Here is a 59244-nt window from a genome sequence, read left to right as displayed (position 1 = left end):
AGTCGGACTCGACAGGGCGCGCACAGAGAAGAATGACGCTGGTTTTGTTCCATATGTGACCGTATCAAGCCTGCAAACTTCCAACTTATCATCTGGCGAATCGCTTCATAAAATGAATTGCAGATAGCTGTCCGGCTCATACATTTTGCAAATATCTCCGGTGAGTGCAACTGGATAGCATCGGAAGCGAAGTAATATGTCGACCAATTTCGGCCGAATGACAGGACCTGGGATTAGAATGTCATTTCTAGACTGCTATCTTCCTTCAGAACGCAGTGATGAGGAAGAAAATATTTGCATAGATGAAATGAATCGTGGGGAACAAGTGACAAGTTCAAGATACTCCTTCAAAAATGCTGAGTATTGAGACTTAATATGCGGCAAACGACTCAATTTCCTCTCCAAATCGAGAAACCAATGACGCACTTTCTGATAAGAATCTCCAAGAAGTTCGCAACGAACCAGTAGGAGAACTGGGTGCTGTTAATAACAGAGTGCTGTTAATAACAGAGTACTGTTAATAACATAACGTGTGTAGCGGGAGGAGCACTGGTTAATGGGATCTGGCATTAAAATACTCCCCCCCCCCCCCCCCCCCCCCCCCCATTGCAAGGATTGCAAATTAAGACGTCGCGTTCGAAGTTGGAGATCTCTTGGTGTGCGGAACAAGGCCGTCCTGGAGATGCAGGAGTGTGTGGTGATTTGCTGCTTTCTAATGACGGCGTCTTTATCTGGAACAACGAATGAGTTGGAGGTTGAATTGCTTGTTTGTTAGAACATAACATGGAGGTTAGTTCGACAGCACGAGGAGGACAAGGATCGAGTTGGAATGATGGGCCTGAATGAAGGGTATCATTCAGGCTCTCATTGAAACCGACCCTCACTTTTGTATTGGTGTTGTCGGGAACTCGGGATGGAAGAGTTGCCGGAATCTCAAGTTTTGTCTCACCCGGAACGGAGACTTGAGTTGTGAACGAGGAGACCATTTCCGGTGAAGTTCGTGAAAGTGGACCAGTCAGCACCCAACCGAAAACAGTCTCTAGACCTAGAAGAGGTCCACTGATATTCGGATGGCAACCTCCCTGATTAATAGTCGGAAGTATATCCGCACCTAGAAGGACATCAATTTCTGAACTCTTGTAGAACTCGGAATCAGCTAGCTGAATATTCGGCAGCTGGTTCAATAAGAGTTGCGGAATTGGAGATGAAGGGAGTTTACCGGCAAGTTTTGGAAGGACGAGAGCAGAAGCTTCGATTCGTAGTCTCAGGTCCGAAGGAGAACCAATGTCAAAGCTGCATAGCTTTTGTGCATGAGCTGTAACTGCTTGATTCAAGCTGGAAACTTGAGTCTACATGGATTGAAGGGCAACTTGATTTTGCGGAATAGTCGCTCAGAAATGAAAGTTGCTTCGGATCCTGAGTCGACTAAAGCACGGGCGGGATAGATTGCTCCGGAATGGCATATGTTGATCACCGCCGTGCTGAGGAGGACACCTCGCGTGTTGGCAGCCAGATACGTTTGGACGTTGCACATAACTTGCGTACGAATTGGGGCTATAGCTGTTGCGGATGCAGCAGCAGACCGAGGAGTATTGTCCCTATGGAGTAGGGTGTTATGTCGACCATTACACTTGAAACAGTTGTGCGTACTGGTACACTCTCGTAACTGGTGACCCTTAGCGAAGCACTTCAGATCTCGTTCATGGATAGAGAGCTGGAGAAATTGGATGGTTCTGTTCTGAACACAGATCGCACAGATTCACTTGCGTTGTGAAGGAGTTGACTAGTTTGGGCAGAGCTCGCGCATCTCGGAACTGAGATTAGAACTGTTGGTGCAGAACGATCACCTACCAGGCTGGAATTTCTGTTTTTTTGTGTCAGCGAATGCTCCCAGAGAGATCGAGTGTGATCTGGCAATTTGGATGTGCACACGAACACAAGGATACAGTCTCAATTCTCCGTAGAGACTTGAGCATGCTCGATTGCAGTGACGCATCTATGAATATTGCCATGCAACTCTCTGAGAGCCGAGCCTGATTCCTTGGTGACTTTGGAGAGGTTGAGCAGGATTTTAAGCTGGCTGTTGACTAACAGCCGCTTATTCTCGAACCGATCACACAATGAGCCCCAAGCCGATGCAAAGCCGTCGTTTGTGAGAGGATACTCTGCGACTAAAGCATTTGCATCGCCTGCTGTCTTTCAATTGAGGTGGAATAACTTTTCCACCGGAATCAAACGCGGATTTTGAATATAAATCGCAGTAAAAAGGTCGCGGAATGTTGGCCAGCGCAAGTAGTCCGTATCAACGGGTGGAAGGCGACAGCCTCCAGACGAGGCGAAAGTAGCGGACATAGGAGCGGGCGGTGTACTCGATGCGGAAAGTGCGTCGATTTGCACCCCCAGGTGCGTCGTACACCGCTCATACACTGTGTAGCAGTTGTCGAATTTGGCCTCCATGGCTTCAACTTCGCCACTGCTTGCCCCTTGGTTCAACGCTCTGGCACAAACCTTATATTGCTGCTCAGCATCATCCCACAAGGCCCTGACCCGCTCTCGGCGGATCTCGAAGGTCCGGAGCTGAGCCGCCTGGGTGGCCTCAGAGTCCCCGGGACCGTCAATGCGGGCTTCGAACTTAATTAGCCTATCCGCAACCGCGATGAACTCGGACAGAGACATATTTAATAGATTTGCGGGCTTCGGACTGGACCGGGTTACGACCGGACTGCGCTTGAAAGTGCTGGTGGTCTGTGGTTTCCCGGACGGAATGGGAGATGCGGAGGCACTGCGTTTAATCAAATGCGAAGCGGGTACCTTAAGTTGCGCTCGACCCGAACGATCAGACATGGAAGCTAAGTAGAAATTAGCTGGCGGAAAATTTCTGATACAGAGGTAGAAAGTCACTCAAGAACAGCGTAGTGCAGTTGACAAAAACAAGGAAGTTGTCAACTGAACTTTGTAGAACAAATTGAAAAAGAAAATGTCTTGTTAAGCCCATAAACGAAAAATGGAAAAATTTAATAAATTTAATTAGGATAAATTAAACAATTAAATTAAATTATTAAGATGGGGAGATTTCCTTTTAACAATAAAAGAAAAAAACAAGACTAAAAATCTATTTTCTATTTATTTTGCAATAGTTTTTAAATTACGATGAATACTGCTCGTGCAAAACTATCGTCACGAAATTGTGGCGGCCGGTGATAATTATCAGAAAAGTTATTGATACTAGTTACGATCGGTCGGACGGACACACAGACGGACAGGGATAAATCGACTCAGCTCGTCGCCCTGATCAAGAATATATATACTTTGTGGGGTCTGCCACGCCGACGCCGCAATGCCCGTTAGAGAAGCACGCGAGTGGCGTTTCGGTATACTCCCGGGGCCGTGGAGAATAGGCGTCGACTGGCGGAGCCGATCCCTCGACCAGAGCGGGCGCATGGGTGGAACAGACCACAGGAGGGAGCTCGATGATGTCCTCGAAGGATGGACGTCGGACAGGTCGTCTTCGTCGGGCGTCGAAGATGGGTCGGAGCGAGAGGCGCTCTCTTCCGTCCCACGGAGGCGGTCGAGTTCATAAAGAGAGAAGCTGACGCCTGCAGCCGGCGACATCGCCGCATACGGTTCAAGGTGACATCGGCGGACATCACTTACAATGTCACGGTGGCAGCCACAGGAGCCGTGGTCGTAAGGGCGGCTTGAGATCGTTGCCTTCAGATTATTAGTAGTAAATGAAGAATAAATTGGATCTGAGTTTCGGTTTAGTAATAAGTTAAAATTAAGATAAGTAGTAAATGAAGAATGAATGTGATTTGAGTTTTTGTTTAGTAATAAGTTAAAGTTAATATTAATTGTAAGTAATCGCGGGAGACTAATTTGAACTGTTATTTGAAAAGACCGCCCAAAGCGCGGATGATTTATCGGCGATCGGCGGCGACACCCTGCGTGCAGATTTCTTAAGTGGAGAGTTGCGTCGCCGACGTCGAGCACTTCGGGCGAGCGTGAAAAGGAGAGGGAGTTGTCGGGTGGCCAGCGTGCAGAACGGTCAAGTTACGCACGTGAAAAAGTTGTTAAGCGATCACCGCAAGGACGCAAAATAGTGAATTTATTGGAAAAGGGCGGCGAAATTTCAGAATCGACGATTGGTGGAAGATTCGGTACCCGGCGGCGACAATAAGAAGAAGACTGGCAGAAGACACGGCGGAGGATTGAAACTCATAACGGTGCCCCAGATGACAAAAACACTACTTTACAACTGTGTACATAGTTTTGGTCCATGCATACTAGTAAATGGATAGCTGCTAGTATTCTTGACGAAAGCGCATTAAAAGCTCGCAATAAAATTTATACAAATTATAAAAGTATTTATGCCCGAAAGAGCAGTAGATTAACATAACGGATGTTTTTCAGAGGGTACTTGACTTATCTAATCCACTTTTGTTGTCTTTGTCTTCAAAAAAGAGAAAAAACTCTTCAAAATAATTAAATTTGCAACATAATTAAATTTGATTGGAATATTTGCTTAGATTGAGCGTCCGTTAATCGCGCATCAGTAACGTAACGATAGTAACGATACATATATTAAGATTATTGATGTTAATTTTCTAAATATGTTATAAGTGGAAAGGAAACAAAAAATTGTTTTGTCATTTTTATACCCTGAACCCATTGAAAATGGGAAATCAGGGTATAATGGTTTTGTTAAAAGTATGTAACAGGCAGAAGAAGGCGTGGCAGACCCCACAAAGTATATATATTCTTGATCAGGGCGACAAGCTGAGTCGATTTGGGCCTGTCCGTCTGTCTGTCTGTCCGTCCGTCCGTCCGTCTGTCCGTATGTATGAACGCGTCGATCTCAGAAGATATAAGAGCTAGAGACTTCAACTTTTTTTAAAATGTCCATATATATCGCGCGCATATCGAGTTTATCACTAAAAAACGATAACTCATTCCGATATTTTTTTATCGATAAAAAACCTTATCGAAAGTCTGTTAAAAAATTATGTCTCCTACATCATTAAAGCCAAATTTTAAATATATATTAAGACGCATTTTATATAATTTCGGTTTTTGTTAAAATTTACCCACCACCCCTAAATCCACCCCCTCACCCTCATCTTTGTAGAAGTCGTATATCAAATACTAGAGACTTGTGCTTCGGTATACACATACATTTTAACATTATGATTACGTTCTAAAAGTTTCATTACGATCGTACGTCTAGAAATTAAATTATTTAACAAATAAGTTCTCCTTATATTGCCAACACTGCAGCGCAACCCAAGCGCAATCGCCTGTATATGTGAGTGTGTGTGTATGCGTGTGTTTGTTTGTATGCGTGTGTGTGCGTGTGTTTGTTTGTATGCGTGCGTGTGTGTGTGTGTGTGTTTGCTAATTATTATTGAAATATCAGTTGCTTGTAGGGTTCAGGGGATCTCGTAGTCGAGCAGTCTCGACTAGAGCTTTCTTTCTTGTTTTTTTATACCCTGAACCCATTGAAAATGGGAAATCAGGGTATAATGGTTTTGTTAAAAGTAAGTAACAGGCAGAAGGAGGCGTGGCAGACCCCACAAAGTATATATATTCTTGATCAGGGCGACAAGCTGAGTCGATTTGGCCCTGTCCGTCTGTCTGTCCGTCCGTCCGTCCGCCCGTCCCTCCGTCCGTCCGTATGTATGAACGCGTCGATTTCAGAAGATATAAGAGCTAGAGACTTCAACTTTTTTTTAAATGTCCGTATATATCACGCGCATATCGAGTTTATCACTAAAAAACGATAACTCATTCCGATACTTTTTATCGATAAAAAACCTTATCGAAGATCACTTAAAAAATTATATCTCCTACACCTTTCAAGCTAGAGTCTCCAAATTTAAAATGTATATTAAGATGTATTTTATACAATTTCGGTTTTTGTTAAAATTTACCCACCACCCCTAAATCCACCCCCTCACCCTCATCTTTGTAGAAGTCATATATCAAATACTAGAGACTTGTGCTTCGGTATATACATACATTTAAGCATCATGATTACGTTCTGAAAGTTTCATTACGATCGTACGTCTAGAAATAAAATTATTCAACAAATAAGTTGTCATTATATTGCCAACACTGCAGCGCAACCCAAGCGCAATCGCCTGTATATGTGAGTGTGTGTTTGTGCGTTTGTTTGTTTGTATGTGTGTGTGTGTGTGTGTGTGCGTGTGTGTTTGCTAATTATTATTGAAATATCAGTTGCTTGTAGGGTTCAGGGGATCTCGTAGTCGAGCTGTCTCGACTAGAGCTTTCTTTCTTGTTTAATTTTTCAAGGTTTAAACTGGTTTGTCATACACTTTTATATTTTTATTTCCTGAGCCCATTGAAAATGGGAAATCAGGGTATAATGGGTTTGTTAAAAGTATGTAACAGGTAGAAGGAGGCGTGGCAGACCCCACAAAGTATATATATTCTTGATCAGGGCGACGAGCTGAGTCGATTTGGCCCTGTCCATCTGTCTGTCCGTCAGTCAGTATGTATTAACGCGTCGATCTCAGAAGATATAAGAGCTAGAGACTTGAAATTTTTTTCCTAGGTCCGTGTATATCGCGCGCATATCAAGTTTATCACTAAAAATCGATAACTACTCCCGATATTTTATTATCGATTAAAAACCTTATCGAAAGCTAGTTATTTAATTATAGCGTCTACACCTTTAGAGCTAGAGCTTCGAAATTTTATATGTAGATTCATGTGTATTTTATATAATTTCAGTTTTTGTTAAAATTTACCCCTCATCCCTAAATATTACCCCTCACCCTCACCTTTGTAAAAGGCGTATTTCAAGTAGTAGAGACTTGTGCTTTGGAAAGTACATTCATTTGAAAATTATGACTATGTTCTGAAAGTTTCATTAGAATGGACGTCTAGAAATTAAGTTATTCAACAAATAAATTCGTTTAATATTGCCCGCACTGCAGCGCAGCCCAAGCGCAGTCGCTGCTTATTGCGCAGTTAGCAGAGCGCGTTCTAATACGTGCGTGTGTATGTATGTATGCCTAAACAAGGTGCAGAGTGATTGGAATATCAGACTGGAGGGTTCAGGGTATCTCCTAGTCGAGTAGTCTCGACTAGAGTCTTCTTACTTGTTTCTATAGTGCACTGGTCGCTCCCAGCAGCACCCCAACGACGAGAAGTGCTGACACACTTTCTAATACGGACCATGGTAGCGCGTCTGCCTCTCAGGTCAGAGCCAGTCGACGACGTCAAGCTGACATGCTTAAAAATATGGCAGCTGATATCAAACAAACATAAAGTGTCGATTTTGGATCGACTGTTCAAGGGACTAGCTGCTCAGCCTCCAGGAGAAATCGATAATAAACATTTCACCCAAATATAAATACCCGATTCCTCGTAACATCGATGATTTTGTCTCGATATTTTGATGAATAAGATGCTTATCTATTGATACTCCTTATGAGTACATGGTACATGATACTTTGCATTCGATATCGTGTCCCTAGGTATGATGGTTTTGTTAAATGTATGTATATATATTCTTGATCAGGGCGACGAGCTGAATCAATTTGGCCCTGTCCGCCTGTCGGTCCGTCCGAATGTATGAATGCGTCAAGCTCAGAAGTAATAAGAAATTGAGCTATCGAGATTTTTCGAATAGCTTTAAAAATATTAAACGATTGAAGTTTACTTAACGATTAGTTTACTCTTTGATTATTTGAGTTTACAGATTGTTGAGCTATCGAGATTTTTTGTATAGCTGTAAATAAATTAAAACGATTGAAATTACTTAACGATTAGTTTATTAATTATTATTTAGCAGAGCTCGCAAATGAGAGTTGATCGTTTTTTCGTATATGCTCTGCTTCGTAACATAACCGAAAAGATTGTGCAGTCACGATCTCGTTCTGAGCGGCTCGGTTTGTTTTGTTTAGAATCGGTTTCGGTCAGACGCAATGACTCATTCGTGTGACGCGCTCAAATGAGTGTCGCGAAAAGACTAATACGATTATTGTTCACCCAAAAGACTCTCAGCAAAAGACAGTTTAACTAAAAAACTCAACAGAAATTATCTTTGCCTTCGTGTACATGTAAATACACACATGATAAAATTCATATAAATGCAAAAGAACGCAAGCATAGCGTGTGTTAACCATACAAACGCAAAAGACATTTTGCTTCATTTAACTCAATCAAACGATCAGTGCTTGACTTGAGCCATACGAAAACAGAAATACCTGTCTCGCTCAGAGCGCGAGCAAGCTAAGCCACATGCGACAAAATCAGTTTCTGTCTGAGTCTTTTTTATTGTGTGAGTGAAACACTTATTTGCAGACAACAAAAAATTGTCAACCCTTATATGCGAGCTCTGTTATTTAGTCTTCAACAGAATCCTTAAGGGGCAGCAAGCACAGTTTATTTGTAGCTATTCTACCCGTGCAACGCCATCAGCTCCACGGATAAGTTCGGTTATTCTGGCTAGTGGCCACTTAAGTGGCGGTAGATTCTCATCCTTCACAAAAACTGTGTTGCCGACAGCCAACTCAGGTTTGGAGGTTCTCCATTTCGCTCGCTGCTGCAATAAGTTGAGGTATTCTTCCCGCCAACGAGTCAGAACCCCTGCTGGAGGTAGCTTACGCGCTGCCAAGCATCCAAACGATTAAAATTAAGCCCTGTCAGGTTGGGCTCACTGAATGCGCAGGGGTCAACACGCCTATGTCTGCTGGGTGCTCTGAAATCGAAACTAAAGGGCGTGAATTAATGACATCAGCGAAGTTGCAAACCAGGGTACGAAGCTCATCGTAAGTTATCGTTATCATCGAGGAGGGATGAAATGCCCTTCGATTGAGTCTGCCAAACAGAAGTTCTTCACAGCCTTCTGGTGGGTGGGGAAATAGACACTTCAACTCCTGAAACTAATTGCGTGCACCAAGGAAGTTTGTGGCGTTGTCAGACCAGATTTGACTTGGCTATCTTCTGGTGCATATAAAACGCTGAAGCAGCAAATAAACACACAAACGTAGCGTTTCACAGGCGCTTTGTTTCGTGCCTCTGGCTTATAAAAGAACGGTCCGCAAGTCAACTCCAGTTACTCCAAAGACCCGATAGCCGTTGACCCGATCATTGAGTAGATCTGCTATTATGTGCGCGAAAGCAAATTACACATCTCTGAATTACACCAGCTACAGTTTTTCTACCTCAAATTGGCCAGTATTGGGTCCTTCCCAATACTTAGTTCCTACTAAGGCTAGCACTGCGCGGCGACCAGTGTGCAAGTTTTGTAGATGGAAATACATTATGATTGCTCTAGTCACTGGATGACCTTTGGGCAAAATGATTGGATGGCGACTATCGAAGTTTATAGTTGAGTTTTTGAGACGACCATCCATGTAGCGGCCCAACTTTATCAAGGAACGGTGACACCGAGGCTAGACTACTGGATGATGAAACCTTTCCTTTAGCTTGAAGCGCCTTTATGTCTTCCGAGAGATTGGCTTGCTGAATCATTCTCAACAGTATATATGTGCCGTTCAGGACGTCTGCTAGAAACATATATGTGCCGTTCCGGATGTCTGCTACAAACAAACACACGCATATATACAGGCGATAGCGCTTGGTCTGCGCTGCAGTGTGGGCAATATTTTGAGAATTTATTTGTAGAATAATTTTATTTCTACACGTAAGATCGTAATGAAACTTTCAGAACGTAAACCTAATGTGTAAATGCGTGTATATTCGGGAGGACAAGTCTCTTGTATTTGAAATATGCCTTTTGGAAACATGATGGTAAGGGGTTGGATATAGGGGTGAAAGGTAAATTTTAACAAAAATCGAAATTGTATAAAATGAATCTTAATATATGTTTCAAATTTGGAGACTCTAGCTTTAAAGATGTAGGAGATATAATTTTATAACTGATAAGGTTTTATTTATCGATAACAAAATAACGGGGAGTTATCGATTTTTAGTGATAAACTCAATATGCGCGCGAGTTATGCAACCAAATTAGCAAAGCATTTTCGACGTAAGCGACCGCTTCCAGTGAAAATGCTCGCCGCCGCTTCCATCGAAAATGCTCAGCTAGCAACAATAAATGTAAGCAACAAATACCTACATGTATACAACTATAAATGTAAGCAACAAATACCTACATGTATACATGTTTATGTACATGTATACATGTATATAAACGTTGAAAACGATCAGCTAGCAACAATAAATGTAAGCAACAAATAGTGTTAAGATTCATTCCGAACAGAACAGAAGTTCTTATTATTAATAAAACAAGAATTAAAATATCCAAAGATATTAAGTGTGTTTTTATTGAACTATCACTCAACATCGAAAGACAGTTCTGTTTCAGTGATTAACAGTTTTATTGTGCTTGTGTATCTAAATATGCGTTCTGTTTAACCAAAGTTAATTCGCATAAACAAAAATAAATAAAATCGCAACAGTAAACTGATTTGTGAGTTAACAATTAACTCAACAAAGTGACAATTTTATGTACCCAAGGTACTCAAGGAACAAAAACATTATCCACAAATTCGACGAAAATCGTAGAATCGAAAGTACAATTATGGAAGAAGAACTTCAAAATTTAAGAGGAGTCATACTCCAGCAAGAAGCAGCGCTAAACCTACTCCGACAACAATATGAACAACAACAACAACCAAACCAGTGGTTGTCAAACAAAGATATTATTCAGCAATTCCGCCAACTACGACAACTGGATGATCAACATGATGTGTTGGCCTTCATCAGATCCGTTGAATTCCTTATGACGCTATGCCAGGGAAGCGAGCTGTTAATTCAATTCGGCACCAGCATCGGCGCCAACGAAAAGGTTTCGGGAGCAGCAGCAGACTACATCAGACAGTTGGGGATGGAACCAACCTGGGAGCAGATGAAGACGAAACTTATGGAACAAATGCGGCCGAAGACGACTTACGAGGATGTATTCGACAGATGCAGATTCATTAGAGTAAGTAGATTAAGAGAGCTGTTCTTAGAGTTTGAAAAACCAAAATGTGAAATAAATAAAATATACATGTTTGATGAACAAAAACCTACAATGTACGAAAATAATAAAGTAGATAGAGATCTGTTAAATATATTAATAAACGAAATAGACACCCCATTCAGAATTCATGTCGATCAAGGCATTTCTATGCATGCTCTACAAACAAAATATTCAAACATTAAAGCACTAGACGGTCCCAGGGCTATATCACAGAGATATAGAAAAACAACTAACAACACTCACCAGAAGCAAAATAACGCTAACACCAATATTAACACAAGAATTAACACTAACACTAATACCAACACCACATACAATAGACCAAGTCAAAACAGCCAACCCTCTAATAACAACAAGAACACTGGCCAAACAAATCAACAGCCAGATAACAGACCACAATCCAACCAAAACCAAAATCTTAAACCAAATTATAACAATAAAAACAATGGCTCAAGACAAACAAGAATGTCTCATATGAGCGTTGATACCAAAGGGAACGATTTCACTCCTATGGAAATCGAAACTTTGGAAGAAAATCAGGCAGAGGAAGTAAATTTTTTGATACCTTGCCTAAGGCAAACTTACTTATAATAACGTGGACAATAGGAAAGGAGGAAATCAGATGCTTAGTCGATACTGGTGCGACGACAAGCATCTTAAATTCAAAAATTCTTGAACAACAATACCCAAAAATTAAACTCACCAGACCTTGTTCTTATAAAACTCTTAACGGTGTTAATATTGTAAAATACGCCGTAACCACACCTTTCCCCAAAGAAATTCCCTACTTGGGAACACTTCAGTGGAAACTTATAGATTTCCCAAACGAAAATTTCTCAGCAATAATAGGGCAAAACTTTCTAAAAGCATTCAAAGCTCAAATAAATAATACTGAACGATACGTACAATTACTAGAAAAAGAAATTCTATTTTTTTAGACTACGAATATCCAGAATCAATGCACAACGCTTGTGCTCTGCAACCTATAAACATAGATCATATACGAGACCGTCTCAACCTCGAACATTTAAATGACTAGGAACGCCAAGCTGCCGAAGCTCTACTTGCGGAATCCAATGATATATTTTTTCGGGAGGGGGACGTTTTGTCAGCAACAAACCAAATCCCCCATGAAATTATTACTACAGTGGATAGGCCCTTATATTCTAAAATATATAGATATCCCCAAAATATTATAAAAAAAGTAACTCCCCCTATAACAGCTCCTTATGGATTGTTAAGAAAAAACTCGATAATTCAGGGTCAAAAAAGTTCAGAATTGTCATCGATTACCGTAAACTGAATAAATTTACGGTCGACGACAGACTTCCAATTCCTAATCTTAATTCCTTGCTAGATAAACTGGGTAGATCACAATATTTTACAACCCTCGACTTAGCGAAAGGCTTTCATCAAATTCTCGTTAAAGAGGAGGACAGGCCAAAGACTGCATTTTCAACACCGTCAGGTCACTACGAGTTCATCAGAATGCCGTTCGGACTCAAAAATGCTCCATTGACATTCCAGAGACTTATGAACGAAGTCTTGAAAGACTATATTGGCGAAAACTGCGTCGTCTACATGGACGACATACTAATCTTCAGCACATCCCTTCAAGAACATATGACCACATTAAGAAAAATATTCAGAACTCTAAAAGATGCCAATTTAAAAATCCAAGTAGATAAATGTGACTTTCTGAAGAAAGAAACGCAATTCCTTGGTCATATCTTGACCACTCACGGCATTAAACCGAGCCCAGACAAAGTAAACATTATTCAGAACTGTAACTATTCAACCATAGAGAAAGAGCTCCTAGCCATAGTGTGGGCCGTAAAATACTTTCGACCATATGTTTATGGTAGAGAATTCAACCTCGAGAGCGATCACCAACCATTAAAATGGCTGATGGCTAAATATACAGGCAAAGACATAAGCCCAAGATTGCAGAGATGGCTCATCAGTCTGGGAGAGTACAACTTCCACATAGAATATATAAAAGGGAAATGTAATAACATCGCTGACTTTTTGAGTAGGATTAGAGAGGATGAAATAAACCTAATGGAAGTTGAATCCACGAATGATGAAGACAACAGATCTCTAGCAGCTCAAACGATTCATTCTAAAGAAGAGGATCAGGGTTTCGACATGTCTATACTAGAAACAGCAGTTAACAGATTCAATGTATAGCTAATTTTTACAGAAACGAAACTCGAAACCACCGTTCGACAAAAAAAAAAAAAAAGAGAATTTACATTAGCAAGAAAAACGTAAAAGACAACCAAGCAATAAACATCCTCCGACAAGAAATAACAACAGGAAAAATAGGAGTTTTTTCACACCTAAGTGACCATGAGTTCTACCAATTACAAAAAATAATAGCGAAGGAATACACTTCCAACCCAAAAATAAAATTTGTAAAGTGCACTAGGTTCGTTAGAGATATCGAGTCTGAAGATGAACTGCATACCCAAATAGCCTTATTTCACAAAAACGAGAGTGGCCATTGCGGAATAGTTGCCACTTATCAGAAGCTTAAACTCGAAATATACCACCCTAACCTTAAGACCCATATCAATAGAATAATCAATAACTGTGACGTTTGTAGTGGTGGGAAATATGATAGAAAATCATTAAGAACAATTTTTATCTTAGAGAAACACCAAAAACTTGCAATGAGAAAGTACACGTAGATACATACGTTAACTCAAAACAATCCTTTATATTATTCATCGACAAATTCTCAAAACACGCCACTTGCTTCCCACTTAACGACAGAAATAACATCACAATCGTAGATCACATTCAACAATTTTTGTCAATAAAAGGGAAGGTCCATAAATTTGTCTTCGACAATGAATTTAATAGTCTTAATGTCAGAGAATTTCTAGAAAAAGAAGGTAAAGAAGACCCCAAATTCAGAAAATCAAATTTACAAAATATCCATACAACAAATATTAAAAGACCTACCAAATTTCCAGGTAATAATAACAATCATCATCATGATCCTGTTGCCAACGCTGTCGGCAGCAATGATCAATATAGCCTCAATCCTGGTTGAAAACGGCTTCGTATCACTAAGGGAGAGCACAGTGGAACTGGTCAACAATTCTACCACCCTAAACATAATAGCGTCAGCTAAATACAACCTCTTTCATCCTTCTATACTAACAAACAAAGTATTCACACTCTACAACATAGACTTCTACAAAATTAAATTAATCCGCATGGGAGTCATGACCCACGAAAATAACATAATCATTGCAATTAAAATACCAACTAACATCATAACAACCACAATATTTCTGATAACCAAAGCCAAAACAAAACTTACACATACGAAGAACACAAAACAATAAATGAACTGAAATTGAGCTCTAACTGTAGAAAAATTGTAAAATGATAGAAGACGTAGAGTTTAAGATGCAATTAATAAACGAAAGCACATTAATAATAAGCAACGCAGAAAATAAGATAATTCAATATACCATTGATTAAACTTACTATAAAAATAATACAAAAACATTCTTAGAAGAAATAAAAAACACTAAAGCCATTCATAGGAATATATGTATATCTATACAAAATGTAAAACAGGAATTCAGGAGAATCCCTCATCAAAAGGGGAAGGAGTTATGCAACCAAATCAGCAAAGCATTTTCGACGTAAGAGACCGCTTCCAGTGAAAATGCTCGCCACCGCTTCCATCGAAAATGCTCAGCTAGCAACAATAAATGTAAGCAACAAATACCTACATGTATACAACTATAAATGTAAGCAACAAATACCTACATGTATACATGTTTATGTACATGTATACATGTATATAAACGTTGAAAACGATCAGCTAGCAACAATAAATGTAAGCAACAAATAGTGTTAAGATTCATTCCGAACAGAACAGAAGTTATTATTATTAATAAAACAAGAATTAAAATATCCAAAGATATAAAGTGTGTTTTTATTGAACTATCACTCAACATCTAAAGACAGTTCTGTTTCAGTGATTAACAGTTTTATTGTGCTTGTGTATCTAAAGATATATAAAGTATAGTGAAAGACTATAACTCGCGCGCTCAATTATTTAAAACTAAATGCTACAACACTTATGACTACTTATTAACTACTTAATGCTATTTTACAAGCTGACTGTTAAGGCATTTGGATATTTGCCCTCCGGATTATTATATTATATTATATATTATATATATATTACGAAATTGAATTATCGAAATTGTATAGGTTAAGTAATTGAAGCTGAACCACTGTACAGAGAAGTTGTTGTTGTACGCGCTAGCACGGGAGTGTCGCTCTCCAAAAGATCGCTCTCTCGCTGCTCGCGGTTAGATGCGCATAGGTGCGCTCTCTACTGTGCAAGCTGCGCTTGCGTTGATGTTAAATTTAATAAATCAGTACAAAATTGAACACCGGTGCCAGCACTTCATAGTCACGCCAGAGAGACCGCAAGTTGCTGTCTACATTTTTTTTATAAACATATTATACACTGGCCCATTGAAGGACCAGACCCCTTTTGGAAGGACATTTTCGGTGCCCCCGGGTGGACACTCTCTGGAATTGAAGGAAGCTGGATTATGGATTTTGTGGATAATCAGGGAAGTACATAAATACATAGAGCACATAGATGACCAAGTAATGCAAGCGATAAATAAATAAATGCATTACTTGAGACATACAAAATATTAATGTATGTACAATCTACGCCTATGTACATTGTGTTGAGCTTGTTTAAAATTGAAATTTAAAAAAAAAAAAAATTAGGTGCATAATGTAATTGACCATTGATATGCAAAAAAATTCAATCTCTGTTGCCTCGCATAATCCAAGTTTTCTTTGGCGCCGTTAGTGTGTTACAGTTTTTTTTTTGCTCATTTTCGTCTCGCACTTTCGTTGTGCGCTTGCGCTCACAGCTCGCTCTCGCTCGCACATAAAAGTTCGTTCTCGCTTGCACAGATAATTGCGCTCTTAATTTACGCTCTTAATTTGCATGCGCGCTTGCAATATCGCTTGCACTTATAGTTGCGCTCTCGTTTTACTGTCTCGCTTGCACATATTAGTGCGCGCTCATTTTGCGCTCATTGCATACTCACTTGCAATATCGTTTGCACTCGCGCTTGCACTTATAGTTGCGCTCTCGTTTTACTGTCTCGCTTGCACATATTAGTGCTCGCTCAGTTTGCGCTCATTGCATACTCACTTGCTATATCGTTTGCACTCGCGCTTATACAGTAAATTTCGCTTTAATTTACGCTCATCATTTGCATGCGCGCTTGCAATATCGTTTGCACCCACGCTTGCACACGCAGCAGCGCTCTCGCGTTGCGCTCAAAACTTACGCTCGTCACTTGGATATATTCTCGCTCAAAGCTTGCACTCTCGCTTTGCGCTCATAGTATGAGCTCGATCTGCACTTATATTTTGGAATTCATACCGGCGCGCTCTCGCTTGTGAATGCATTGCACTCAGTCGCTCTACAGTCAAATACCACTCAATAGACCACTTGCCCAAATAGTCACTCAACATTTTGGTTATTGTCTTCGCTATATCGTTATCAGCTGTCTGTAACAGTCACTCAGGTATAGTTTAACACTGCCAGCGTAATATATTGAGATTTATTACGATCGCGCGCATTTGTTAATATTCTTGACTTGCTCTTCGCTTGTTGTCATACATTAAGTGAATTTTCATTTCTTTCGATTGAAATTGGTTTCAACTGAGCTTCACTTATAGCATCATGACTAATAAGCGATGAAAGAATAGGTCTATGGACTATGGTCTATGGAATAGGTCATCAACGGAGCGTGTCGAAGCTCTGTTGGCCGTTTATAAAAATGTTACAAACGATATAACACGCATTAATAAATCATTAAAAGATTACACTAAACCAGTAGAGCCATTTGAAATTGAATGTCGACTTGAGATACTGAACCGCTACATAGAAAAGGCCTTTAAGACACAACAAGAGTTGGACGACATTAACGCAGATTTAGTGCCTCGGTCAACGTTAGAAGATTTGTGTGTATCGACCAAAACACTTCTTATGAAGCGAGGTAGTGATAGCCAACCTAAAAGTGAGAGTCCCGCTAACTCTACAATGATTAGCTCAGTGTCTCACTCTAGGAATCTACCGAATATAAAGCTGTCAAAGTTTAGCGGAGAATATTCGGAATATAAGAATTTCATTGGACTTTTTGAGAGTTTAGTCGACAACGAGCCAGGGTTATCAAATATAGAAAAGTTGAATCACTTGTCATGCTTGGACAAAGAAGCATTAGGCACTGTCAAGGCATATCAGGTGACAGATGCAAATTACCCAAAAGCGTTAGCTGCTTTAAAAAATGTGTACGACAATCAGTGTCTCATATTTTTTAACAGTATTTCAAAACTATTTGATCTCCCACACATGTCCGAACCGTCAGCATCATCTTTGCGCATGCTGATAGACTCAGTCCGTGCCATTTACGAATCTCTATTATCGCTAGGATCTGATAAGCAGATTTCGAATGCCATGCTCATCCATTTAGTAATGATGAAAGCGGACGCTGGCACGCGCTCTAGGTGGGAAGAGAATCTTGACTACAATAAGCTTCCATTGTGGCAAGATTGTGAAGCTGCCTTGAACAGACGGTATCAGCATTTAAGTGCTGAAGACTCATTTGGTCCACGTCGTAAGGTAGCTCAGGATAATAGGAAAAGAATTGGGAAAACTTCACTAGCTGTCGCTCTGCCCAGTGAGCCGCAGAGTCCCAAATGCGTGTTTTGTAAAAGGAACGATCACTTCATTCACTCGTGCTCGTCGTTCGCAGTAATACCTTGCCAGAAATTTTTTACGTTCGCAAAGAGCTATCCGCTCTGTATAAATTGTTTGCGAACAGGACACTCAGTGGCTGCTTGCAAATCAGCCCACTGTCGTGTGTGCTCTAAGCCGCACCATACCATACTGCATAGATACAGCTCTGAAGCGGCTCAAAGTAGCTCAGCAGCTGTATCAGCAGTCCCTCGTGTCACTTCGTCACAGATTTCATCTGTAAATCACGCACGGACAGCCTCTGATCAAGTTCTTTTGGCAACTGCAGTTGTGAAGATAAAAGATCAATCTGGATCTTATCACTTAGCTAGAGCTTTATTAGATTCCGGCTCGCAAGTTAATTTCATAACCGAAGAGCTTGCAAAACAGTTGAAATTAAAACGGCAAAGATCTGGGATTCAATTGTTGGGCATTGCTAATTGTCAGTCATCTGTTCGGCACAGCGTGCAAACTTCGATAGCGTCCCGAACGGACGACATAGAAATCCGAACAGACTTTGGTGTGTTACGTTCCATTTCGTCGTATCAACCAGAGAAGCACACTGAAGAGATCAAGTTACCTGATAATGTACAATTAGCTGATCCTCAATTCCACAAGCCGCAATGATTTGTTGCTCGGTGCTGATATCTTTTTTGATATATTAAGAGAAGGCAAAATAAAAGGACCCGATAACAGCCCAACATTGCAATTGACTGCCTTTGGTTGGATTGTATCTGGTCGCTGCCGAACATTGAATGCAGCTACTAGTTCGTCGACTTTCATTAGCGTCGTAAACGACGACATAGCTATAGATTCAATAGTTCGCAAGTTCTGGGAGTTGGAAGAAAAGCCAAATACAATTAATTCGATTTTGTATACCCCAGAGCAACAACTGTGCGAGAAGTCATTTGTGGAGACTATTTACTGAATGATCTACTCATGGTGGGTCCGACCACCCAGCCGCAGTTATGGGAGACTTTGCTAAGATTTCGACTTCGTCCTTGGGCTGCTACAGCAGACATCGCTAAAATGTACCGTCAAATTGAACTTGACGAGTCCCACCGCAACTTTCAACTTATTGTGTGGAGGGAAACGCCCACTGATCCGTTACAAATCTTTCGATCAAACACAGTAACGTACGGGACAGCGACTGCTCCATTCTTAGCAATTCGATGTTTAAAACATCTAAGCGACTTGCATGCTTCCACTCATCCAGCTGCTGCAAGATCGTTAGCCCGAGATTTCTATGTTGATGACTTGTTGACAGGAGCAGATAGCGTTGAAGAATTGTGCTTGTTGCATCGAGACTTGATAGCAATTCTTCAAAAGTTTGGATTTCCTCTCACGAAATGGTCGTCCAATTGTAAACAAGTCGCAGCACAACCAGCTAGAAACGATATAGTTATTGGTCATCAAGAGGACACAAAAACATTGGGATTAATTTGGAATCCAATGAATGACAGCTTTAGATATTCCATGAACTGTCCAGTGGAAGTTCAACAGACCAAAAGATCCGTTTTGTCATTTGTAGCAAGGTTATACGACCCCTTAGGTTTGTTAAGTCCGATCGTAACTCGTGCGAAGGTCCTTTTACAGGAAATGTGGTTGCACAAACTTGGGTGGGATGACCAATTGCCTGTTCAAATGAGGCAAGAATTTGAGGCAGTAACTAGCTGTTTCTCAAATCTAAACTCGTTACATATACCTCGTTACGTTGGCACACTTAAATCGAAAGGATGTCAAATCCATGGATTTTCTGACGCCTCAACGAGAGCTTACGGTTGTTATTTATACGTAAGAATGCAAACAGATAAGGGTATCACTACCAGGCTGCTAGTCGCCTAATCTAAGGTAGCGCCCTTGAAAACAAAATCTGTTCCGCGGCTGGAGTTGTGTGCTGCAGAATTGTTAGCTACCTTATGGGATGCGGTAAAGAAAGTACTTGATGGTCCTATTAATCAAGTCACATTTTGGTCAGACTCTGAGGTGGTGCTTCATTGGCTGCGAATGCATTCATCTAGCTTGAACACATTCGTTGCTAATCGCGTTGCAACCATCCAAGAGTTGACAACTAATGTATCTTGGCGTCATGTACCAACGAAAGACAACCCAGCAGATATTGTATCTCGGGGATGTTCAGTTGAGGAGCTTAAAACATCATTGTGGTTTTGCGGACCAGGATTTTTAAAGCTTTCTGACACATTGTGGCCAGCCAACCCACAAATAACCCTATCAAAGGAGTTAGAGCTGTTAGAGAAGCGTAGAACTGCAATTACTATGTTCGCGGTCGATGAGGTAACAAATCCTATAGTACATCTTATTGACTCAACGTCATCATTTTCTAAGCTAATCCGCATCGTTGCCTATATGTTCCGCTTTATCAATGGAAGACAAGAAAGTCATTCTTCATTTGCTCCTACAGCTTCTGAGTTAAGCTTCGCATTCCTTGCAGCTATATCTGTAATTCAACACATTGAATTCAGCGAAGAAATAAAGAAAATAAAGAAGTCAGTCGTGTTGCAACTGTAACAGGCTACTAGCCTATGTTATATTATATTGAATGTAACAGCGCTATGGTTAACCATCGATAGATACACATCGATCGATAGTTAACCATATCGGTTGCTGGGAAGGTTGTCGATATGTGACGTGCGATTTTGAGTAATAGAAGAAGAAGAGGTAGATCGATATATTTTAAGCTGGATGGTGAACGCGAGAAGACGTGTGTGAAATTAGGAGATTAATAAATTATGAGATTAAGAAATAAAGAAATTAAATTAAAGGCCTACTACACAACCGTCATTGCAAAAACTGACACCTTTTTTGCACCCACATCAGCATGGCATGCGTATGTTATGGTTGCTACGAGTAGGAGGTCGTTTATTAAAGGCACCATTAGCACATAATGCCAAATTCCCATTATTGCTTCCAAAAAAGTGTCGTTTCGTAACGCTTTATTTGGTGCATTTGCATCGCTCTCATTGCCACGCCAATCCCCTAGTGCTAATGGGCATGCTTCGTCAGCAGGTTTGGCTGGTCAATGCTCGACAGGCTTGCAGTGCAGTAGTCCGAAAATGTGTGCATTGTTTTCGCTATCTTATCTTATCCCAAATAATGGGCAATCTTCCCGCTGATCGCTTACATGGAAATAGGCCATTTGAGATCAGTGGAGTGGACTTTTGCGGTCCCATACTAGTTTCGCTGGGAATTCGGGGCAAATCGCCAGTCAAAATGTATATTGCCATATTTGTTTGCTTTACTTCGAAGGCAGTGCATCTTGAATTAGTCACCGATTTAACCTCAAATTCATTTTTGATGTGTTTATCCAGGTTCGTTGGTCGACGTGGGCTTGTCCGGAAGCTGTATTGCGACAATGCCACCAATTTCGTGGGTGCTGCACGCACGCTGGACCTCAAAACTATGTTCCATGGCAACACAGCGGACATGGAAATGTTTGCTGCGGAGCGGGGCATGGAGTTTGTGTTCATCCCTCCTCGAGCGCCGCATTTTGGCGGCCTTTGGGAAGCGGCGGTGAAATCCGCCAAGGGTTTGCTGCTGAAAGCGATGGGCAGCGCTCGATTACGGCAAGACGAAGTGGCCACCGTGCTGGTCGAGGTCGAGGCCGTGCTCAATTCGCGGCCAATGGTCGCTCCCAGCAGCAATCCAAACGACGGCGAAGTGCTCACGCCAGGGCACTTCCTGATAGGAGCAACGCTCGTGCCGCTGCCAATCGCGTCCACAGAGCCAGTCGACGACGCCAAGCTGACACTATTAAAAAAATGGCAGCTGACATCCAACATCAAGCGTCGATTTTGGAACGACTGGTCAAGGGACTACCTGCTCAGCCTGCAGCAGAAATCAAAATGGACGAAGGAGAGGCAGAACGTACAGGTCGAAGCAGTCGTGCTCGTGGGAGAGGACAACGCTCCTCCACAACATTGGATGCTAGGCGTGGTGACGGAAGCCATAGTCGGAGAAGATGGTAGAGTGCGCGTAATTGTCGTTAAGACAAAAAATGGCACATATAAAAGGGCAATTCATCGCGTTGCACCACTGCCACTCCACTAATACACCATATGATTGAAGCCCTGCGGCCTTTCAACGCGGCCGATGTTAAGGCATTTGGATATTTGCCCTCCGGATTATTATATTATATTATATATTATATATATATTAAGAAATTGAATTATTATCGAAATTGTATAGGTTAAGTAATTGAAGCTGAACCACTGTACAGAGAAGTTGTTGTTGTACGCGCTAGCACGGGAGTGTCGCTCTCCAAAAGATCGCTCTCTCGCTGCTCGCGGTTAGATGCGCATAGGTGCGCTCTCTACTGTGCAAGCTGCGCTTGCGTTGATGTTAAATTTAATAAATCAGTACAAAATTGAACACCGGTGCCAGCACTTCATAGTCACGCCAGAGACACCGCAAGTTGCTGTCTACATTTTTTTTATAAACATATTATACACTGGCCCATTGAAGGACCAGACCCCTTTTGGAAGGACACTGACAAAACTACAATAACAGCTAGAAAATCCAGAAATCAATCGCAATTCTTAGAATGCTAAAAAGCGCGCTTTTGTAATGTAAGCAAGCGCTTAAGAATCTGCAATAGGTGTGACCGAAAGCTATTGTAAGATCAGAAGCGTTTTTCTGTCTAGCATGAGTTCAGAGTATGGGGATGCTGTTCTAACTAAACAAATGAGCCGTATATGAAATTCAGCGCATCGTAGGTGCAACGTTTATTCGTAGAGTTCTTGATATACACTAAAAGTACAAACGTATGAGCAAGCGCAGCTTGCTTAGAGCTAGGCGAATTAATGCAAGTAATAAGAGTTCACCACGCAAGAGAGATAGAGTAATTAGGGTGAACCCAAATGTAAAAATATAGGTATAAAATTCAAATTAAGAATAAGATACGTGAATTTGGCCCAGCATCCCGGCCCCATTGAATGACGCAGTCTTTCAAGAGACAGGAAGAATCGCTATTTTGTGAACTGGTCTCCGGATTATGCCTTTGGTAGTGCGGACATCTACCACTCGTACTCGTTGATCTCGTCCAGGAATTGTAGCTGTAATGCGACCCATTATCCACTTCTGAGAAGGTACGTTATCTTCATGTATGAGAACCATGTCCCCGATAGAGATACTGGGTGATGGTTTGGTCCACTTGTGGCGCGCGTTCAGCTCATTGAAGTAGTCTGTCAACCAGCGTCACCAGTTATCAAACGCCAGCGATCCAAAGATTTCAACTGTTCATCTTCTATATTGTGTTCAGGCAATGCTCGCAGAGAGTCTCCAACTAGAAAGTGACCAGGTGTCAGAGCACCCAAGTCGCTTGGATCTGATGATAGTGGTGTGAGTGGGCGTAAGTTGAGGATGGCTTCTACTTCTGCTGTGATTGTGGCCAATTCCTCAAACGTGAAGCGGGCGTTCAAAAGGCTGCGCGTCATAAGCCCCTTGCCGCTTTTAACTGCGGCTTCCCAGAGGCCGCCAAAGTGTGGTGCTCTGGGTGGGATGAAACGAAAGTTTATGAATTCATTTGTGCAAAAACTAATAATTGACTGTTGATTTTCTTGCTTGAAGAAGTAGGTTCGCAGTTCCTTTAATTGATTGCTTGCTCCAGTGAAATTCGTGGCATTGTCGCAAAATATATCCACAGGCAATCCTCGTCGTGCAATCATGCGCCTCAACGCGGCTAAGAAAGCATCCGTTGAAATGTCAGATACCACCTCGATATGCACAGCCTTGGTGGCGAAGCATACAAATATGGCAATGTAGGCCTTGCGAGGAGCCTTGCCCTGAATGCGGAGATAGACGTTGACTGGTCCACAAAAGTCAACTCCACAGTGAGCGAAAGGTAGATTTCCCATCAGTTGCTGTTGCAACTTTGGCTTGTAGCGCACACAGTGCACGCACCTTCTGACAATAGAGCGAGCCAGGTCTCGAGCATTTACGATCCAGAATTGCAGACGAATTAGTGCGACAAGTGCCTTTGAGCCAGCATGATAGTGTTGCACATGAAGAAACTGCACGTAGTGACGAACAAAATCATCTTTGCTGGGAAGTATGATTGGATGTTTCTGAAATTTTATATGACTTGATATTTGCCTATTTTTGTTCAAAGCGTGAATTTCATCTGCGAAGTGTTGCTGCTGCAGATTCCAAATAATGCAATTAAATGCACGCTGTAGCTCTTGAGGTGATGGCGAGGGCGTAGACATCTCAACGGGTTTCCGAAGCGCGTGTATAAAGGCAAGCATCCAAGCAACAATTCGCAAACAACGATGATGCGAACTTATGTTTCTGGCCAAGTGTTTGAGCTCTGCTTTATATACGCCGGCCCCATAAACCATATTGATTCGATCAATTCGATGGGTGTACACCCCCTCGAGACCAGATCGGCGGGATTCAATTTAGTTGGGACATGTCTCCAATGACAGTCCGGTGTAGCTTCTTGATTTTCACGTAGAGTTGGGCCAGTAGGTGAGAAGCCGCGAGTTCCAGTTTTGGTAGCGATAACTTACGAGTTGGTGCTACTCTGCACTTTAACGTGATCAGGTGAACTTGAACCTCGCCGTCCGCTGCAACTGTGCGTGCGTAAATGCAGCATCCATATGCACGTATGGAAGCGTCACAGAATCCATGCAACTGCAACTCCTTGGTGTTCGGCTGCATACAGAATCGAGGTATTTTCAGCGACTCCAGTGAAGTAATTTTGCTACTGTCATTTTGCTAATTCAAATTTGCCCTTGCCAAGTACTTCGATGACCTCTGCCTTGAGTTGTTGCAGGCCTTCTGCTGTGTCATGCCCACAAAGAAAGTCATCCACGTAGAATGATGAATTTATAGCTTGTGATCCCAATTTGTGAGTTTGCATATGTAGATCAGCCAAATATTTCATACTGCGTATGGCGAGATATGGTGCTGAGGCCGTACCAAATGTGACTGTGTTTAGTGAATATGTCCGTAGTGGTTTGTCTGTTGAATCTCTCCAAAGAATGTATTGGAATTTGCGGTCACGATAGTCCACCAATACTTGCCTGAACATTTTCACAACATCTGCAGTCAGTGCATATTTGTACGTTTGAAAGCGTTGCAGAAGCGTATGTAGATCAGTCTGAATAGTCGGTCCAACCATTAGCAAATCATTGAGTGATTGTTGCGATGAAGTTCGATTTGAGGCATCGAAGACAACTCTGAGCTTCGTTGAAGTGCTATTTGGCTTGAAGACGCAGTGATGTGGTATGTAATTATGTGGCTCGTCAAGCCGTGGTGAGTGTACCAAACTCATATGATTTACATGCCTGCCTTTAACTCGGGATTGCGATTTAAGCGCCGTTCCAGTGACTCGAATCTCAGCTTAGCAGACTCGTATGAAGATCCTAGATGTCGTGGGTCATCCTTGAATGCTAGCCGAACAATAATTCTACCATCTGCTTGTTGGCGTACAGAGCGAGTAAACATTTGTTCGCACTGCAGTTGCTCAGGTATGAACTTGTCGATTGGTTTACTCAAATCTTCGATACGCCAGAATCGTTCCAAATTGTTGTTTATTGACTCCTCTTGTGAGAGCGAGTAGCAGTGCGTCTGTTGCTGTCCTCCCTTATAGCGTCCAGACACAATCCATCCAAGTAACGTTTTCTGAAGCATAGGAAGGTTGGGACCCAATTTGATTTGCCCCACTGCGAGAATTTCAAAAAATGTTTCCGTGCCAATAAGTAAATCGATATGACGAGTTTTGTGAAACTTCTCATCAGCTAAAGGTGTGTTCTTCGGTATGTTCCATGATGAAGTGTCGATGTCCGATTCCGGCTGATAGGCAATATGTGACGTTACGCAGAAATCAATGGGCATCTTGAAATCCTCCACGCGTGATTTGATTATGGCCGAAGTGCCAAACTTGATGTATGTGTGTGACTCACCAACGCTACAGACTCGCATGTACCGTTTGACCTTTGGCAAGCGTAGTGCTTGTGCGAACTGTTCTGAGATGAAGTTCACCTGTGAGCAAGAATCCAATAGGGCACGACCGATCCTGTAGTTTCCAGATTCATCCATGACCTCAACGATGGCCGTTGCTAGAATGACTTGGTCTGTTCGATTGGTGTGTGTATGTGTCACCACATCATTTGAATTCGAGCCGCTGGGCAACATAGTTGTCGATCTACTCACAGCTGCCTCTCGATGTAGTAAGCTGTGATGAAGTCTCGAGCAACATCGACATCGTTGAGTAGAAGGACACTTGGATGCCTGGTGGCCCTTGCCAAGACAGTTTAGGCACAGACCATGTCGTTTCGCTGATTCATAGCGCTCTGCAACCGACATCTCTTGAAGTCGACTGAGACTCGATGCTCTGAGCTAAGACAAAGAGGACATGAGTGAGTTGAACAATTAAAAGACAAACCAGGTCGCGTGGTTGTCTGGCTTCGTGGTTTGCTAGCAGTCGCTGTACGGGCCTGGCTCGATTCGGACTTACCGCATGATTCCAAATATTGGCAATGCCTCTCAACTACCTGTACACATAAATCCCACGTAGGCAACTTGGAATAATCCAATGATTCGTTCCATTTGCGCTTAGTTTCCATGTCCATCTTATCCATAACAATGGCTATTAACATTGCCTGTGCGATTTGTGCCTCGTTGCCTAATGATTTTAGCGAGTTGTACAATGCTGTAGAGTTGTCAATCAAACTTCGAATTTCGTGGCTGTTTGACTTTGATACACTCTTGAGCATAAATAACGACGAGATATTGTCCAAGAACACTAATGTTGGATTGTCGTAGCGTTGATTCAAGCGATCAAGTGCCTTTCGGTAGTTTTCAGGTGTGATCTGAAATGCCTTTACCGTTTCTAATGCTGGTCCCTTTAAGCAGCTGATCAGTTGATTAAACTTCTCGATGTTTGATAAGCTGTTCTGTTGATCCACCATTTGGTTGAATAGCGCACTAAAATTCTTGTAGTCCGCATAATTGCCATCAAATGTAGGTAACGCAAGTCTGGGCAGCTTGGCCGACGATAAGAATGTGAGCCCAGATACCGCAGCGAATGTTGATTCGTGTATATCCAATTCGGTGCGTCCTGTATCGGTCGAACATTCCGTTTCAATTTGAGTCTGCAATACCATTGCTTGCTTAAAGTAAGCTTCCAAAATTTCCAAGCGATACTTTAATTCAGCTTGAACTGGTGCAGATTTCCCTTCTCTTAATTTGGGATCAACAACATTGCGGGTTCGGCTAATATTGCGGCGAGTATTCGCGCGCTGTGTTTTAAGGCTCTCCAGAGACATTATCGGTTTATTTAAATAACGATGATCAAATTCACTACCAGAGTTAAACCCAAATAACACAAAATATTTATTAGCGGGAAGAACAATGCAAGTGACAAATTTCACTCAACTGAGCTAATGTTGTTTGATGAATATAAGAGCGACGAATAATGCAAATTCCACTTAAACAGAGCTTGCAGAAATTCGGCGATGAGTTTCACTCAATAATATCATATAATATCAAGTGAGAAGAGTAATTCCTGCGGTGAATTGTATATGTATATGTGTATGTAAGTGCGTTTGTGATTAACCGCACTTATGTATTTCGAATTCGACGAATATGATTTATCCAAACGTTTGACGAATATGATGGTAAGCGCACTGCCAATAACTTGCTGCTGCGATCGCGGGGGGATCGTAGGGCCAGCGAAGTGACGAAGATTGCAAGCAGAAGCTGCTGTTGCTGCGAGAGCCTGACGAAACGAAGAAGATGACTCGGTGATGCGACGGCGGGGGTCACAGAGCGACAGCGAAGTCAACCAAAGCGAATGACCGGTGCGAACAGCAAGGCAAGCGAGTGCATGCACAACTAATAGCTGATTGTATGCTGATATATCCCACTTATGCACAGAAGTATGTATGCAGAATATGTCTGTACATAAGCCAAATTATAACTCTAAATGCGTTGCACGGAACTTGAACAGCAATGCCCCACGTTGGGCGCCAAAGTGTAAGATCAGAAGCGTTTTTCTGTCTAGCATGAGTTCAGAGTATGGGGATGCTGTTCTAACTAAACAAATGAGCCGTATATGAAATTCAGCGCATCATAGGTGCAACGTTTATTCGTAAAATTCTTGATATACACTAAAAGTACAAACGTATGAGCAAGCGCAGCTTGCTTAGAGCTAGGCGAATTAATGCAAGTAAAAAGAGTTCACCACGCAAGAGAGATAGACTAATTAGGGTAATTAGGGTAAGATAAGTGAATTTGGCCCAACGGCTATCAACGAAAATGACCATACATTTGTACTCAAAAAGTGCACGATCAATATAATAATTATCGATTAATCGATAAAAATTACCAAAAGCTACAATATAATCAAAAACCATAATTGTTTTGTACTACATTTTTTTAAAGCCAAATTAAATTTGGAATAAGAATAAATGCCCCTTTGTAAACATAGCATCAGGTATACGGACTGTGAATGAGTATTCCGCAGTCGGTAGCGCCCGACTGCAACGTTCTTACTTGTTTAGACTACGAATATCCAGAATCAATGCACAACGCTTGTGCTCTGCAACCTATAAACATAGATCATATACGAGACCGTCTCAACCTCGAACATTTAAATGACGAGGAACGCCAAGCTGTCGAAGCTCTACTTGCGGAATCCAATGATATATTTTTTCGGGAGGGGGACGTTTTGTCAGCAACAAACCAAATCTCCCATGAAATTATTACTACAGTGGATAGACCCTTCTATTCTAAAATATATAGATATCTCCAAATCCACGAAAAAGAAATAAATAGACAGATAAAAGAAATGCTTAAGCACATCCATCAAGGTTAAGTTTTTTTTTCATACATATTTCGTTTTTTATAAAATAGATATTTTATTCGTTTTTCTAATTGAACAATTTTATAAGTTTAAATTTGTTTCTTCTTAAAAAGCCCTCATATATGTATGTACGCATATATGCATGTATATGTATGTACATATGTAAGTCTGCACGCATATGTAGCATCAAGCATTCCAGCCTTTCTTATGCACGCGCTCATTTGTATGTGTGTATGTATGTAATGCAAATTTATCATCCGCTACTCTGGCTCTTCTTTTCTATAATGCGTCATAACAAGAATCTCATTTTTGGATATAATTTTAATTATGTTTGTTGACAGTAGGCGGTAGCGCTGTCGGCAAAGGTGCCGGCTAAATTTGTTCTTGTTATTTTGACAAACATGGCTTGAATGCGAGTTCAAATCCCGCGGAAAACTCTTTTTTGTAAATTGCAAATTTTGTTATTTTAGCTTCTTTTATATTTTTTAAATATTTAAATTTTATTTTTAAATTTTATAAAAATGTTTCCATCCGTGTTATCAATGCCTATTAAGCCTATTGGTATATACATGTACATACATAGATAGCTCAAGCATATAAATGTCGCAATTCGATACTACAAATGCCGATTGCCACGCCCCTAGTGGCCGTAGACACCTCATTTTTGGCCAGTTCTTAGAAAGAGCTAACGGTAACGTAAATGCGAAATTTGAATGCTTACGCTCAACAAATGTGAAATTACAGGGTATTTTTCGATATGCCACGCCCCCAAAGAGGCGTGACAATTATTTTTGGGGCATCGATAGAGGAGGTTACCAGTAACTCAACTATCCAAATTTGAAGCTTCTAGCTCTTAAACTGTAGGAGATATAAAGTTTTGCGGTTTGCCACGCCCCCTTTTGGCGGACATATATCCACTATAGCTTGTTGGACTTGGGAGGTCAACTCGCGTATATATACCAAATCTCAAGTCTCTAGCATCAATAGTGCCTAAAATATAGCCAAATTGGAAAAATCACTATATCTTCAGGTCCGATTTGCCACGCCCCTAGTAGGCGTAGACATAATATTTTTTCATCAGTCATTAGAATTATAGCATTAGCTCACGTGCGAAATTTCAACGTTCTAGCTTTAAAACTTTATGAGATACAGTTTTATCTGATTTGCCACGCCCCCAATGGGCGTAGATATATCCACCATAGCTTTTTGGACTTGGGGGGTCAACGCGGATCTACATACCAAACATCAACTTTCTAGCTCATCAACTAACATGTATATCGGAAAATGCATTTTCCGATTTGCCACGCCCCTAGTGGGCGGAACGGAAAAATTTTAACATTTTATAAATCGGAGTTATACACGAGTATGTGTTCCATATTTCAAGTCTCTAGCTTCAATAGCGGCGAAATGAACTGCGTTCATACGGACGGACAGACGGACGGACAGCAAGACGGACATTGCACAAAACCAAAGGGTCAAAAAAGTTCAGAATTGTCATCGATTACCGTAAACTGAATGAATTTACGGTCGACGACAGATTTCCAATTCCTAATCTTAATTCCTTGCTAGATAAACTGGGTAGATCACAATATTTTACAACCCTCGACTTAGCGAAAGGCTTTCATCAGATTCTCGTTAAAGAGGAGGACAGACCAAAGACTGCATTTTTAACACCGTCAGGTCACTACGAGTTCATCAGAATGCCGTTCGGATTCAAAAATTCTCCATTGACATTCCAGAGACTTATGAACGAAGTCTTGAAAGACTATATTGGCGAAAACTGCGTCGTCTACATGGACGACATACTAATCTTCAGCACATCCCTTCAAAGCACGCCACTTGCTTCCCACTTAACGACAGAAATAGCATCACAATCGTAGATCACATTCAACAATTTTTGTCAATAAAAGGGAAGGTCCATAAATTTGTCTTCGACAATGAATTTAATAGTCTTAATGTCAGAGAATTTCTAGAAAAAGAAGGTATAGAATACCATTCAACTAAACCAGTCACACTGGAAATAGCGACGTCGAAAGACTTAATAACACACTAACAGAAAAAACTCGCACGCTAAACATAGAAGAGAAGAGACCAATAATCGAACAAATGGCTAGAGCTGTATACTTTTACAATAACACATACCACACCACCACGAAATTCACGCCATTCGAAGTACAGAATCACAAAGTAGATCACTTGAAATTGTACGAAAAAATGTTAGCGAAAAATCCAGAAAAATAGCGAAACTAAATGATAAAAGGGAAACCTACATAGAGAATAGAACAGAATAGAAGAATTATAAAAACCTAAGACATAAAGAAGAACCCAAATTCAGAAAAGCAAATTTACAAAATATCCATACAACAAATGTTAAAAGACCTACCAAATTTCCAGGTAATAATAACAATCATCATCATGATCCTGTTGCCAACGCTGTCGGCAGCAATGATCAATATAGCCTCAATCCTGGTTGAAAACGGCTTCGTATCACTAAGGGAGAGCACAGTGGAACTGGTAAACAATTCTACCACCTTAAACATAATAGCGTCAGCTAAATACAACCTCTTTCATCCTTCTATACTAACAAACAAAGTATTCACACTCTACAACATAGACTTCTACAAAATTAAATTAATCCACATGGGAGTCATGACCCACGAAAATAACATAATCATTGCAATTAAAATACCAACTAACATCATAACAACCACAATATTTCTGATAACCCCACTAACAAACCAGGAAAATAAATGAATCGACATGAGTCCCGAAAGTGTGGTCAAAAGCCAAAACAAAACTTACACATACGAAATTGAGCTCTAACTGTAGGAAAATTGTAAAATGATAGAAGACGTAGAGTTTAAGATGCAATTGACAAACGAAGGCACATTAATAATAAGCAAAGCAGAAAATAAGATAATTCAATATACCATTGATTAAACTTACTATAAAAATAATACAAAAAGATTCTTAGAAGAAATAAAAAACACTAAAGCCATTCATAGGAATATATGTACATCTATGCAAAATCTAAAAAAGGAATTCAAGAGAATCCCACATCAAAAGGGGGAGGAGTTACGCAACCAAATTAGCAAAGCATTTTCGACGTAAGCGACCGCTTCCAGTGAAAATGCTCGCCGCCGCTTCCATCGAAAATGCTCAGCTAGCAACAATAAATGTAAGCAACAATTACCTACATGTATACAACAATAAATGTAAGCAACAAATACCTACATGTATTACATGTATCCAATGTGAGGCTGCCACGCAATTTGGCGGGAAAGTGGCGTCACCCGGATCACGCCACTTTACCGTTTTTATGTGCACGAGCGGCTGAAAGGCCCCGCTCCAGAGCCGAACATGTCCCGTTACCACCCGAAGCAGGGCCTGTGGCTTGGCTATAAAAGGCCACCGGCGGCTGCATACGGGGATTATTAAAAAGAAGCTGGAGGACTGGTGGAATTGATGCACCTGGCAGACGAGTTCGAGGAGCAGGAGAAAAACCGCGATAAGTTGCGGCAGCAGGCCATGGACGACGCTGGGGGCGATGTGGAGTATCGCCGCATGGACAATGAGGCGAAGCCGTCACCTGCGCCAAGGACAGGCGCAGCCGGAGCAAGGACACACATTCCAAATCCAGGCAGGGCATGCCGAATGTGTGGTCAAGAGGGGCATCGCGCGTTTGCGTGACGCAACAAGGCGCTGGATTTCTGCTGGCAGTGTGGGCGCATCGGAGTGCGAACTGTTAGCTGCTGCCAGTCGGGAAACGAGCAGCGGCACCCGCCATCCAGGGGCGAGCGGTAGCAGTGGCCAGGAGCACCCAGGCGCTAGTGGGCCGTATTCAGGGCAAAGACAGCCAGATGACAGCGATTGTGGCCATTGGAGCCACCCAAAAAAGAGCCACGATCGACACGGCAGCCACAAGTGTGCTACACGGCGGCGCATACGCTTAGCGGACGGCAGTTGCAGTCATGTGGACTCGCAGCTGGAGACGACGATCAGCCTGGGGAATCAGTAAAGCCAAATCCCGTTGCTGATTCTGCCAGGAGATTCGCTACAGGAAGGACAAGCAGAATATAGTAGCAGATCCGCTCTCACGGCAGCCTCTGGGCGAAGAGACGTGCCGTTTGGCCAAGCCGGCCACGAGGATGTGGCTGCACGGAAGTTGTGCGTGCCGGCGGACCGGCGCAAGGAAGTACTGGAGGAGAGCAACGACGCAGCCACCGCTGGCCACCTTGGGAGCCGAAAAACAATCGCTCGGGTGGCAGCACGGTATTATTGGCCTGGCATATACAGGGATGTGCTGGCTTACGTGCAGTGCTGACCCAGGTGCCCGAGGAGCCATGGGCAACAGTGTGTGCCGATTTCGTGAGCCCACTGCCCACTGCTTCTCGAAATGGACGGAGATGGTGCCACTGCGGAGTGCGAACACAGCGGCTCTCCAAAGGGCATTTCGAGAGCGCATCTTGGTGCAATTTGGCACGCCAAAGGTGCTCATCACAGACAATGGCACTCAATTCACCAGTCGGGCCTTCAAGATGTTTTCTGGATGAGCTGGGTGTCCGTCACCAGCTAACAGCACCATACACGCCTCAGGAGAATCCCACTGAGAGGGCCAATAGGACAGCGAAAACAATGAATGCGCAGTTCACCGGAGGCGACCAGAGATGCTGGGATGACGCATTGCCGGAGTTGACGATGGCGGTCAACAGCAGCGTGTCAGCATCCACAGGGTATTCGGCCGCCTTCATCACGCAAGGACGAGAGCCAAGGCTGCCCAAATCACTGTTCGATGCGCAAACTATCGGCACAGGCCAGGAAGCACAGAGCCTAATGGAGAAAGCCACCAAGATACGCGAAGTGTTCGAGATCGTGGGTCGAAACCTGGAGAGAGAAGGATCAGGTCGGAGGCCGATAAGCGGACCAGGACGGCGCATGTGGCGGATCTCAAGCCGTGGAGAGGAGACACGGGTTAAGTGTATTGCTTCTAACTTAAGCACGAAGAAGAAGAGAAAAAGCACAGCAAAAAAAAAAATGCAGAATTTTGTCGTCGAAACGAATCTGCCCTGGGAAATTAACTGTAAAATTGCACAACAAGTGTTAAAACTGCGCGTGCACGGCAGCAAGTAGTGTACAGTTCGGTACCTAAAACTTAGCTGCCAGTGCATGCGCAATGCAATACAACAACAAGAAGTGCGAGTGCAAGCAGTACACACCTACACCTGCGCACTCGACAACAACAACGCGCGCAGCCGAAATTGTATTTTCTAGCGAAAGCGAAAAGCGGAAAAACTACAACAAACCGCATGCATTCCAGGCGAAAAAATTGCTGCAAACCCACACCCACAGCGAAGCGAGAGCAAGCGAGCGTAGGCAAGGGTCAAGGGCCTACGTTGGCTGCTCAGCGATCGCTAGCGCACGAAGTGGCACGAAGATGTCAAAACGCACAGAGACAACTAAAACCGCCAACAACAATACGCATAGAGACAACTAAAACCGCCAACAACAAAACGCACAGAGACAACTAAAACAGCCAACAACAAAGCGACAGAAACTTATATAACAGCCAACAACAAAACACACAGCGGCATATAAAACGATCGGTAGCAAAGAGATGCCAACAACAATGCAACGCCAACAACAATGCAACGCAGCAGAAGAGCTTGCATTTGGATGTTCGGCTAGAAGGGCTATGTATGCGTGTGCCGATGGGAGTGGGGCAAAAACGGTATCTGGGCGATACCGTAGCCTGCCTGGAATTCAGCCATAAGGCAGCGAAGGCTAGAGTGGGCTGAGCAGAGGATACAGGACCCGTTATATGCCGCCGCTGTGTCGGCGCGACAGCATAGGGAATAAAATGTGGTCATTGGGCCGGGTTCTTTTGGATGAGTTACCAGGAGTGAGCCGCAAAATGCCAGCCGGCGTCAAAGTTCGGCACCGGTGGCAGCTGCGAACGACATCGATGTGGCCAACTCCCAACAACAATCCAGAATTTGTTCTGCAGCGCCGCAACGAAGACGCAGCAGCAACCAGGAGGGTAGCTGCTAACAATGAACGCCCTCATTAGCAGCGGAGAGGACGGTGAGGGATGTCGTGAGGCAGGTGGCCGCCGCACGGGTGCCAAAGCCACCGGGGACTGCAAAACCAACAAGTAGCGGCGGCCCATCATGTTCGTGGGGCATGCATTCGGACATGCGGCTACTTGCTGGGAGAGTGTGGTTGCAGACGCCTGCCACGCAACTGGCTCTACCTGCTGTGGAACTTTGAGCGTCGGAAAAGCTTGGCAACCGATCCTCGCCAGCGACTTTGCTGTGAGTTGTGCGCGACAACCCCAAGCGTACCGACACCAAAAATCCATCACTGGTGTCCACTTGCGAACGACGTCTGTGGCCCGATCTCATAGCAGCAGGTCAAGTGAGGACTGCAGTGCCCCACCGGGTGCTGCAAAACCGACGGGCGAGGAGCGCCCGGCATGGGCATTGGCAGCGGCAGGCCATCAGGTCGAGCTGCTCCACACAACGACCCGAGTACTGTTGGAGCGACCCTCGCGACTGGAAAGGGGGCAAGGTCCGACTATAGTCGGCCTTTTTGGCTCCTACAGATTCAACAATGGGCTCGCGTCGCACACACGACGATCATCGAGGACCGTTAGACGAGGTGCCGTTCGGGCCGGGTGATAGTAGTGGACATTTTCACTCGCAGGGCACTAACGGTACTTCTGCCAATGGGAGGCGGCCACGCAATTCGGCGGGAAAGTGGCGTCAGGCCCCGCTCCAGAGCCGAACAGGCCCCGTTACCACCCGAAGCAGGGCCTGTGGCTTGGCTATAAAAGGCCACCGGCGGCTCCATACGGGGATTATGAAAGAGTTAGAAAAGTGAGAGTCGGAGTCAAAAGGCAGAGTGAAAAGTGATTAGTGAAAGTCAGAGTGCCGGGAAAGACAACGCGAGTGACAAACAGAACTTCGAAGGACTCCCAGGACATCATGGGTACAGCAAGCACATCCAGTGGGAATCCTTGCGACAAAGAAAGAGGCAAGTGTTTTCTGAGCGAGCGGAATAGTATATGTGGAATAGTTATAGATCCTGGCGTTATCCGAATCGCTCAAGTGAAACTAGCGTGTCTTAGCATAACACTCTCCCAGCCGGAGTGCGCTGAACAAGCACTCAGCAGGCGTACCGCGCGTCAGCGAATCAGCATATATGTTTATACTTAAGTGAAGTGTAAAATTTATATAAAATCTTCAAGAAAATATAATGTACGTTTCTAAATCATAACTCACAAGTGACTAATTAATATCGCAGGGGCTTCAACAAATAAATAATAATAATTTGTTGGCACGAATCCAAAGTCAGCTGAAACTAATCCAGCTTAGACTCGGGATAAATACTATACAATATTTTGTACGGAAAAGATTCAGGAAGCTATGTTATAGAAGATGAGTGAAAAATTTGTGGTTGTTCTGTGATTTATCAAGATTTGAGATGCTTAAGTTAAAAGTTATATGCTAATCTTTGCTTTCCAATATTAGAAAAACTTTTTGCTCATTATTGCTCCCTCACGAAATAATTTACATGTTGCAGTTACACATGAGTTCGGCAATTTCATGTTTCTGGAAGTGTGGAGCAGCAACAAGCGACAACAAAGCGCTATAAAATATTATATAGTTAAAAAAATAAGAGAACATATCGGATAATAAACTTAAATCAGTAAAAAAAATGGTTGGATTTATTAAGTATCATATGAAAAAATGCAATCGATTACTGACTCTAGTCAAGTATCAAGGTCAGTGCAAACGCCAGATCACCTAAGAGCAGGTCGGATACAATTAAATTGTAACGATGTGGACCTCGATTAAAAGGAAACTTAGCTTCTGAGCTTGCTTCTGAGTATGAAGGAGGCGTGTCAGTCTCATGCTACAGGAAGAGTGGGTCAAAATCTGCTCCAAGGGCACAACAAAAATTTAAGGGTCACTCAAAAATACAATGAATATCACACCAAATGTTAAATGTGAACCGTTTTTAGTAGAACTCGAATTTGACGGTTCAAGTATAATTTTTGTCAGTTATAGTAAATTTACTATATTGATATATATATATCAACGGAAAGTTAATTTTTCAGTCTACAATTTAGCATTTTCATTTTTTCATTTTAACTAATATTACATGTTTTAAAATAAACAAGTAAGAAAGCTCTAGTCGAGACTGCTCGACTACGAGATCCCCTGAACCCTTCGAGCAACTGATATTTCAATAATAATTCGCACATACACACGCACACACACACACACGCATACAAACAAACACACGCACACACACACACACACGCATATATAGGCGATTACGCTTGGGTTGCGCTGCAATGTTGGCAATATAATGACAACTTATTTGTTGAATAATTTAATTTCTAGACGTACGATCGTAATGAAACTTTCAGAACGTAATCATAATGTTAAAATGTATGTGTATACCGAAGCACAAGTCTCTAGTATTTGATATACGACTTTTACAAAGATGAGGGTGAGGGGGTGGATATAGGGGCGGGGGGTAAGTCTTAACAAAAACCGAAATTATATAAAATGCGTCTTAATATATATTTAAAATTTGGCTTTAATGATGTAGGAGACATAATTTTTTAACAGACTTTCGATAAGGTTTTTTATCGATAAAAAAATATCGGAATGAGTTATCGTTTTTTAGTGATAAACTCGATATGCGCGCGATATATATGGACATTTTAAAAAAAGTTGAAGTCTCTAGCTCTTATATCTTCTGAGATCGACGCGTTCATACATACGGACAGACGGACGGACAGACAGACAGACGGACAGGCCCAAATCGATTCAGCTCGTCGTGCTGATCAATAATATATATACTTTGTGGGGTCTGCCACGCCTCCTTCTGCCTGTTACATACATTTCAACAAAACCATTATACCCTGATTTCCCATTTTCAATGGGTTCAGGGTATAAAAATAAAAACAAATATTAATGTTAGACACTGCAGTGTCTATACTGCACTGTATACACTTTATGGGGTCTGCCACGCCATCTTCTGACTATTACATACATTTAAATAAAACTATTATATCCCTTATTTCCCATTTTCAATGAGCTCAGAGCATAAAAAGATCATATAGTTAACCAACAGACCGCTATTATGTGAAACTTTAATAAAAATTATTTTATAATATATAAACAAATTTGCAGAGCTCAAATAACTTACTGAGAACTCTTTCTTTATATAGTGTAGGTATTTATTACTATACTTACATCCTCGATAACAGGCTGAAACTTCATAAAGACAGCAAATAGTAAATCCGTTATTGTATTATAAGATCCTCGAAGTACATTACTTACACGCCTAATATAATTAGATATGTGACTTTCAAAAATTGATATAGCAACTGCACCCGTGAAGGTAAATTTTAACATTGGTGTATTGCAAATCTTTTCACAGGCTCGAGCAATATTTTTATTCGCCCGTTTATATATGTCCATCGTCTCTTGTAGTTTTGTCGTATGCTTAGCGCAATCTGCGATATACGCATCACTTAGATCCCCTCCATAACTTAATTTAAAAACTCCTGGAGCAATCTTTCGATCACAAGCTTGTATAAGAGATCGAAAAAACTTTCTCTCCTGTTCAGATAACGCTGCCAAAATATGATTATAATCTAAGCAAACTTGCAGTACACTGTTGTAAACAAATCTAAGGGTATCTTGTTTTTCAAAAATCTTTCGGACCGGCCCTAGGACCGTAAATCCAAGACGTGAAAAGTGCTGGGCTTGCTCGCAAATAGTTAAAATACTTGGGTCTACATTACACTCAAGAAGGCCCTTCTTTTTCTTACTTCGAGCAAGTAAAAATCGATCGAGTTTTTGATTTAACGCGGGGCTACAACAGGTCTTTTGCCATTCGTCATAAGACTTCCGCATTTCCTTATCAAACTCTTTTCTCAAATTTTCAAACATATTTAATGCAATTAAGGCTTCGGATACATTTGGTAACCATTCACATGAACTTAGTCGATTTCGAAGCCAAGTTAATCTTTCTATATTGATGCGGTAGCTAATAGCCCTAGAAGCATAGTATGGCACCCAAGTTTCATGTAATTTGCTACGATCCATTAGGCTGTGGGAAGTTGAGTCCATTTCATTACAAAATAATTGCCACACCTCTGTCACTTGCCGCAAATATGATTTTCTAATAGAACTTCGGTATGAATAGAAAAGCATCACATTAAGGGATTCTATAGCTTCTTCAACGTTGCACACATTTAGAAAAACATTCGACATAAGTCGTTGCACAGTCTCGTCCATGCTTCGAACAGTTCGCCGATATTTCAGAACTTCTTCATACCAATCATTTTTATGAACATTAAGTATTAACTCTTTTGCATCTGTATTTAAAGCTGTTAAGGTAGCAAGAAACTGGGTCTCAACTTGTTCAGTTGTTTTTTCAAATTCTGGTCCACTAGTACCTCCGAATTGGGGCTTTGGAATGCTTTCAGTCTCGTCCAAACGTCCAAATACAATCATAGACTCGCATATGTCGATCACATCATTTAATCGCTCCATAAAAGCATCAACGTGATTGAATATCATAGCATTATCTAAATTCCAACTTAAGTTACTATCAAATTTCCCATTTTCTTTTGCCATAAAGCTATATATACCTTTATAGGTAAGACAACAATTAAGAGATAAGTTACAAACCTTAATTCCAAATCTCGAACTGCCAGTAAGTATCTTATCCAAATTGATCATTTCAGTACAAAAACGTATTATTCTGTTACTTAAATCTCGAAAAAGACCTGTTATCAAGTCGCGTCTATTGTAATGTTCCGAATTTAGCCAAATAAAATGTATTAAATTAATTATCCTCGGCAATAATTGAGATAACACTATAGGGCTATCAGTAAGATTAATTTCGGCACATGGATCCATGAGAAGATGCAGAAATTGTATGTTTGACATAGCCCTTTCCATTTCGTAGCTTGACTCATAAATAAGTTCATCAATTTGTTTAATGTACACTGAATGGGAATTTCGTAGTATTTTGATGATACTCTGTACATCGACCTGTTCCAACTGGGTGTTTAAAGCCTGTAAAACTTCAACTAAGGAAAGCAGAAGCTAATAAATTAAGTCTTTAATTCGACAACATACTTACATCGGTATAACCAAAATTCATATTCATCTTCTAAAATAACGAAGTCATTGGGAACGTTCATTGTCTTATCGTTTAGAAGTGTTCGAATCTGTGTTGCCCAGAAAACTGAAATCGATTCAAGGTTCTTAACAAACTCGGGATCATATGAAATATTTTCCCTTGGAATTTGTCTAACAATATATGGAACATACAAAACCGTCATACCCGACATTTTAAAGTGCATTCCAGTTAAGTAAACGAGAAATTTGTCCAAAGCTTTGCAAAAACGCTGCTTAATATTGTCATCCCATTCTGTATGATTTCGAAATACAGGTGCGTACGCTAACTCCAAAACTCGAAGTAGGCAGCCATCTACATCGTTGTGAATAGTTCCAAAATTAACATAATCGTGAAATGAATCACAGGTAAAGATTTGATTTGGCGATCGCACAAAGTAACTTATATCGAGAATAGGAGCTACTGGAAATCCTAGACAGGCAGTTATCATATTGGAGTCGTAAAACACCGTTAGCATTGGTTTACTCGGCTTTAGTAACCAAATTCTTATTATGTTAAGCGTATTTTCACTCCAATCACTGTGATCAAGAGAGTATAAAGTAGTCATGCGTTGAACCATTTCTACTAAATTTTCCAATTCTTCCTCTGCGTACACGGTTGAAGACAAATATGTCCGTATTGACTCATTAGATTCTTGATTTCCAATGTCATGTTCTATTTTTAAAAATCTTATTCGAAAAAAGATTTCAATCTATGCTAAAGATGCTTACCGCCATTATGAAAGACATCAGGGGTAGCAAATTGAGTTTCATTTTCTTCGGTTGCACCGGAAGAGGCCATCTCTCTTTTTTATTTGATTTAATTTAAATCAACTACAGTTTACTAGTTGAATGATATTGAAAATAAAAGTCAGCCTACTTCGAACATAAGACATATATTCACATTTTATTTTTTACTCATTCACGAATTAAAAGTGTTTTTTGTTGCATTCCGAATTTTATTCCATGTCAGTTCGAGTGTCAGGTAAGAATGCTCTAGTCAAGACTGCGCGACTAGGAGATACCCTCCAATCTGATATTCTAATCATTCTGACCTTTTATGCATACACATACATACACATGCATCCGCTTACTAACGAACTCTGATAACTGCGCAGTAAGTAAGTGGCGATTGCGCTTGGGGTGCGTTGCAGTGCACTGCAGTGTGGGAAATATTATTAGAATAATTTCTTTTGTAGAAATACAGTATCCAAAATCTATAAATTACAAAATGTTTGTATATACCCAGTAAATCTGAAGTCTCCAGGTCTAATAGTATTGAAATAGGGCTGAAAACCCAAAATAAATTGTTCGATTATTCCCGATAACAAGTTATCGATAAAATATGATAAACTCTGATATGGTAAACACGAGTATGCATACAAAATTACAGCTCTCTAGCTCATATATCTTCTGAGATCTGTAGTGACCGAAAATAAATAACAATTCGAGTCATAGGTATAAACACAGAATAGTGGGAACAAATAATAAAATACGATTCGGTATGTCATGAGTCACCCTACGGTCGTTGTTGTTATCTATCTTTGTTTATCATTCGCCTAGCGCAAGATATACAGATCATACGATTGCACCGCAAGCACAGATTTTGATCGTACGATTGTACCGCAAGCAGACGAAGAAGAGATGATCGCGCGACTGCGCTTAGCGCCACTTAAACCAGCGTGATTAGCTAAGCTGCCGATCATAATTGAAAAGATCTTTGACGATAGCAGACGCGACGTTCAGATCATATATAAAATTAAAAGCAAAACGTGGGTGAATTATTATACTGCACAAAAAGATTATATCCGTGGATAGTGCGAACAGCAAACCATTTAAATAAGTGTCTAGTGATTTGGCAATAGGTACGTTAAAGTATTAGTGGTTGTAATTCGCTAATTATTTAATAATTTAGGTGACCACCTTGATTTAGCTCAATAGCTAGAGCTATCACCAAAGCCCAAAGACTGCGAAAGAGTAGTTGGTTTTTTTATGTGACTCGTGCGGTCAACGGCATGCAGCGATGAAATAAAAGACCTGACTGCGCAGCAGATTAACCTACCACGAAGACAAGATACCCTCACCGACACGGAGTCAACTCTCGACGACGTCCGTTTCATTAACGGCCAAAAGAGAGACTTCACCCACAACAACCAGAAATAAAGAAATCGGGATCTCTAAAACAACCTACCCCATGACGTGGACAACCTCGTTTAGATCTCGGCTTTGTCCCAATACCTTAGTCTTTTCCGGTAACAACGTTCGCAATGGGTCGCGTCAGAACCAAGACAGTGAAGAAGGCCGCCAAGGTCATCATCGAGAAGTACTACACACGCTTGACGTTGGATTTCCACACCAACAAGCGTATCTGCGAGGAGGTTGCTATCATTCCCACCAAGCCCCTCCGCAACAAGATTGCCGGCTATGTTACGCATTTGATGGGCCGTCTGCGTCACTCCCAGGTGCGTGGTATTTCCATTAAGCTGCAGGAGGAGGAGCGCGAGCGTCGTGATAACTACGTGCCCGCTGTCTCGGCTCTGGAGCAGGACATCATTGAGGTCGATGCCGATACCAAGGAGATGTTGAAGCTGTTGGACTTCCACAACATTCGTGGCCTGCAGCTGACCCAGCCCAACACCAACAACTTTGGACGTCGCAATTAGGTTTAGATCGGAAGATGGTGATCCTTTAAAGATGCCTGTTTTATGAAAAGAGAAAACCTTGCATTGGAGCACAATAAACAAACATCAAGTGTGTGAAATGCAAACATTATAAAAAAAAAAAAAAAAGAAAAGATAATTAGATCAAGAGACCTTTATATTTTTATGTTTTAACCCCAGCAGCTAAAATCAACATACTATCGTCATCTTGGGCCCAGGGATACGACGGTATGCAGATATATATATAAAAACAATAAAAACGCTATGTAAGTAATTGAAGGATAAGAAAACAAGAAAAATATAAAGTTCTCTAAAATCTAACGTTGATAGACTTCAACAAAAGTAAATAAGAAATATGGAAAAAACATAAACATAAACTATAATATACTTGCGTAAATGTAGTTGGAAATATTTAAATTATAATGAATTTATACGTTAATAGAATGAAAAATTATACAAGATCCAAAAATGAAGTAAGAAATGAAAGAATTATAAAATTATAATGGGAACGAAAATGTAACGCGAGTTAAAACTAAATGTTGTAGATAATAAGAAATATTGTAAACAACATAATTAGAATATAAGAAAAGGCATTAACGCATAAGTATAGAGTAGTATTGATTAGAAAACCTTATCATCTCCCCATCATACCTCTCTCTTAGAATGTCATGGTATTCTGACGATTTGATTAGTTTTTTTTTGTTTAATACTGAATTAAAATGATGGAAATGAATATGAATTCATAAGTTTTTTGGTCTGTCGACTATCCATGCCAGGATCGTGTAAGGTGTAATATAGTCTTAAAGACTTGATTAGGGACGATACAACTAAAATATAGTATTGTCAAGGTAGGGAGGGTAGAGACGAGGGACGAACAACACCTACTGTCTCTCTGTCGGTCGAAGTCATGTTTAAGTTTACCATATTAATATTGCGTGTCGGCGCATTAGTCCAAATACAGTCAAATTCGAAATATAGTTTCTGAAGCGCACTATAACTAAAGTGTGTTAGGGTGCAATAGTGTAGAATAGGTGGAGAAGAACCCCGACAATCCGGCGAGCTAGATACGAGCATAGCAAGAGTGCGCACCTCGAAGCCTTCTACACGCCATAAAGCAAGCCTGTACTTGACATCCGCAGGCGACATACAGCGCTCTCGTCGAGAGAGGCACTTGTGATGCCAAAACTGCAAAGAGCTCTACCGAGCAAGAAAATTGACATGGATGTCAATAAAGACTAGATAGGCTGTGAACTAGCAGACCCACATTTCAACGAGCCAAGCAGAATCGATGTAATCATTGGCGTTGATTTACTTCCCTTAATAATGTTGGGAAATGTTAAAAAAGTCAACGAAACACTGGGACAAAAAACGGAACTTGGATGGATCGTTTCCGGCAATATAGCTAGATCATCAAACAACAAGGTGATCAGCGCAACAACAAGGTGATCAGCGCAACAACAACGATATGCCTGGATGACCTCGAACGCTTCTGGGAGCTGGAAAGTAACTCAAGCGACTCGGAAGAAAATGAGTGCGAGAAAACAACCAAAAGGGATGAAGAAGGCCGGCTAGTGGTGTCCATACCATTTAAAAAAGAATTCGAGTTAGGAAACTCGCGCAAACAGGCTATGGCACGATTAATACAAATGGAGAAAAAATTCAAGAAGCATCCGCAAATACTTAAGGAATATAAAGACTTCATGGATCAATACCTAAACCGGTAGAACCGGTAGACACTATCGACCAAGGCAAATACTATCTGCCACATCAAGCAGTAATCAGACCAAACAGCCTGACTACTAAGTTGAGAGTAGTGTTCGCCGCTTCAGCAAAGACTTCTAATGGATTAAGTCTAAATGATGTGATGCTAGTCGGGCCCAAAATACAAAAGGATATCTTCGATATCTTAATAAAATGGCGACAATGGAAGTATGTGATGACAGCCGACATCGAAAAGATGTACCGCCAGATTAAGGTCGCCAAAGCTGATGTACTCAGTACATCCTATGGAGAGACGACCAAAAAATGCCAATAAAGGAGTACAAGCTGACTACAGGGACATACGGGACTGCAGCCGCACCATTCTTAGCTGTTCGCTGTAATCAGGAATTAGCAAACCAACACTGCCAAGGAAACGATCAGCTAATGAGAACAATCAAAGAAGATTTCTACATGGATGACCTTATTACTGGAGGCGACTCGATAAAGGACTGCATCAACACTCAAACAGCAATCTTGGATATCATGGAAAAGGCAGGCATGCATCTAAGAAAATGGGTATCAAATGATGACAGAATCATTGCTGGAATTGAAGATGGCGGCTCAACCGAAAAAATAATCATAAACAAAGACGAGTCTGTCAAAACCCTTGGCTTACAATGGGACCCCAAAAGGGATGGGTTTACCTTTGTGGTCGATTGCCCAAAATTAGAGCGCATTACAAAACGTCTAATTTTGTCTCAATTGGCAAGAATCTTCGATCCACTGGGATGGCTTACAACAGTCACGGCAAGGAAAATGCTTCATACAAGAGCTATGGAAACTACCGCTAACTTGGGACGAAGAACTGGAGCCTAGTCTCGTCAATTACTGGCAAGAATACGCAAGCGCATTACCAGAGCTAGCCAAAATCAATATACCACGCAGGTCGGGAAAATCGAACACTGATCCAACGGAACTACATGGATTTTGTGACGCATCAGAAAAAGCGTACGCAGCGGTGGTGTATACAAAGGTTGGAGACAAAATCACTTTGCTAGCAGCAAAAAGCAAAGTAAACCCAATAAAAAACAAGAAGACAATCCCCAAATTGGAGCTATGTGCAGCCCACATACTATGCAAACTATTAGATAAAGTTCAAGCATTAGTAGGAAATCACATCAAAACTCTAGCATGGAGTGATTCACAAATTGCGCTTGCTTGGATAAAGAACAAGCGTAGCAAAGATAAGTTTGTCAAAACTAGAGTAGACGAGATAAACAAAAGACTGCCGAACGTCGAATGGAAATACGTCAAATCAGCAGACAACCCAGCAGATGTTGCCTCAAGAGGAACACCGGAACACTTAGCAGCATGCGACATATGATGGAAAGGGTCTGAGTGGTTGACAAAACAACCACATCAGTGGCCACAACTTGAAGTGCCAGAAACTACCTAACCCCACTATTGACAAAGTACTCATCAATGAATAAACTAATAAGTGTGATGGCTTACATATTACGATTTATTGCCAAATCAAGAGGAAAGAAGCATCAGCCGACACACCTAACAGTCGAAGAACTAAGGCAAGCCAAAGCACTCATCATAAAATTGCAACAACAGCTTGATTTTGGGCAAGAGATAAATTTACTCAAAGCGAGGAAGCCACTGGAAGCTAAGAGTAAATTACAAGCGCTCAACCCATTTCTGGATAGTGACGGGGTCTTACGTGTGGGAGGCCGCCGATTTATTGCAAAATCAAGAGGAAAGAAGCATCAGCCGACACACCTAACAGTCGAAGAACTAAGGCAAGCCAAAGCACTCATCATAAAATTGCAACAACAGCTTGATTTTGGGCAAGAGATAAATTTACTCAAAGCGAGGAAACCACTGGAAGCTAAGAGTAAATTACAAGCGCTCAACCCATTTCTGGATGGTAACGGGGTCTTACGTGTGGGAGGCCGCCGATTTATTGCAAAATCAAGAGGAAAGAAGCATCAGCCGACACACCTAACAGTCGAAGAACTAAGGCAAGCCAAAGCACTCATCATAAAATTGCAACAACAGCTTGATTTTGGGCAAGAGATAAATTTACTCAAAGCGAGGAAACCACTGGAAGCTAAGAGTAAATTACAAGCGCTCAACCCATTTCTGGATGGTAACGGGGTCTTACGTGTAGTTGGAAAATCACATCTTTCTTGGCTAATTATAAACCAAGCACATAAGGAAACCCTACATGGCGGACTGAAGCTTATGAGAAACCTAATTCAAAGGGAGTTCTGGATTGTCGGCTTACGCAACACGTTGAAGAAATATCTACGCAAATGCGTTACCTGCATCAGGTACAAACAGGAAATGGCCAGTCAGTTAATGGGAAACTTACCAGTGTATCGAGTAACTGGCGATTACCCGTTCCAAAACACTGGCATTGATTATGGTGGGCCTTTCCAAATTAGATGTTCCAAAGGAAGAGGCCAAAAGTCATACAAAGAGTACATATGTTTATTTGTATGCATGGCCACAAAAGCCCTACATCTGGAAGCTGTCAGTGACTTATCATCAGATAAGTTTTTAGAAGCTCTACATCGGTTTTTTGCAAGACGAGGCAAAAGTGAAAATATGTATTCAGACAACGGCACTAATTTTGTAGGTGCCGCTAGAATATTGGACAAGGAGCTGGTCGCAGCTATAAAAGAAAATAGCAGTATCGCACCAGTGCTGGAACGAGAAGGCATAAAATGGCACTTTATCCCGCTGGCAAGCCCCCATATGGGAGGAATATGGGAAGCTGGAATAAAATCCGTAAAACACCACCTTAAGCGAGTCATCGGCGATAACAGCTTCACGTTTGAGGAGTTTTCGACGTTGCTATGTCAAATTGAAGCAGTACTAAGCTCACGACCCCTAGTTACGTTAAATAATGACACAAAGGGAGACGACATATTGACACCAGGTCATTTCATTGTTGGACGACCACTAATTGGAGCTCCAGAACACTTTGACGAGCATCGGAAAATCGGATCCTTGGATAGATGGAGGCACATGCAACGAATCAGAGCAGAGTTCTGGAGGAAATGGAATGAGGAATACTTAACATCACTACAACAGCGAACCAAATGGCGGCAAGCAAATGCAAACCTCAAAGAAGGCCAACTTGTCTTATTAAAACAAGAAAACATACATCCCGCTAGATGGCCTATGGCAAAAATTACCAAAAAGGACTTACAAAAGGACTAGATGATAAAGTTCGAGTAGTCACAATAAAAACAAATATTGGTGAGGCTAAAAGATCAGTAAACAAGATATATTTACTACCCACTAATGAAAAGGATAAGCAAGACGACTCTCCGAAAGAGCGAAGAAAAACACGATCAGTGAAGTCTGTGACCGGAAAAGCGACAATTTTAAGTTTGCTAATGATGTTGCAGGTAGCAAGTACTACAATTATACCTGCTATAAATACAGCCACCAAACTTAAAATTCAGGATATGGATCCACAAACAGCAATGCTAATGGACAACCTTGGAAAAGTGGAAGTCGTTTCATCAAGCTGGCAGATGCTGTTTTACTACGACATGCAAGCTTTTTTCGAAGTACTGAAAGAAGTAGATGAGCTCATGAGTAAAACAAACATCATTTGCGAAAAATTGGATGATTTCAACGAATACTGCATAACAGTGAGCAACACAATAATGTTAAAATTGAAACACAAAAGAGAGAAAAACAAAATTATCACCCAAACGGCCAACAGATCAAAACGGTTCATAATGTTCTTCGATATTGGCACTGCAAACAGACTGGAAGAAAACATGCAGACAATAATCAACAAGTAAGAACGTTGCAGTCGGGCGCTACCGACTGCGGAATACTCATTCACTGTCCCTTTGTAAATTTAATTTAATTTGGCTTTAAAAAAAATTAGTACAAAACAATTATGCTTTTTGATTATATTGTAGCTTTTGGTAATTTTTATCGAGTAATCGATAATTATTATATTGATCGTGCACTTTTTGAGTATGTATGGTAATGTATGTATGGTAATTTTCGTTGATAGTTTTCGGTCACACCTATTGCTGATTCTTAAGAGTTTGCTTACATTACAAAAGCGCGCTTTTTAGCATTCCAAGAATTGCGATTGATTTCTGGATTTTCTAGCTGTTATTGTAATTTTGTCAGATGACGCTCTGTTATTAGCTTATTGTATTTTAGCTACCAGTTTGAAAAGCAAACCGATAGCGTGGGCGCTAAATGCGTCGCAAGTTATGTTACAGTGGCGGAGGTTCAAGTCCCCATCAAGGTTAAGTTTTTTTTTCATACATATTTCGTTTTAATACTCATTCACGAAGTGAATTAGTATATTGGTTTTGTGCAATGTCCGTCTTGCTGTCCGTCCGTCTGTCTGTCCGTCTGTCCGTCCGTCCGTCTGTCCGTCTGTCCGTATGAACGCAGTTCATTTCGCCGCTATTGAAGCTAGAGACTTGAAATTTGGAATACATACTCGTGTATAACTCCGATTTATAAAGTGCTAAAATTTTCCCGATCCGCCTACTAGGGGCGTGGCAAATCGGAAAATGCATTTTCCGATATACCAGAAATCATGTTAGCTCTTCAGCTAGAAAGTTGAAATTTGGTATGTAGATCCGCGTTGACCCCCCAAGTCCAAAAAGCTATGGTGGATATATCTACGCCTACTAGGGGCTATATTTTAGGCAATATTTTAGGCACTATTGATGCTACAGACTTGAAATTTGGTATATAAACGCGAGTTGACCACCCTAGTCCAACAAGCTAAGGTGGATATATGTCCGCCCAAAGATTGCGTGGCAAACCGCAAAACTTTATATCTCCTACAGTTTAAGAGCTAGAAGCTTCAAATTTAGATAGTTGAGTTACTGGTAATCTCCTCTATCGATGCCCCAAAAATAATTGTCACGCCTCTTTGGGAGCGTGGCATATCGCAAAATACCCTGTAATTTTCACATTTTTTGAGCGTAAGCATTCAAATTACGCATTTACGTTACCGTTAGCTCTTTTTAAGAACTGGCCAAAAATGAGGTGTCTACGGCCACTAGGGGCGTGGCAATCGGCATTTGTAGTATCAAATTGCGACATTAATATGCTTGAGCTATCTATGTATGTACATGTATATACAAATAGGCTTAATAGGCATTAATAGGAAGGAAACATTTTTATAAAATTTAAAAATAAAATTTAAATATTTAAAAAATATAAAAGAACCTAAAACATAATAAACAAATTGAACCGGCGCCTTTGCTGACAGCGCCACCACCTACTGTCAACGATTGTAATTAAAATTAAATCCAAAAATAAGATTCTTGTTATGAGAGTAGCGGATGATAAATTCAAGAACAAAGCAAAAACAAATCAGTCTCATTTCAACGCTAGAGTATGCATTTATGTGTACATACATACACACATTCAAATGAGCGCGTGCATAAGAAACGCTGGAATGCTTGATGCTACATATGCGTGCAGACTTATGTACATACATATACATGCATAAATTCGTACATACATATATGAGGGCTATTTAAGAAGAAACAAATATAAACTTATACAATTTTTCAATTAGAAACAAGTAAGAAAGCTCTAGTCGAGACTGCTCGACTACGAGATCCCCTGAACCCTACCAGCAACTGATATTTCAATCATAATTAGCAAACACACACGCATACAAACAAACACACGCACACACACGCATACAAACAAACACACGCATATACACACACTTGCGCTTGGGTTGCGCTGCAGTGTTGGCAATATGACAACTTATTTGTTTGAATAATTTAATTTCTAGACGTACGATCGTAATGAAACTTTTAGAACGTAATCATAATGTTAAAATGTATGTGTATACCAAATCACAAGTCTCTAGTATTTGATATACGACTTTTACAAAGATGAGGTGGAGGGGGTGGATTTAGGGGTGGGGGGTAAATTTTAACAAAAACCGAAATTGTATAAAATGAAGCTTAATATACATTTTAAATTTGGAGACTCTAGCTTGAAAGATGTAGGAGATATAATTTTTTAAGTGATCTACGATAAGGTTTTTTATCGATAAAAAAGTATCGGAATGAGTTATCGTTTTTTAGTGATAAACTCGATATCCGCGTGATATATACGGACATTTAAAAAAAAAGTTGAAGTCTCTAGCTCTTATATCTTCTGAAATCGACGCGTTCATACATACGGACGGACGGACGGACGGACGGACGGACAGACAGACGGACAGGGCCAAATCGACTCAGCTTGTCGCCCTGATCAAGAATATATATACTTTGTGGGGTTTGCCACGCCTCCTTCTGCCTGTTACATACTTTTAACAAAACCATTATACCCTGATTTCCCATTTTCAATGGATTCAGGGTATAAAAAGAATTAAATAAGTATCTATTTTATAAAAAACGAAATATGTATGAAAAAAATATACAGCATTGAAGGGGCTTTGAACCTCCGCCGCTGTAACATAACTTGCGACGCCTCTATCACCCACGCTATCGGTTTGCTTGACAATCCGGTAGCTAAAATACAATAAGCTAATAACAGAGCGTCATCTGACAAAACTACAATAACAGCTAGAAAATCCAGAAATCAATCACAATTCTTAGAATGCTAAAAAGCGCGCTTTTGTAATGTAAGTAAACGCTTAAGAATCTGCAATAGGTGTGACCGAAAGCTATTAACGAAAATTACATGTATACGGACTGTGAATGAGTATTCCGCAGTCGGTAGCGCCCGACTGCAACGTTCTTACTTGTTTATCAAATAGATATTTTATTCTTTTTCTAATTGAACAATATTATATAGTTTTAAATTTGTTTCTTCTTAAAAAGCCCTCATATATGTATGTACGCATATATGCATGTATATGTGTGTACATATGTAAGTCTGCACGCATATGTAGCATCAAGCATTCCAGCCTTTCTTATGCACGCGCTCATTTGTATGTGTGTATGTATGTAATGCAAATTTATCATCCGCTACTCTGGCTCTTCTTTTCTATAATGCGTCATAACAAGAATCTCATTTTTGGATTTCATTTTAATTATGTTTGTTGACAGTAGGCGGTAGCGCTGTCGGCAAAGGCGTCGGCTAAATTTGTTCTTGTTACTTTGACAAACATGGCTTGGGTGCGAGTTCAAATCCCGCGGAAAACTTTTTTTTGTAAATTGCAAATCTTGTTATTTTAGCTTCTTTTATATTTTTTGTATATTTAAATTTTGTTTTTAAATTTTATATAAATGTTTCCTTCCTATTAATGCCTATTAAGCCTATTTGTATATACATGTACATACATAGATAGCTCAAGCATATAAATGTCGCAATTTGATACTACAAATGCCGATTGCCACGCCCCTAGTGGCCGTAGACACCTCATTTTTGGCCAGTTCTTAGAAAGAGCTAACGGTAACGTAAATGCGTAATTTGAATGCTTACGCTCAAAAAATGTGAAAATTACAGGGTATTTTTCGATATGCCACGCCCCCAAAGAGGTGTGACAATTATTTTTGGGGGATCGATAGAGGAGGTTACCAGTAACTCAACTATTCAAATTTGAAGCTTCTAGCTCTTAAACTGTTGGAGATATAAAGTTTTGCGGTTTGCCACGCCCCCTTTTGGCGGACATATATCAACTATAGCTTGTTGGACTTGGGAGGTCAACTCGCGTATATATACCAAATTTCAAGTCTCTAGCATCAATAGTGCCTAAAATATAGCCAAATTGGAAAAATCACTATATCTTCAGGTCCGATTTACCACGCCCCTAGTAGGCGTAGACATAAAATTTTTTCATCAGTCATTATAGAATTATAGCATTAGCTCACGTGCGAAATTTCAACGTTCTAGCTTTAGAACTTTATGATATACAGTTTTATCTGATTTGCCACGCCCCCAATGGGCGTAGATATATCCACCATAGCTTTTTGGACTTGGGGGGTCAACGCGGATCTACATACCAAATTTCAACTTTCTAGCTCTTCAACAAACATGATTTCTGGTATATCGGAAAATGCACTTTCCGATTTGCCACGCCCCTAGTGGGCGGATCGGGAAAATTTTAACACTTTATAAATCAGAGTTATACACGAGTATGTGTTCCAAATTTCAAGTCTCTAGCTTCAATAGCGGCGAAATGAACTGCGTTCATACGGACAGACGGACGGACGGACAGACGGACGGATGGACAGCAAGACGGACATTGCACAAAACCAATATACTAATTCACTTCGTGAATGAGTATAAAAACGAAAAGCGGCTAAATGATTATGTCAGCAACCAAACATCTATAATTAATGCAACATCAAACCTTGTGCAAACCCCCACAGAGGAAGTTAATAAAAACTTTGAAAAAGTTACAAGGCAAATAAACAAAATGGCAAGCACTATGAAAGAGAACTTCTTCGCTTACAAAGAGTCCATAAAATTCTTTATGTTGATTAACCAAGTGAGAAACTGGATTGAGAAAACCGAAAAACTCCAGTCAGCAGTAATTGCTCTGGTGACGGATATCAACCAAGGAAAAGTGCACCCATCGATAATCGAACCAAATAAGATGTTAGCCGAACTCAACAAAATCCAACAGAAACTGCAGAGGAACCAACTTCTCCCTGGCGAAAACTCTCCAAAAAGGCTTCAGTTGGTGTACAAACTCATGAAAGCGCAAGCTATATTTAAAGACATCATGCTTGTCATAGACGCAAGGCTGCCAATATACATAAATCAGCATGCCACTCTCTTCGAAGCAGTACCCATACCACTTGTACTGAAAGGAAGAAAGGTCATTCCGAGGACTAAAACGAAATTCCTTATCTTCAACACTGAGATAAACGCCTATCACTCACTGAGTGAAATGGAAGTCGGTCAGTGCCGGCATGAAGACGAGACCACATACCTATGCGAAAGAAGTTGGGTGTGGGAAAATGCAGATGACGAAAGTTGTGAAATATCTCCCTTAAAACGGAACAAGAAGCAGCCGTGCAAGATGATGGAATACGAGGAGGACACCTTCGTCAAAAAACTTAATGGAAAAAACCGCTGGCTCTTTAAAGTGTTTGAGAAAAAGTCAGCCCACATCATATGCGGAAACTACGAGGACATGGTCCTGTTACCAAACCAAGGCATAATCGAGCTATTCGCTGGATAGGTAAAATTAACATTATAACTCCACAGGACCTAGTATCTACAAATACTGCGAGATACGCTCCACTCTTCCTTAAAATAATCGACCAGAACACCACATGGGATCCAACACCACTTCAACACATTGTCGTAAATAACTTAGTGGAGCTACAACGGGTACAACAGAGTATTAAGGAGTTGCACCGTCATAAAGTACACATTGAGGATCTTCTCCTCCACACAATGAATGGACATATTTCTTTGGGACTAGTAATAATTATAATATCTCTATTTGCCTTGTACCTAATTAAGAAAAGAAAGCAGAGACAGCAATTGTTAGCTATCACCTTCTCTGCCCCCCCCCGCAGAATGTTCATAAACATGCATGAACATAGAAATATGATAAGTATGGGAACATACAATCTATGTACTCGACAGACGGCATACATAAAATAGATACCACATGTGAAAGTGTGAACTGTCAAACTAGAAATAAAATACGACTCTGACCCTTAGCGACAAGATAACGTAAGAGACGAGCGCTGAGCCTTACAAACTCAGCGATAGGATAAGAATAGCTAATAGACCAACGCGGAGTCTTACACACTCAGCGATAAGATAAGAATATGTAATAGCCCAATGCTGAGCCTTACACACTCAGCAATAGATACATTAGATTTAAGGGTTGAAATTATACATGAGTCTGGGTATATAAACCCGGGCTCAGAAGAATAAAGATCAATACGAAACTAAACACCATCATAGTCAAGTGTATTCGTTAACTCTTTGTTTTTATACCCTGAACCCATTGAAAATGGGAAATCAGGGTATAATGGTTTTGTTAAAAGTATGTAACAGGCAGAAGGAGGCGTGGCAGACCCCACAAGGTATATATATTCTTGATCAGCACGACGAGCTGAGTCGATTTGGCCCTGTCCATCTGTCTGTCCGTCCGTCCGTCCGTCCGTATGTATGAACGCGTCGATTTCAGAAGATATAAGAGCTAGAGACTTCAACTTTGTTTTAAAATGTCCGTATATATCACGCGCATATCGAGTTTATCACTAAAAAACGATAACTCATTCCGATACTTTGTTATCGATAAAAAACCTTATCGAAGATCACTTAAAAAATTATATCTCCTACATCTTTCAAGCTAGAGTCTCCAAATTTAAAATGTATGTTAAGATGAATTTTATACAATTTCGGATTTTGTTAAAATTTACCCCCCACCGCTAAATCCACCCCCTCACCAACATCTTTGTAAAAGTCGTATATCAAATACTAGAGATTCGGTATACACATACATTTTAACATTATGATTACGTTCTGAAAGTTTCATTACGATCGTACGTCTAGAAATTAAATTATTCAACAAATAAGTTGTCATTATATTGCCAACATTGCAGCGCAACCCAAGCGCAATCGCCTGTATATGTGAGTGTGTGTATATGCGTGTGTTTGTTTGTATGCGTGTGTGTGCGTGTATTTGTTTATATGCGTGTGTGTTTGCTAATTATGATTGAAATATCAGTTGCTGGTAGGGTTCAGGGGATCTCGTAGTCGAGCAGTCTCGACTAGAGCTTTCTTACTTGTTATACCCTGAACCCATTTAAAATGGGAAATCAGAGTATAATGGTTTTGTTAAAATGTATGTAACAGACAGAAGGAAGCGGGGCAGACCCCACAAAGTATATATATTCTTGATCAAGGCGACAAGCTGAGTCGATTTAGCCCTGTCCGTCTGTCTGTCCGTCCGTCCGTCCGTCCGTCCGTCCGTATGTATGAACGCGTCGATTTCAGAAGATATAAGAGCTAGAGACTTCAACTTTTTTTAAAAATGTCCGTATAAACAGCGCGCATATCGAGTTTATCACTAAAAACGATAACTCATTCCGATACTTTTTTCTCTATAAAAACCCTTATCGAAGATCACTTAAAAAATTATATCTCCTACATCTTTCAAGCTAGAGTCTCCAAATTTAAAATGTATATTAAGCTTCATTTTATACAATTTCGGTTTTTGTTAAAATTTACCCTTCACCCTTAAATCCACCCCCTCACCACCTTCATATACTAGAGTCTTGTGATTCGGTATACACATACATTACGTTCTGAAAGTTTCATTAGGATCGTACGTCTAGAAATTAAATTATTCAAAAAATAAGTTCTCCTGATATTGGCAACATTGCAGCGCAACTCAAGCGCAATCGCCTGTATATGTGAGTGGGTGTGTGCGCGTGTGTTTGTTTTTATGTGTATGTTTGTGCGTGTGTTTGTTTGTATGCGTGTGTGTGTGCGTGTATTTGTTTGTATGCGTGTGTGTGTGTGTGTGCGCGCTAATTATTATTGAAATATCAGTTGCTGGTAGGGTTCAGGGGATCTCGTGGTCGAGCAGGGTTGTCATCCGCTACTAACTCACTTGATCTTATATCACCTGTTCCTAAAGCTATTGGTTCTTCTGTTGCGGCTGCTATTGAAACTCGGGTTTCTGTGCAAACATTGGAATCTTCTCCAATTGTTGTTCAAGCCATGAGTGTCAATAATTCAGCCACTCCCGGCATTTTCTTATCAGTCGTCTCTCCTCGAAAGCAAGTTTTCTTATCTAGGCCTTTATCTGATACGACCTGTGAGGCGGTATCTACTTTTATTGCAAGTAGGGACACGATATCGAATGCAAAGTATCGATCATGTACTCATAGGAAGCATCAAAAGAAAAGCATCGTACTTATAAAAATATCAAATCAAAAGCATCGATGTTGCAAGGTATCGAATGAAATGTTTATTAAATCTAGGATATCTTTCATGTTTTTTTTTAATAAAAAGTTACAAGTAAATTTTCAATATTACATAGTACAATAAAGTTATGTTAAGTTATATATTCCATTCCTCCTCTGCACAATCGCCTAAAAAAAGAAGTTTGTCAAGCCTTTTGGGTGACAATCGGCTGCGAGTTTTGGTTATGGTACTTCCAGCTTTGGAGAAAGGCGCTCAGAGGGCACGGACGTCGCGGAAATTCCCAAATATTTTGAGCTAAGTTGTATAGTTTGGGATAAACTACTTTCATATCAGCCCATTGTTTTAAAGGGTCGATGGAAAGTGCTAAAACATAGGTAGATAGGTAGCGACCTACTTCGTCATCGTTTATTGTAGATCTTGTTTTTTTGGTCTGCTTCCCTGCATGCGTCCACTTCTTATAATCACTCCAAAGATTGTTTGCTGAATCTATGGAAGTATCACTCTCATTCTCACTGGAGAGAGAATTAGAAATTATGCATGTTTTAGGTGTTTCCTGATGATTTAAGAGTTTTGAAGCAAATTTTGCACTTCACCTCGTCGTTGCGTATTCTGGTGAAATACTGCCAAACACTGCTGTGGCTTGGTGGCATTCTTTTAAAGAAATATATTTCAATAAACTGCATAGAGTAATTGCTTTATTACTTACTTTAACTATAAATCCAATTGACTTCGATAATAATTCACTGTTTTAACCTTTTTTAATGATTCAACTCAAACTCAGTCTCAAATTTTGCGCAAATTGGCTGGCGAGCTTGACTTGATCCCGCGTATTTTTCTTTACTCGATATGGCTCTAGAGATACTCGATAAGTAAAAATATCGAAACCAAAACATCGAGTAAAAAGTATCGGTATCATCGCCCCAATGTATCCGATACCGAAAATATCGATACTTTTTTCGTGTCCCTAATTGCAAGCAAGACTTCGGCAAAGGTTTTTATATCGAAGTTTAGCTTCGCAGCGTGAAATTTCCTACTTCAAGACAAATGTGCCGGTAGAATATTTTAAAAGTTTATGTGATCCAAACTTCTGGCCACCATATGTAGTTGTTCATGAATTTAGACCTAAAAATCGTAACAGATCGACTCCTATTTCTGTAAATCTACCTTCGGTGCAATCGTCATCAAACATTGTACCAAAGAACTAAATACTTTCCACTCTTCTTCACAGCTGCCTCTGATTTATCAAAATGTACGTGGCTTAAATTCTAAACTGAAAAGTCTATTCTTACACAGTTTTAGTGTACAATATGATATTATTGCATTCACTGAAACGTGGCTAAGTAATAATATTCATAATAGTGAAATCCTTTCAAGTAATTTCACTTATAAACTTGATCGTTCATCGCGTAGAGGGGGTGGGGTGTTAATTGCGGTTAAATCCAGTATCCTCTTTGATGTGTTTACCTTTTCGTCCCTTCATGAAGCGGAGATTTTAGGGGTTAAATTAACTCTCCCATCGCGCTCACTGTTAATCACATGTTCTTATATCCCTCCCTCTTCTGATTTACAAGTTTATGCTCAACATATTAATTGTATTAAAAAAGTTTATGAGCATGTGAATGATAGAGACTTGCTTCTTGTGTTGGGGGATTTTAACATTCCGATTTAACATTATTCCGACAATTGATCACTATCTTTTTGATGAATTGCTTGACCTGTCTCTGTTTCAGATTAACTCTATTTCTAATCACCTAAATAGCACACTTGATCTGGTGTTTACTAATCACGATTCGCTCCTTTCTGTATACCTGAGGATATAAATCACCCCACTTTAGAAGTATTATTAGCTGTTGATAATCATCTCTGTTGTAGTGGTGGCGTCTTCAATAAATACAAAAGATCAGGTTGTAATTTCCTTGTCTTTATTTGGAGTATGGCAGCTGTGTCGCTCGTATAAATAGTGTCATGTATATATGTATCGTCAATACCAGGAGAGGCAAGTGATAGTCGAGGGGGGACGAGGTACTCCGCGGGGCGGCGAGTACAGCGAACCAGTAGGAAAACTGGGTTATGTTATTAACAGAGTGCTCTTTATAACATACCGTGTGTTGCGGGAGGAGCAATTGTTGTTAATGGGATCTGGCATTAACAATCTCAATTATACTCCTTTGCCTTCTAATCCAAGTCGTTGTTATCGTAAATGCGATTTTGTTTTGCGTAATGAATTAATTAATTCAACAGACTGGTCTATTTTATATGAGTCGAATGATATTAATTTGGCAGCATCGTTTTTTTATTCTATTCATTTAAAATTCATTTTAAACTTGAATCGTAAATCTTCTGGTTTGCCGTGCTCATTTGTCCTTGGTGGTGAAAAAACTTGCAATGACCAGGATTCCTCTGATCTATTTGCTGATTTTTTTCAATCAACTTATTCTTCTGCTTATCTCTACAACAACTCATATCCATATTCAATTTTCTGAATATGGGTCTATAAATAATCCTAAAGTTTCTGCATCCTCTCTGGCTGCGGCCATTAGGACGTTGAAATCATTAATGAGTGCATTGTTTCTCTTCAGTCACAATTACTAAAATTTTTTAACTTGTCCTTGGATATTGCTGTGTTCCCTTCAATTTGGAAAGAATCTTTCATCATTCCCTTATATCAAAAAGGTGGAAGATCTGATATTTCGAACCATAGAGGCACTGCGAAATTATCTGCCATTCCGAAGTTATTTGAGAAATTTATAATATCCGCCTTGCAGCATTTTTGCAAATCGATTATTCAACTATCTCAACATGGTTTAGTTCAAAATCGATCAACGTCCACTAATTTACTTGAATTCACTTCGCTTGTCAATAATGGTTTTTCTAAAAAAATGCAAACGGATGTTATTTATACTGACTTCAGTAAAGCATTTGACTCAGTACATCATCACATACTAACTCTTAAGCTTGAACGCTTAGGATTTTCGCCTAGACCTGTATCTTGGATTTCATCCTATTTAATTGGTAGAACCCAAAGAGTCCTGCTCAGAACAGCTATGTCTAAAGATATCTTTATTTCGTCTGGTGTAGCTCAGGGTAGCCATTATTTAAAAAATATAAAAGAAGCTAAAATAACAAAATTTGCAATTTACAAAAAA

The 59244-nt window shown here is 40.7% G+C and overlaps 1 protein-coding gene, 3 long non-coding RNA genes, 1 other non-coding gene and 1 pseudogene across 5 annotated transcripts; 3 read left to right on the top strand and 3 right to left on the bottom strand.

Annotated features, from left to right (window-relative positions):
• Window positions 1-21148: 21148 nt before the first annotated feature.
• On the top strand, window positions 21149-22211 carry LOC149090481 (uncharacterized; annotated as a pseudogene).
• Window positions 22212-33996: 11785 nt separating this feature from the next.
• Window positions 33997-34472, bottom strand: LOC149090480 (uncharacterized). The gene is made up of 2 exons (XR_016197595.1): window positions 34273-34472; window positions 33997-34204 (listed from the first exon to the last, which is right to left on the bottom strand). It is a non-coding gene; the product is annotated as an uncharacterized LOC149090480 (long non-coding RNA).
• A 3444-nt stretch (window positions 34473-37916) lies between these two features.
• LOC108658071 (uncharacterized) lies at window positions 37917-40762 on the bottom strand. Its single transcript, XR_016197593.1, has 3 exons — window positions 40590-40762; window positions 39823-40533; window positions 37917-39769 (listed from the first exon to the last, which is right to left on the bottom strand). It is a non-coding gene; the product is annotated as an uncharacterized LOC108658071 (transcript).
• Window positions 40763-41283: 521 nt separating this feature from the next.
• Window positions 41284-41856, top strand: LOC149090479 (uncharacterized). Its single transcript, XR_016197594.1, has 2 exons — window positions 41284-41722; window positions 41773-41856. It is a non-coding gene; the product is annotated as an uncharacterized LOC149090479 (long non-coding RNA).
• A 238-nt stretch (window positions 41857-42094) lies between these two features.
• Window positions 42095-42656, top strand: LOC149090478 (small ribosomal subunit protein eS17). Its single transcript, XM_089265193.1, has one exon. The coding sequence runs from the start codon at window positions 42125-42127 to the stop codon at window positions 42518-42520; it is 396 nt and encodes a 131-aa protein (XP_089121319.1). The 5' UTR covers window positions 42095-42124; the 3' UTR covers window positions 42521-42656.
• A 14021-nt stretch (window positions 42657-56677) lies between these two features.
• Window positions 56678-57057, bottom strand: LOC149090477 (uncharacterized). Its single transcript, XR_016197596.1, has 2 exons — window positions 56805-57057; window positions 56678-56749 (listed from the first exon to the last, which is right to left on the bottom strand). It is a non-coding gene; the product is annotated as an uncharacterized LOC149090477 (long non-coding RNA).
• Between the last annotated feature and the right edge of the window lie 2187 nt (window positions 57058-59244).

The sequence above is a fragment of the Drosophila navojoa genome, unplaced genomic scaffold (genome assembly GCF_054131105.1).
Source record: "Drosophila navojoa isolate 15081-1374.11 unplaced genomic scaffold, UAZ_NAV_1.0 NAV_Backbone_121, whole genome shotgun sequence".
Classification (NCBI taxonomy): Eukaryota; Metazoa; Arthropoda; class Insecta; order Diptera; family Drosophilidae; genus Drosophila; species Drosophila navojoa.
Note: the sequence above shows the minus strand (reverse complement) of the source record. Positions and strands in the feature narration are given on the sequence as shown.

What these genes read in the sequence shown, in the direction of transcription:
- LOC149090478 (XM_089265193.1), top strand. Translation starts at nt 42,125, where the DNA reads ATGGGTCGCGTCAGAACCAAGACAGTGAAGAAGGCCGCCAAGGTCATC.